Here is a 72,089-nt window from a genome sequence, read left to right on the forward strand (position 1 = left end):
TTGAGATAGAAGAATCTTCCCCGAGTGAATATGAAGATGATGCTGAGGTAGATTTTTCTCAACCTCCAATATATGACTTGAGCGATGATGAGGGAGAAATCAAAGACTTTGATCAAGATATGGTTGAAGTGGAAGAAATTTGCAAAGAAATGGAAGAATTCATAGAAGATTATAAGGGGATAGAACTTATAGAACCACTGGAAACACCTATCCCAAGGCCATTACCGACCAACACAAACTTCAAGTGGGTTAAATCCTTTCCTTTTATCTTCAATCTTCCACTTGAATATGGTTTGCTTGAAACAGATGGCCAGCTTAGAGCTCTCTGTGGCTTTAAGAGTAAAAGGGAAATGGCTCGTACTCAGAGCTGGTGCACAAGGTTCAATAAGGTTCTACACTTCAACTCGAAGTGTAAGGATTGGTGTCAAGCTCAATCGAATGGATCTCGGAAGACGTTTGGTCACCTTGGTGAGAATATAACTTCTGAACCGCTCGAATGGAAGCATATAGATCCAAACAAAGGTGGATTTAAAAGCAAAATTTGGGATCCTGGAAAATATTCTGATATTTGTCACTCTGGGAGCCTGCAAATCTATTTGAAGTTGCTTAGAAGATTTACGTGCCTAGTTTGGGACCCCGGAGGATATTGGTATTCCAAGCACTGGTGGAGATTTTTGGACGAATTCAAGCACAAGCCACCATAACAGGAGCTCATCAAATGTCCAAGTTAAGGACTTTAACTAAAAGTGCTAGGTGGGAGACAACCCACCATGGTATGATCGTTCCTTTTATTTTACTCTATTTTTGAATTTTGTTTGAACCTGAATTTCTGCATCGCATTCATTGCATTTTGCATTCTGCATGCTGCATCAAAAAAAAAAATCGCACGCGACGCGACAGCATCGCCGACGCGTCCGCGTCACAGGTGCGATGGGAAGAAAACAAGGTTGAACAGAGAGTCACGCGAGAGCGTGGCTGGAGGCGTGCCTTTGGCACAAATTGTCCCACGCAACCGCGTCGTTGATGCATCCGCGTCAATTGCGAAAAACTGCCTCCCACGCATCCGCGTCACCCACGCGAACGCGTGGATCTGTAAAATCGACGTAAAGGGTGCATGGCAGAGAGTTATGATGGAGCGGGGCTGGAATGATGCTAGCAGCACAAGCCCCACCACGCGAACGCGTCACCCACGCATCCGCGTCATATTGGAAATAAGGCCATTCACGCGATCGTGTCACCCACGCGACCGCGTCACCCTAAAAATTGGCAAAAAGGGTTTCGAACAGAGAGTTGTGCGACCGCGAGGCTGCCCTCGTGCCAATCGCACAAATCAGGCCACGCGATCGCGTGATCCATGCATCCGCATCACATGACCTTATCGCGCACCACGCGACCGCGTCACAAGCGGCGCACAGCTTATCCAGATCAGCCAAATATCTTATATTTTCTTTTCCAAATCTAAATCTTTTCTTTCCTTTCTTTTTCTTTTTCTTTCTTTTTCTTTTAATCGGTGTTGAAAATTTATTTGGATCATTATTTTGCTCATGGATTGTTTAAGGACTTGTTTAACAATTATTTATTATTTTTCTATAGGGTTACTTGCATGTTCAAATTAATATTTTCCATACCTTATTTAACATGCATGCTATGTGTTTGTGAAAACGCCCATATGGCATTTTGCACTACTTTTTTTTTTAGATTTCTTTTAAATCTACTACTCTAAATGCCTACTTTTCACAAAATCCTTCTTATATTTTATTAATCAAATATAATTGTTATTACAAGCATATTTTTAGTTTGAAAGACTTGGTAATCTAAATGGGACATTGAATGCTTGATCTATGCTACTCATGCCCTTGCCGGCATGCCAATAAACACCTTGCATTTATTTGTCATTACATGCACTTGCTATATTTCCATTGATGACTTTTCACATGTAGTCATGACCATGTGTTAACATCATTCTTCTTTACTATGCTTTGATTACCACCGTTCCCATTCTTCTCCTTGCTCTAACCCTTAGCTTTAAAAGTTACTTTCTTTTTCTCTTTTCAGGATGGCCACCAGGAAGGGTAAAAAGAAAAACTCCACAACGAGCGCCGGCTGAGGAACCACAACCCACGCCCACCTGCACATCGTTGCATGCACCGAGGACGGTGCAATCTTTAAGTGTGGGGAGGTCGATACTGATCTCCATGGGTTAGTTATTTTCTGACTCAATACCAATGTTTAAACTTCTCCATGGTTAGTTCTTGCATTTGCATGTTTGATTGCATTATAGTTTGTTTTTGTGCATATTTTACCACTTGGTTGAAGTAATATTTTCTTTTTCAAGAAACCTTTTATAGTATTTCACTAAGTTGAATAAAACTTTTTGAAAAACTTGTTTGAAGAAATCTTATTTTGGAACATGGTTTAAAGCTCGAACACACAAAACTAGTGAGATTTTGAGCCTATTTGATTGGTTGCATTTTATCAACCAATATTTTATTTTTGGTGTGTGTTGTTCTCTCTGAAATTGTGATCTTTGTCTTGCTTGATTCTATATTTTCATTGTTTAATGTATGCATACACTTATATGATTGAGGCCTTATTTCACTAAGTTTACATACCCATATGGCATTACCCTTTCATTATCCTTTGCAAACCAATTTGAGCCTAATTTACCCATTTGTTCTTTACTTTAGCTCATCACTAACTTTAAGTGGAAAACAATAATGTCCTTAATTTGAATCCTTGATTAGCTTAGACTAGTGAAAGTGCTCATGAATTAAGTGTGGGAAAAGTGGGTTTGGAAACGTTTGGTTTGGGAATTGAGTATGTTAGACTTTCTGTGAAAATGTGAAAAATGTTAAGAACATGTTTATGCATTCAATACCTTAATCATATGCATTGAAAAAAAAGAAAAGAAAAATAAAAAAAAAGTAAAAAAGAAAAGAAAAAGAGCAAATAAAAAAAGAGGACAAAATGTCCCAAAGTAAGTGTTGGCATCAATGCATATGTACTAAACTCAATTTTAGGATGCATGAATATGTGGAAAACACAGTTAATGGGAAGTTAGATTTTGTATTTTAATTAAATGGATTGTCTTAAATTAGGTGGAAAGTTTATGTTAATTAAGGATTCAGATTTTTAGTCCACTTGGCCAAATACAATCCTACCTTGACCCTAACCCCATTACAACCCTTAAAAGACCTCTTGATTTGTGTATTGGTGCATTAAATTTTTGTTGATTGTTAGATGAAGAGCAAGCTATAGAAAGCAAGATTAGTAGAGAATTGAGAGAATTGACCCTAGACACTTGAGAGTTAGAATGATATACACTACCAGTAAGGGTTCAGTGCTTGATTCTATGTTCCCTGCTTTCATTAGCTATCTTCTTACAAGTTTACTTGCTTTTTATTGTATAATTTGAATTAGTGGAATTCGATTCATATTTGTCTTGGAGAACTTATTTACTTTTAACCAAGTAGGTAGAAACATTTTGCATGTAGCTGCATTCACATAGATAGGTTGCATTGCATACTCTCTATCATTCCTCTTCACTCCTTTATAGCTTCTCTTGAGCTTAGCATGAGGACATGCTAATGTTTAAGTGTGGGAAGGTTGATAAACCACTATTTCATGGTTCATCTTATGCTCAATTGAGTGGTTTTTATTAACTCTTTACCCATTTATTCATACTAATCGCATGTTTTATGTTTTCCTTCCGGAATTTGTGCTATGATTGAAAACATGTTTCTTTGGACTTATATTTGCTAATATTAATCCTCTCTTATTACCATTAGATGCCTTGATATGTGTGTTAAGTGATTTCAGAGATTACATGGCAGGAATGTCTTAAAGGATGGAAAGGAAACATGCAAAAATGGAAGGAAAGCTTGAAACGGAGTTCTTGAAGAAACTGGCAGCGACGCGATCGCATGGGCAATGCGGCCGCGTGTCAGTGCGAAGATCTGTGCGACGCGAACGCGTGACTGACGCGATTGCGCGCCTTGAGAGAAACGCATATGACGCGGACACATGACTGACACGGCCGCGTGACATGGAAAACTCCAGATGACGCGACCGCGTGACCCACGCGGACGCGTGGACAGAGGCCACGCACCAGAAATTACAGAAAACGATCCTAGCATTTTTTGAAGCCCTTTTCGGCCCAAATCTAAGTCCAGAAGGCACAGATCAGAGGTTATGAAGTGGGGGAATGCATCTGAAAAAAGGGGGAGCCAATTAGTTACTTTTGATAGTTGAGATATAGTTTTAGTGAGAGAGGTTCTCTCCTCTCTCTTAGGGATTAGAATTTAGAAATTAGGATTTTTAGAAATTAGGATTTATTTCAACTCTTCATATCAGGTTCAATATTCCTTTATTTTGATTTCTCTTCTACTTTGAGATATTTTAATGCTTTTATTTATGTTTGATTTATGTTGCCCAATTGGCTTATGAATACTTTCCATGTTAGGATTATACATTATTGAGATGTTTTCAGATTTATGATTTTAATTCAGCTTTTTACATTCTTGTCTTGGGTTAAGAAATCAGTAACTCTTGAGTTATCAACTCAACTTGATCGATAACCGCTATCTTTGCCAATTAGCTTGAACTTCTATAATCCCAATCTTTTCCTAGGAATTAACTAGGATTTGAAGATCAATCTAATTAGCCACTTGACCTTCCTTTGCACCAGCAGAGGTTAATTAAGTGGAATTAAGATTCAATTTTCATCATCATTGATAAGGATAACTAGGATAGGACTTCTAATTTCTCATACTTTGCCAAGAGTTTATTTTACAGCCATTTATTTATTTTACTTGTCATTTATCATATTTGCTCATCGTTCTTAAAACCCCCAATTTACAAAACTCATAACCAATAATAAGAACATACCTCCCTGCAATTCCTTGAGAAGACGACCCGAGGTTTAAATACTTCGGTTATCAATTTCATTAGGGGTTTGTTACTTGTGACAACCAAAATGTTTGTACGAAGGGATTTTCTGTTGGTTTAGAATCTATACTCACAACGCGACTATATTTTTATAAAATTCTTTACTAGCAAAAATTCCGACGTCAATCCTCAATGCCCAACTACCATTGTAATGTCAAAAATTCACTTCACATCTCTAAAAGCTAGTTCATATATCGAAATTGAGGTAATATTAGAATAAGATTAATAATTTTATTATGAGATCTGACTGCAATATTGATTGATGTAATTAATTTAGGTTTTTTATTTTTTTAGATTGTCACTACTATGTGTCTGATTTTGAATAGACAAAATATTAGAAGATTTGAAGAAAAAATTTACTATCTCCCCCTACTATTGTCGTAAGGTGTATTGAATTCAATTTTGGGTGTATTTGTGTAATATATATTTTTGGTGTATTAAATATTTCTTTTGGTGTTTCACAAATGCTACAGAATATAGCTATTGGGAATCATGAGGGCGGCGATTTCTTACAGCCAAAAACAAAAAAGCCGTTTAAGATTGAAGACTACAAAATGTTCATACGTTTTTTGGACCTGAAAAAATTGACATCCCATCCATATGTAAGTTTTCGTTTCTAAAACTTCTTATCACAATTCTTTGGTTATGTGCCAATTAAATCAAAACACTGTTCAATATAGCCATAATTCAGATATTTGCACCAGTTTGCTACACGGAGCATTGGTGGATATGGGTGACTGATGTTAGAAAGAAAAAATTTTGTATCCTTGACCCGTATCACAAAGCGTGTCCCTCCAAACCCAAAATGAAGCTTAATAAATTTGTTATAAGTTTATTTTGTTGTTTATATTTTAGGATTTGGGTGTAGTTTTGTTCAAAATAAGGTGTAGTATGGGATCTTTTGGGTGTAACCAGGTATTAAATTTATTCTTTTTTATATTTTGCTTTATCTTTTGTTTTTAGGGGTATGTGATTTTTTCAGAAGAATGAGGGTATATGCCGGGGGCACCTCTCAAGAAATATGATCGTGAAATTGAACTGCCATACATCAATATTTTAGGTAAAAAAATAGAGTATAAATTTTTTTCTCTGAAAATTGTATTTTTTTTTACTGTCCTATTTTAATTTGCTAATTTATTTTTGATTTTTAGCTATAATTGTGCTATTTATGTAATGAAATGGCTTGAAATAATCGAGTCTCAAAACATTAAAAAGGGAAAATATAACTGGGACAATTGGATACAGGTAATTATGTTTAAAACTATATAACTCTCTATTACTTTACTAAATTAACGGAGTTCATTAAAAAAATATTTTTTTTAAACTGTAGGCGGAGGTGGATCACTTTAGAGTTGAATATGCTTCGCGGATTTTGTTTCATGAAATGAATCGAGACAGAGATACAGCCATTAGGGAAAGCGAAGCAATAAGATTGTCCAAGCCTTCTGCAGTGTTGTTAAGTCTATATTGTCAAATAAATTCAGATGATATTGACAGTAATTAGTTTGAATGTTGTGTAGTCTTGGAATAGTTTGAACAGTTTTTGTAAAGTTTGTGAATATTTAATCTAATCTTATTATAAATTGTTTTTGCATAAATAAACTATTTGTGCTGTATTCAAAAGTTGTCAATTACAGTTTGAAAAAAAATCAAGGAAAACAACACCAAATGTGCTAATACGCTGAATTACTTTGATAATAATATACCCAAATATAATCGGTATACTCTTAAATTGAGTCTTCACATATTTCCATGGAAAAACCACCCAAGAGTAGTGGAAATTCAGAAATTTGAATTGTTAACCTCTTTAGGATTTGATTGTATATGTATTATAAATTTAAAACAAACAAATATAAACAAGACACTAATTACCAACACAAACAGCAGCATCTGAAAAATATAAAAAAGGAAAATATCAAAAACAAGAGAATGCAAAAATACACCAAAAAAAATTTGATCGTTACACCAAAATACTGCCATTATACACCCAAAAACCTATCCCCTACTGTTGGATCTCTGAACTGATAATTCATAACATGTCCATGATATTGGCTGGAATTTGGTTGCACCACTGATCCGCCATAAAAACTGTTCAACTGGAAAAAATAAACTCACGCACATATTAGCAAAACTATTAACAAAAAAAAAAAACTCAATTACCTCCTATTTAAAGAATATCACTTTTATCTTGCTTAGAGCTTTCATTTTCTTTTTCTTTAAGTCATTTACAATCTGTTTGTCCAACTTTGAACCTAGTCTATTTTTGGGACGTCCTTTTGTTCTCACTGTTGGAGGGTTTTGAAGCTCGTTAACGGATTCCAAGTTAGCATCTTCGTGAGATAACGAACATATCCCTTTCCTTTTGGCTTTCAGCTCTTACATTTCAACCACGACGTTATCATAGGTGCGGTGCAGAATGACGGTGAGCTCCTCGGATTCTGATGCAAATTTGCATATATTTTGCAAACGAAACACCAATTCGTCAAACCTCTTGCTTTTTGGCTCCAACAGTGGCTTGTCGTGGCTGCTCTTCATATGTATGTGTGTGTGTCTCCTCTTTACATTCTTGCTCCATCGTTCTAATATGTATCTCGGTGACACTCTATTTACTTGTTCAAAGCTTAACATGCTGAGGGAGTGACGACACAATATCCCTCTTAACTTGAATAGTAAGCACTGACATTTCACTTGGGATGTTACCGAGTTATATGTAACCGCAAACTTGTTGAATGTTGAGTTGGAAACTTGTTCTACAACTTCGTATATTGAATAGCCTAGAGCAGAGTTTATTGATCTTGTGATGCGATTCACCTTACCTCTGAATTGTGCTTTGACTTTCCTGAACTTCTGGTGAATGTACACCTGTTGAAACTGAGCTTCTATTGAGGATTTTGTTACACACAGTATGATGGTGTGAAAATCTGCAGCATCCAATTCTCTCTCTGTTTGCTCCCTGCTTCCGAGGCAATTATCGTATTGTTTGACGAATTGGATAAGTGAGATATTCCGTGTAATGAACTTGTTAAAAAACACATACATGCTCTCACTCTTTTGTGTGCTTCTCATCCCGGTCCAAAAGTGGTGATCGAGATAAATTGGAATCCATATATGATAGCCTTCGTAAAGCTCTACAAAAAATACCTAAATCAGACTATAATACACCAAAAAATATGTAATTTACACCTTTGCTGCAGATTTTAAAAGACATTACCTGAAAGCCACTTGTTGTCCACAAGACCATACTTCGTTATAAAATCATTCCAATTCCTATCAAATGATTTTTTGGTATGAGAGTTCCAAACAACACGGCTCATTTCTTGTTCAATTTTTAGGTGTCTCTAGTAGCTGTTTAATTTGCTTGGAATTTTCTTCATGATGTTCCAAATACACCAACAGTAAATTATTGTGGGCATACAAGCCTCGATAGCCCTTTGCATTGATGCGCATTGATCAGTGAGAATCCCTTTTGGAGCATTTCGTCCCATGCAACGAAGCCAACATTCAAATAACCATTTGAATGATTGAATATCTTCGTTTTTCATCATAGCGCATCCGAAAAGTGTTGACTGACCATGGTGATTCATCTTGATAAAAGAACCAAAAACTAGATTATACCTGAAATAGATTACGACAAAGCAGAATTAAAATCGTTAAATACACCGAAATAATAACTGTCTATACCCAAAAACATCCAATATACACCTCTGCATCAAATTTACAAAACAACATTAATTCAACATCATAAACCAGAACAACATATTACCTGTTTGTATTGTAGGTGGTGTCAAATAAAATAACATCTTCAAAATACTCACAGGCAGCCCTGCTCCTTGCGTCCGCCCAAAAAGCAAGCTTAATCAACTGATCATCCTCGAGTTCGAGCTCGGAAAAAAATTCTGATTCTTCTCTTTCATTCTTAATAAGTATTTTCTGAATTCTTTTGCACTCTCTAGTTTCGAAACATTCCGCACTTCTCTCGTAGTGTAATTTCTCACGTCTTTTTTTATAAAATTTAACTCGCGGTGACCCCCTGGCTACTGCCACAAATGATTGGTAAGTTTTGCTTGGTCTGATACCGACTTTCTCGTTATTCTCTATTGTACGACTCACGAACATACTTAGTTCCCTGTGCTGTTTAAGCATCTCTGCTTGATTTGCACAACAAAGATGTGAATGATGCAACACAACCTTGGAAATGATCCAAACACCGATGTCCTCCAATATGTGCATATAAATTCTTGCGGGACAATTTAATCCTGCTGAGGGGTTTGTCTTCTCCGTCAGAGATATTTATGATTTCCATTTTCTCTCTCTGCTACATGTAATCAATTAATTCTTAATTTCGTTTCTTTTCTTATTTGTGCTCCGAACTCTTGTAGAAAAACCTGCAGCTTTCGAATAATCCTTTTAGAATTTTGCAACATCTTCAAGGGTGTTAAAAGTCATCCCAACTTTGAGAATAAATTGTTCATCAATATCATAGAGGGGCTATATAATATACCAAAAAAAGTCCAAAATACACCATATTAAAACAGGCATAAACTATAGAATGCAAATACAACTATAAAATCATTATAAAAAATAACAAAAATCATATTAATGAATCATCGTCAAACAGAAACTAAAACAATTCAACTAAAAGAATAAGATAATTCACCCTCAATCAGATGAAAAGTCATAAATTGTAAATACACCTAAACTTTCTTAAGGTACACCCAAATATTCCTGATTTACACCCGAAAGTCTGATATAAAATGCATAAAATTCATGAGAACTAGTACGTTACATTTAATTCAAACAACAAACAATGAATAGTAAATTTTACAAGCAAGGTTCACAACATTATTCGGCTCCACAATCATAAACTACTAACAAAAATATTAACTGGAATTAAACCACATCTCAAAAACTTCATTGGAATCAAATTCAAAATTTATTTCGCTCTGGTTCAGCTGACAATCTGAAGTTGAATCATCCATTATCTTCAAAACGATTTCAGAGCTTGATTTCAGGAACAATGAAAATCAAGAAAAAGGAAGAAAGAGAATACAGAGAAAAATGCACGAAAGAGATCGAAGAGAAAAGGCAAAAAAACGCAGAAGAAATTTGAAAAAGGAAATGAAATCCTTTCGAAAATGGAAGTTATATATTCTTGCGCGTTGATTGAAAAATCTGTTAAGAAGCACGTGGACTAGACGTGCCAGTAGAGGTGCATTTTAGGTATAAATGAGTATATGGATTTGTAAGACGTGTATAACAAAAACATTTGTATGTGGAGATTAATTCTTTATACTATTAGTATTTAGAATTTAAGATTTAGAATTTAGAATTAGTCAAATATTAATAAAAAATAATATATTTTATTAGTAATATAACTTAGTTTATTTCTTATTGTTAAATATAAAAATACTATTTTAAGTTTGATTAATTCTATTAAGGGTGCATATGGGTCGGGTGAAATCGGGTTCACCATGACCTGAATCCGACTCTAAATAATGATCGGGTCTACTTTTAAGACCCTTACCCGATCCTAGACCCGGTAAAATCATACTACTCTCAGGCCACACTAAAACCAGGTATTTACTGGGAGAAATCCAAGTCTTAATAAATGTTATGTCAAAAAATTATGATGCACTCATTTATAAAAAAGAAAAAATAGTTGTTGCAGAAAAGTTGATAATCATACTTGAACTTGAATTTGTTCATAAATTCTAATTTCATGCCTTTTTTGATTTATTTCCTAATTCAACAAATGTGATTAAAAATAAAACAATAACCTTATAATCAATATAACATAATAATAGAATTAATTTAAAACATATATACCTTTTTAGTAGCTCTAAGATGCACATAGAATGGGTGAAACTGGGTTTACCTTAATTCGGACCCAACTCTAAATAAAAATCGAATCCATTTTTAAAATTCTTATCCAATTTTGTACCCAATAAAACCACACCAAATTAATCCTAAAATATTCGAGTCAGGGCCGGATCTTCTGACTATCCTGCATTCCTGCTCATGTGTACCCCTAAATTCCACTATCTCCTCCCGCTCCTTCCTTTTACTGTTTTACATGCTACACAACTTTCAAACGGGAGAAAGTTCTTTAAACCTTAACCTGAAATATTTCATGACTCATATTTGACATGACAAGGCACTGGCAGGGAAGAAAGAAAGATAGTTGCTTGAAAATTAAATTCAATAATTCATAGCAGATGAAGATCTTGATGAGATAGGTTTTCCACACTTTACCAAAATCTCAATGCACATCAACGATCTCAGTCTCAGCAATTCTTGAACACACTGGTATGCAATTTACATTCAAACAGCTTTTTCATACACTTGCATCCCACTACAACTTTTCATTTCAATATATCAATGACCCTTCTCTTCTATTATGATGAAAGTTATTAGCATAGAATTATTGAATGTAATTGTAGAACATTATTTAATCCTTAGTAATTGTTTCTGTTAGGGGAGCTCAGAGATTTTATTAAGGAAATGGACAAAGTTTCTGATCTGCCAAAGATAATCCTGCATGACATTCTTTCAAGATTGCCTTACAAAGATGCTGCAAGGACCAGTGTTTTGTCCAAGGCTTGGCATGAAACATGGTCCTCATTTCCCATCTTGGTCTTCGACGGCTCTCGATGCGTGCGCGTGCACTGGAAGGATAGAAAAGATCCCGTGAAGATACAAGACAACAGGAGGAAAGCCAACAGCTTCCTCAAATCTGTGGACAGGACACTTGTTAGGTTCCACCACCACGGCTTTGCCATCAAAGAATTTAACCTGAGTATGATGTTCTTCCATCCTCGGTTCATGCCACATCTCGTCGACCGGTGGATGAAGATAGTAGGTGAAAGTAGCAGTATTCAGGTGCTAAAGCTTGAACTTCAACTTGCTGACTGTTTCTTTGGATGTGAGTTTGGCTCTCATAATTATTACTACTTGCCACCAGATGTACTGAAAGCCAAGTCATTAACTGAATTAGTGTTGTTAGGGAAGATTAGAGCAGACAAATTGATTGTAAATCACAGAATTAGGTTCCCTATGTTGCGGATATTGTCCTTAGTTTATGTTTATTTGGGACATGAACAAGCGCTTGAAGATCTCATTTCTGGTTGTCCTATGATTGAGGACTTAATATTGGAGCACTGTGTTGGGTTGGAAAATGTAAAAGTACATGATTTGCCTAAGCTAAAGTCTGCTAAGTTTTATGGATTTCGTGAAATTCATGTTGATGTGCCGAGTCTAGAGAATCTTCATCTTGGTAATGACGAATTATTCCCTTGTGATATCAGTATAGACAAGTGCAGAAATTTGAAGGTGTTTCTTTTAGGGCCTGTGAGTTCTGTTTTTGTCTCTAACCAATGGTTGCGTGAACTTTTTGACAAGTTTCCTTTCCTTGAGAGGTTGGAATTAAAAGGTTGTGTTACATCTGAGAGCCTAATGATCTCCAGTTCTCGCCTCAAGGTTTTGTCCTTCCAGGCTTGCGTAGAGTTGAAGGAAGCTAAGATCGATGCGCCGAATTTAGAGTCATGTAGATATTCTGGACAATCCAGCCACATGCCAGCAGCTATATCTTTTGTGAATTGTTCAAATCAGGTGGATTTTGATTTTGGCTTCCCAATAGAATCTCGTATGGATTTGAAAGGGCTTAGGGCATTTTTCCAGAACATAGCACCAAGAAATGTTATGGTATCCTTGTATCTTGGAATCATGAGAGGTTCATCTGTAAGTGTACATTATCAAATTATGTTTTAGTTGCTAAAATAAAAGTTTACATGGAGAACTTTGATGTCATTTGTGTTGGAATTGTATTTTGGATGAGCAGATTGTGTTCAATGAAGATGTACTACAAAATGTTCAAGTCCCTTTGCCAAGGATCAAAGAATTGAGGTTATCGGTAGCTGAAGAAACTGAAGAGTTGTGTGTGCTTCTTATGAATGATTTGTTTTGGAGCTTCCGTCCTGCTATTATTTCTTTGAACCTGAAACTCTGCAGCAGAATATTCCTTAAGGTTTGTCATTGATTCATTGCCCCTTAACTCCTGATTTAATTGTCCAATGCATGATCAATTTTTTCAGTGGTTTGATTCGTGAAAAAACAAAAATCATTTGAAGGATAATAAAAAGGTAGCCTTCTAAAGATTTACTAAGTTGACAAAATTGATAAATTGTAAAATAGTTTTGTTTTTGTTACATATAAAAGACTGACATGATACTATGTAAGTTTATCATCAATTGTATTTGCCAATTTTTTAAATCTAAAGGATTTTTTTGTGAATTTTAGTTGTTAGTTCTGAATCTTTCAGTTTCGGTAGTTTAAAAATGTTTGATAACTCTATTTTCTGAGTGCTATTGTGTTAATTTATTATATATCAATTTATATTAAAAAAAATGAGAAAGTTTATGAACCAATTCTATACGCAGTAAAGTAAGTAGCCAACTTTTTAAAAAAGAGGAGTGCTAGGAGCTAGCAATTCTGATTTTTAAAAACTAGTTTTACGTTTAAAAAACACGTACTCTCCCACCCCCTTCACCTCTCTAATTCTAGTTGTCAATTGGCCAAATCAATAACAGCTACTATTGGAGAAGCTAAGGTGCAACAAAGAGGAAGAGAGATGCTGCAGTTCAAGTCAAATGAAATGTTGGTGGCATGATTTGAAAGATGTCAAAGTCAGAAGCACTCCTGAGAAATATGAGAACCTCAGTGATTGTGAAGCACTCTTGGATTCATTGCCAATAAATTTTTCTTCCCCGGCTCTGCATCTTAACTTTGAGTTAGAGTGGGACTCATTACAGTAAGACAACTTAAAATATAAAATTACAACTGCAATTTGTTATGTCGTTTTTGTTTTCTTGCCTTCTTTGTGTTTAACTGTTGATGAAACAGTTGAAAGTAATTTATATGTTCTGCTTTAACATTCACATCTAAATTTCATAGTGCATGATGTTTTAACATTTAATATCAGAATAATCAAGCTTTCTCAGATTTTTCATCAAAATAATTAAACTTATAATATAAGATTTTATATTAAAATAATCAAATATTTACAGAATAATCAAATACTTTTTACAGCAGTACATCCAAACTATTTTTTGTAAATAACAAATAAATATTCTTATTTGTTAACTAATTAATATCTGATTTCTGATTTCTAATATCTATGTAGTATTTTTTAACAATCATTTTACATATATATAAAAAATTAGTCACTAATTAACTATTAGATATAGAAATATATATTTAACAACTCAATTTTTTTTATGATACAACTATAAACAAATTTTATTATTTATTTATTGCATATTTGCTTACTCTGTTATGAGTTTATGCCATTTGATTATTTTAGTAGTTAATTATATATATATATATATATATATATATATATATATATATATATATATATATATATATGATGGTTATTTTTAATATATGTAGAATATTTTTATTTTTAATTTATTTCATAAGGAAAGTAACACACTCTATAGATAATAATTTGAAGTGAATAAATTCTAATCTGGATTTACTTTGATAAAATATAGAATTAATTTACATATTTTATAGTTATAATTGTTCATACTTATATAACATAAATTAATTTTTTCTCACTGTAGGTTCAAAAGTTGATGTATAACAATTAAATAAAATTATGGATAACAAAGAAAAATTTTATAGCATTTAATGTATATAAAATTAGACAATCAGAAAAGGGATTTCCCCTCCCTTCTATTGAATTCAATGGAACAACCTGCCTTGAATATAAAGATCCACAAGGTAAAGTGGTATTACAATTGTTCATACCCTGGTCCAATGCTAAGGCCCAGGTTCAAACGATAGATCCAACTCATAAGGTTGGGCACCTCAGTACACCGACCTTCTCTTAAGAAATCGGTGCTCCCCACGACTTGATCCAACGAAGTCGGAAGCAGAGATTAGCTGGCAGATAATAACTACCCCTAAAATCTCTCAATCCACTTCCAAGAGCTATATCGTAACCTCCCTAAGTTAAAGGGACGGTTATCCACCCTAAAAGGTGGAACTACTCCAACGGTGGTTATTGGTTCACCACTATAAATACACTGACACCCTTCAGGTATCTCTAAGTCCCAATACTCTTTAGACTTGCTCACACCCTTGCTGACTTAGGCATCGGAGTGTCTTTGCAGGTACCACCCCCCATTCTCTCACACGTACAAGTCGGACGGAGGCCCTAAAGGCGCAAACCCGCGCGAAAGATTCCTTCCCCAGATGATTGGGCCAACCCAACGAGTCTAGCCCATTAATCTCCAGTTACCCAACGTAACATTGGCGTTGTTGCTGGGGACCCGAGAGATCAACCAGTAATGGCGAACAACTCACCAGAAGATAGTCATACAGCGTCTGATTCCGAACAAGAAAATCCAGACACCGGAAACAATGACGCGGACCTGACCCTTCACCAAGGAACCAACAACCAGCATAGAGAAGGCACCTCTGGGCTTAAGAACCCAAAGGTAAATTCCTCGGAGGGACAAGAGTTCAGAAAGGAAGGGCCACCCCATGCAACCGAGCTAATGGGGCTGGTCCACGGCCACCAAGGTCGTTTGGAACAATTGGAACAGGAATTAGAACAACAACGAGAGGCTGAGCGAAATCTCAGGGAAGAGATAGAAAGACGAAAAGAGTTGGAAGAAAAACTCTTGAAGCTCGAATCCTCCCTTAAAGGTCGAAACTCCCGTGGCGACCGAGAAGAGTCGCCCCTGGGAGGAGAGGACCTGTTCAGTGAGGACATAATGAGGGCGAAAGTTCCAAGAAAATTCAAAAGCCCTGATATGAACCTCTATGACGGAACCACAGACCCGAAGCATCATTTAAGCAATTTCAAAAGTCGGATGTATCTGGCTGATGCTTCTGATGCAACTCGCTGCAAAGCTTTCTCAACTACCTTGTCGAAGGCAGCGATGAAGTGATTCGATAGCCTCCCTCTCAGGCCGGTTACCAGCTTTGAGGACCTCTCGAGAAAATTTCTAATGCTGTTCTCCATCCAGAAGGATAAAGTAAAACACGCACCGAGTCTCCTTAGAGTTAAGCAGGAGGTCGGGGAACCTCTACGTGACTACATGGAAAGGTTCAACAAAGCATGTTTGGAAATTTAAGACCTGCCCACAGAGCCAGTTATCATGGAGTTAGTAAATGGACTTAGAGAGGGCCCCTTTTCTCAGTCCATATCAGAAAGGCATCCCACCTCTTTGAGTGATGTACAAGAGAGAGCAGAAAAGTACATCAACATAGAGAAAAATGCCAGACTACGGGAGCCCAGCTGGCGACAAGGGCCTCCTCACTTAGCAAAAGAGAGAGAAAGGGAGCCCAAGAAAAAAGAGGAGGTCGGTCCCGACAGGCCGAGGAGATATCACTCCTATACTCCTCTAAAAGTCTCCCTAGTGGACGTATACAGAAAAATTTGTAATACTGAAAGGTTGCCGCCCAATAGACCCATCAAAAACAAAAAGGGAGGAAGCCGCGGCGACTACTGTGAGTACCATAAGATGTATGGCCACTCAACAAATGATTGCTACGACCTTAAAAATGTGATAGAAAGGTTGGCCAGGGAAGGCCGACTTGATAGATATCTCATGGAAAGGTCGGACAATCATGGAAAAAGAAAGCGAGATGATGAAGACAGAAGAGACCCACCACCACAAACCCCCGAGAGACACATACATATGATCTCTGGAGGATTCGCGGGAGGGGGACTCACTAAATCATCTCGTAAAAGACACCTGAAGCGAGTTTATCAAGTCGGAAACAAATCCCCCGATCTCCCGACCATCTCGTTCACCAAAGAGGACGGACAGGGGATCATGCCCGAACATGACGACCCGGTGGTGATAACCATGATCTTGGCAAATGCCAACCTCCACAGGACCTTGGTGGACCAAGGGAGTTCGGCTGATATACTCTTTAAGCCCGCATTCAACAAGTTAGGGTTGGACGAAAGGGAGTAAAAAGCTTACCCGGACACCCTGTATGGGCTAGGAGACATGCCAATTAAGCCACTGGGATACATCTCCCTCCACACGACCTTCGAAAAGGGGAAAAATTCCAAAACTCTGAGCATCGACTTTATCGTCATCGATGTCGGGTCGGCGTATAACGCCTTAATGGGCAGGACTACGTTAAATCGGCTCGGAGCGGTGGTGTCAACTCCTCACCTTTGCATGAAATTCCCAACACCTAGGGGAATAGCAACGGTACGAGGAGACCAGAAATTGGCAAGAAAATGCTACAATGAAAGCTTAAACCTCCGAGAAAAGAGCAAGGAAGTTCACACCATAGAGCTCGGGGGAATAAAAGCTAGGGAAGAGCTGTGACCGCAACCGGGTGGAAGAACCGAAGAGGTTCAAATCGGAAAAGAGGAAGAAAAAAACACCAACATAGGGGCCAGCCTAGATGGAGGTTTGAAGCAAAGGCTGATAACGCTCCTGCGAGATAATTCTGACCTCTTTGCTTGGAAAGCTTTCGACATGACAGGGATAGACCCTCAGCTCATGTCCCACAAGCTGTTAGTACACCCCGGATCGCGACCCGTACAGCAGCGCAGACGCAAGCTCGGAACAGAACAAGCTCAGGTGGTGGAGGAGCAAGTACAAGCCCTCTTGGAAGCCGACTTCATCTGAGAGGTCAAGTACTCGGCATGGCTAGCAAATGTAGTGCTAGTCAAAAAGCAAAACGGCAAATGGAGGATGTGCGTCGACTACACCAACCTGAACAAAGCATGCCCCAAAGACCCATATCCACTTCCCAGTATTGACACTCTAGTAGACGCAAGCTCAGGGTATCAATACTTGTCGTTTATGGATGCTTACTCGGGATACAACCAAATCCCGATGTACAAACCAGATGAGGAAAAAACTTCATTCATCACACCTAGAGCAAACTACTGCTATGTGGTGATGCCATTTGGATTAAAAAATGCCGGGGCCACATATCAAAGGTTGATGAATAAAGTGTTCGCTTCCCACCTTGGGAACTTAATGGAGGTCTACGTAGATGACCTGCTAGTGAAAACTAAGGAGGAAATCGACCTCTTGACAGACCTCTCACAAGTTTTCAACACCTTAAGGTCGCATGGGATGAGACTAAATCCCACAAAATGTACCTTTGCAGTGGAGGCGGGAAAATTTCTAGGGTTCATGCTAACACAAAGGGGAATCGAAGCAAACCCCGATAAGTGCAAAGCTATCCTGAAAATGAAAAGTCTGACTTGTCTGAAGGAGGTCCAACAATTAAATGGAATGCTTGCTGCTCTTTCCAGATTCCTGGCGGGATCGGCACTAAAATCCCTTCCACTATTCTCTCTACTAAGAAAAGGATGCCAGTTCGAATGGACTCCGGAATGCGAAGGAGCTTTTTGGGAGTTCAAAAAGTTCTTGAGCTTGCCCCCAATCCTGACCCAACCCGTGGTCGGGGAAGAGCTCATCCTATACTTGTTAGTAGCAAACAGAGCTATAGCATCAGCTCTAATACAGGAAGATGAAGTCGGGCAGCATCCTGTGTACTTCACCAACAAAGTTCTATAAGGCCCAGAACTAAAGTATCAAAAACTTAAAAAGTTTGCATACTCCTTAGTAGTAGCCTCACGCCGATTACAGCCGTATTTCCAAGCACACACGATAAAAATCCGAACGAACCAGCCCATGAAGCAGGTCCTTCAGAAGACGGACATTGCGGGCAGAATGGTTCAATAGGTAATAGAACTCTCCGAGTTCGACTTGAAATATGAAGCCCGAACGGCAATAAAAGCTCAATGCCTCACCGACTTCCTAGCAGAATACGTGGGAGATCAAGAGAAGAAATCCACTACATGGGAGTTATATGTAGATGGGTCCTCCAATAAAGTTGGAAGCAGGGCAGGCATAATATTGGTCAGTGAAGGGGAACGCAAATCGAAGTTTCCCTCAAATTCGAGTTCCCAGCTTCCAACAATCAGGCAGAATATGAAGCTTTGATTGTAGGGTTAAAGCTGGCAGAAGAAGTCGGTGCAACTAAAGTAATGATATTCAACGACTTTCAGGTGGTGACCTCCCAAATAAACAGGGAGTACCAGGCCAAAGATCCCAACATGAAAAAATACTTGGACAAAACCTTGGAGTACTTTAGGCGCTTTGAAGAGACCGAGATAAAGCATATAACTCGGGACCTCAACAACAGGGCAGACGCCCTCTCCAAGCTAGCAAGTACCAAACCAGGAGGGAACAACAGAAGCCTGATTCAAGAAACTCTCCCTGAACCCTCCGTGGACAAAACGGAGGTTGTTCAAGATGTCTTTGAAATCACCGGGTTAGACCTCGGGTGGATGAAGCCCTTAGTCGAATACCTGAAATTCGACATCCTCCCCAAAGAAGAAAAAGAGGCCAAGAAAATCCAGAGGGAAGCACAAAATTACACGCTGGTGAAAAATATCCTCTATAAAAGGGGAATATCAACACCACTACTAAAGTGCGTCCCGACCTCAAAGACAACCGAGATGCTAGAGGAGGTGCACAATGGAATCTGCGGGAATCATCTTGGTGCAAGATCGTTAGCTAGAAAAGGTAATCCGAGCTGGATTTTACTGGCCGATCTTAGAAAAAGATTCCACGGAATTTGTGAAAAAATGCCAACCATGCCAAATGCATGCAAACTTCCATGTAGCCCCTCCCGAGGAACTCATTAGTATAACTTCCCTATGGCCTTTAAAGTGGGGATTGGACTTGCTAGGACCATTCCCATAAGCACCGGGGCAAGTAAAATATCTAATAGTGGGAGTGGATTACTTCACAAAGTTGATAGAAGCAGAACCATTGGCCACCATCACCGCTCAGAGAAGTCGGAAGTTTCTCTACAAGAACATCATCACCAAATATGGGTACCCCACTCCATCACCACTGATAATGGCACTCAATTTACCGACTCAACCTTCAAAAACCTGGTAGCCAGTATGAAAATCAAACATCAATTTACATCAGTGGAACATCCACAAGCAAATGGACAAGTCGAGGCAGCAAACAAGGTCATATTGGCAGGGTTGAAGAAAAGGTTACAGGACGCAAAGGGAGCTTGGGCCGAGGAACTCCCACAAGTACTTTAGGCTTATCGGACCACACCTCAGTCTGCCACAGGAGAAACACCCTTCCGACTTGCTTATGGCATAGAAGCCATGATAATGGTTGAAATCAACGAACAAAGCCCAAGGGTGAACTTCTACGACGAGGTTGGAAACATAAAGGGACACAAAGAAGAACTTGAACTACACCCTGAAGTCCGAGAACGAGCCCATATTAGAGAAGCAAAAACGAAACAAGGAAAGAGCGGGAAAAGTATTTATATGCATGTTAGGGGCATAAAGGTAAAACGACGCAACCATTTAAGAAGTTGCACCGTTACCAAGGTAACCGCCCCCGCGTATGAATACTCAAACCTCTAAGAGACGCGATGTTTGATTTGATGCGACTGTTGAAAGCTTTCAAAAACACTTTGGTTATGAAAAATCACGTCGGTTCCCTATCAGGTCGGCTACAGTCCCGAGTTATGATACTCGACCCTCTTAAAAGAAATTGGGCTCGAGTAGGGGCACTGTTCATACCCTGGCCCAACGCTAAGGTCCAGGTCCAAACGACAGATCCAACCCACAAGGTTGGGCACCTCACCGACCTTCTCTTAAGAAGTCGGTGCTCCCCACGACTTGACCAACGAAGTCGGAAGCAGAGATTAGCTGGCAGATAATAACTGCCCTTAAAATCTCTCAATCCACTTCTAGGAGCCATATCGTAACTTCCTTAAGTTAAAGGGACGGTTATCCACCCTAAAAGGTGGAACTACTCCAACGGTGGTTATTGGTTCACCACTATAAATACACTGACACCCCTCAGGTATCTCTAAGTCCCAATACTCTCTAGACCTGCTCACACCTTAGCTGACTTAGGCATCGGAGTGTCTTTGCAGGTACCACCCCCCATTCTCTCACACGTACAAGTCGGACGGAGCTCCTAAAGGCGCAAACCCGCTCGAAGGCTTTCTTCCCTAGACGATTGGGCCAACCCAACAAGTCTAGCCCATTAATCTCCGGTTACCCAACGTAACAACTATTATGTGCTTTTTTTTTGGATTTTTTTAAAAGTACTTTTTAGAAAAGATGAACAATCAATACTTTTTAAAAAATAAATACAAAACTTATAAGGACAAACACAAGTATAATATTTTTTAAAAGTATTCTTAACTTTTAAATTTTGTAATTATAAATACATATTTTTTAATTATGTTATATGTACACTAAAATTAGTCATTAGAATAAAATACATATTAAAAATTAGTTAAACAATACATACATTTATACATAAATATATAATGGCTAATTTTAATAACTGATTTTTGTATTTTTTTCATTTACTAAATATAAAAGAAGGTATTTATATTTAAAAAAATCGCTTACTAATAAACTGATCTTAAAAATAGCTTTTTAATAAACACAAATAACAATAGTTATACACTTATACTTAATAAAATAATTTTTAAAATATAATAACCATAATAATCATAAAATGGGAGAAAATTTTGATTATGAATGGAACTTTACATTTGAATATTTGTTATATATTTTAGACTTTTTAATATTTTGAATAAGTATAAACTAATTTTCACAAAATATTCTTACGTGATTTCAAAAACTTTTAACTTTTTAAAACTACAAACACATATATACAATCGTTTTTAATTTATCATGTAAAAAAATGATGTATTTACCAGTACAAATATCTTTTTAAAAATTTTTATCAAATCATGCCTTATTTTAATTTACCATATGTTATAATTTTAAAAAAAATTATATTTAAAAATTAATTTTAATAAACTAAAAGTAAGAGTTTTCCTGCATCTAACCACCAATCCTTACAATTAATATAATAAATAAGTAAATAAATATATTAATTAACTCAAATACTTGTCAACAGAAACTATAATAATCCTAGTATATGTTAATAAAATCTAATAATATTTTCATCTATTTATATCAACCATACATTAGAAAATTACCACATGGATAGTCAATTCGATCTCTCCTTGAGGTTTGTTATTCCCTAGACCTGTTAAAGCAAGAAACGTATACTTAAACTTAAACGTGATGATAGAATTAAAAGCTATATAATTGTAATTCATGCAATGCTACAACATTACCTGGTGGTTATTTATTTGCTTGGCTTGGATTTATATTTTCACCTAAACTCAACTCTTTTGGCGGCAGTACTTCTCTGTCCGGCGGCCGCATCAACGCCGGTCCCAGCGTCAACTAATTCATGCTGCATTGAGGATTCATGATTTGGTTTCCCAACAATACATTATGAAGATACCTAGGTTCAACTGCAATGGAAGACCTATTATGAATCATTGCTTGTGGTTGTTGCATCCCTAATGTTCTTCTACTATGACTAAAAGCAGAAAAATTAGCATAATAATTTTGCATATTAGACTGAGATAGTGGCTACTAGTATTATCTGATGATGGCACCATGTTTCAGCTCTTGATAATCAAAACAATGTATTCACAAATTGTGCTTATCTAGTATATGATATTGTTGCCTTTTTAGTTCTCCTTAATTTTAATTTGGATTATATATATACTTTCCAATTATAGTAGGGTAGTTTTGATTTAATTAGCTAAGTTATCATGCTATGTTATTATATATCTAGGCTTTCAATATCCAAACAATTTGATTCTCACAAGCATGTGGTCTCTTGAACTTTTCCATACATTTTATCGCCTTGAGAAACTGGAATTAACGAAATTGCGTTCTATATAGAGATATGCATCTTTCCAGTAGTGCAACTTAAAGTTTTAAAGATTGCTTGGTGTTCTAATTTGGAGAATGCATCGATTAATGCTCCGAGTTTGATTACTTTTACTTATCAAGATTCTAAATTTTCTGTGGCATTGGCAAATATGTCCTTCGCTAGTATTAATCTTACTTGTTTCGAATTTAATGTGGTGGTTGACAATTTAAAAATAATACTCTATTTTATAACAGTTATGCTGCACATACAAGCTTTTTTGGTTTACAAGTTCTACAAGTTGGGCCAAACCCAACAAAAACTACTCTCACCCAACTCAAGTGTGTTAAACACGCGCGATACTCAACCGTGCGCTACTCACCATTATGAACGACTTTTCTTCTTCCTCGATTAAAACTTCAACCACCGAAATTCAAGGCACATTCGAAAACTTTGAAGAAACTTTCAAACTCCTCGCCAACAGTCGATGAAATCAACAAGCAAACATCAAAATCTCCATAAAAAACACCAAAAAGAAAGGAAAAAACATTATTCAAGGTACTGTTTCAGTAATCTTCTAAGTTTTTCAAATTTTTCTTTTGATTTCGAAGATGAAGCATTAAATCGTCGTATTTCTCTTTTATTAAGTAGATTCATTATATATTCTTGGTTTAAAGTAGATATTAAGGTTCTGGTGAAACTGTTCAAGTCGGTTATACTGTTTTACGTACTTTTAGTGAATGGTTAACATATTTTTTATCTGTTTTTGTGCATGTTTGCAAGTTTGGAAGTGAGTTTGTTTACATATAAACTTTGTACTGTATTTCAAGTGAACTCATATTTGGGTGTATATGGCAAATTTTTTGGTGTATATCATCGAATTCGAATGTGACTAGTTCTTATAGTGAAAGTTTGAACTTAAATATCATTTTGAACTCATCATATAATGTTATATAATTAAAAAAATACAGGTGTGTCTGTCTGGTATATATATCAAGAGCATTCAAGTGTAACTGGTACTATTGTAGTTGTACTTCAGCTTGTAGTGTTATTATATGCATGTTTCGTTGACTTGAATATCATTTTGAACTCATATAATGTCATGTAATAAAAAAAATAATAAATATGTATAGGATTGGATTTGGGTGTATGGAGCTGGTATTTGGGTGTATGGAACTGATATTTGGGTGTATCTGGTAGTTATTTGGGTGTATGTTGCTGGTATTTAGGTGTGTGTGACTGGTATTTGGCTGTTATTTTTATCTATTGATAATATTTTTCATTCCTTACAATAAAAATGACAAGCAAGAGCCAAAGTGAAAAAAAATACAATGTAAGCACACACACACACACACACACATATATATCTTAGAACAAGTCAATTTTTTCTAGTATAAATATAGGTTTTTTTTTTTTTTGGTTTCCCACGGTATCCCCCAACCCGGCAGGCCAAGGACTAATCCGCCGCGGTACTGAGCTCCATTTAAGGGTTTGCCGCTGGCCAATGGGTTGCTGCATGCACAAGGCGGGATTCGAACCCCCGACACTTGCTTAAGCGGACTAGTGAGCTAACCACTAGACCAACCCAACTTGGTTGTCTGTCTGGTATATATATCAAGAGCATTCAAGTGTAACTGGTACTGTTGTAGTTGTACTTCAGCTTGTAGTGTTATTATATGCATAATAAATGACTCTCGTTTTGCTTTGTTTATAGCAAACCAAGTATTTGAGATGTTCCACACGATTATTGAATGAAAAATTTGAAAAAAATGAGCGAGGCAAAGAAGGTCATCGTTCGCGAATTAGGATTTGGTGGTCTGATGCACATTCTGCCGATGAATGTGCCACACAAACTGTTGAAGGAGTTAGCTAATTTCTTTAATTTGGACAAAAAACAAATTGAACACAAGGTACGGTTCGTTGAAAATTAAACCCAAAAAAATAGGAGCTGCCCTTGGCCTCAATGCATCAGGTAATTGATTATAGAAAACCTTTATACTTGCATTTTATACTATCTTATTCTGATCTCACGTAATCCAAAAATAAATTTAGATATATATGGCTGGTAATTGGGTGTATTTCAAGTGTAATTTGTTTTTTTTAGGAGACCTATTTCTCGATAAAGTGAGTTTTAAGGAACTTTCTGAGGAGAACAAAGATTTTTAGAAGGTTCAAGGGGAAAACATTAAAGAATCTGACCGATTATATAATGGATATCAGTGTTGACAACGATCAAGATCGACTAATGTTCAAGAGGATTTTTGTCCTCTATATTCAAATGGCGTTCTTATTACTAACTACGATAAACAAAGTATCTCCTGTCCACCTGGCTCTAATTTTTCCAATGGACAACATAACGGAGTGCAACTGGGGCAGCTATGTCCTCAATTTTATCATCAAAGGCATAACCATCCAATTACCACTTGAAAAAGAAAAAATCAATTGATGGCTGCCTCCATGCCTTGATGATAGTTTATTTTCATCTAACAAAACACGCAGACAAGAAAGGAGAAACAATCCTTCGACTGCCATGGGTTAGCCATTGGAATAGGGAGCTACTGGTTGTGAGGATCAGAGCAGAAATTGATGGTCATATGATAACTGAACAGAATATCTTCTCTAATTTGGGTGTATTTTAGTTATGTAAAAGGTGTAAACTAACGTTTTGACTATTTCAAGGCATAGTCAAGAGAGTGGAAGTGAAAAAGAAATTGAAGAAAATGAAAGAGAAAGAAAAGAAAGGAAAAAAAAAAGAAAAAGCCAAAAAAGAAGAAGGTAAGTTCATCCGAGAGTAATTCATTGGAGAGTGAATTTGCTTTTTTCTCTGAGTCTGAGTCTGAACAAAACTCAAAGGAAGCAACAAAAAGAAGGAAACAACCCTCCAGGACAACTAAAATGTAAGTAATATTTTTAGGGTGTTTTTTTCTAACGATTGCTTGCTCTCCAAAATGGTATCCAGAAAAAGAAAACAGAATGTGGAGGATTTCACTTTAGAAAGTGAAAGTGAATCCGATGATGAGTAAGATTCTGAAATTTTGATTGCATTTCTTTCTTTTCTATTTATTATCAAAATTTGATGTATTAATAGAGTGTTTCTCAATTAATTTCAGAAGTGAAGAATCATCACCAATCATTAAACAAAAATTAAAGAAAAAAATTTCAAACTTCACCCAAAAAGTATGCACTGCTTTTGGAAGTATTTTTCATCAGTTGTATTGTATTTGTCTGATTCATACTTTTTTATTTTCAGGATGCAATCCAAAAAAAGAAAGCACATTGTTGAGGATTCGTCTTCTGAAGAACAAATTAAATCCTATGATGTGTAAGATACGTTGTAAAGCTATCTAACCCTTTATCATCAAAATATTATTTGTTAACATATTCTTTTGCATGTACTGTCAGAACTGAAGAAATAGAAGAATTCTTCAGAGAATCAAAAAAGAAGAAAACCAATGAAAAGGGTGTTGCACATGGGTATGTTGAATTTGGGTATATGTTGTCTATTTTAAGGTGTTTTTTGTTGCTAATAATTTTTTTTGCTTTCCCAGGATAAAGGAAGCTGGGGTCCCATCGACGGAAGGTCACTGTGACTCATCCGAAATGTAAGATCCTTTATTTGATAGAATTTTGAGATCTTGAATTAATTAAATAGTATTTTTACTGAATGATGTTTATTCTATGCTTAGAATACCGGAGGTGAAATTAGGATGCAAGAATGATCATTTGTTTCAAGCACAAATGGATCAAAGCAGCGTAAACAAACCCACGGATAGCATCTAATTTCTGTTTCTAATACCAGTTGCTTAATTCTTTTGTTACCATCTGCTTCTAATTCTATATATATATATATATATATATATATATATATATATATATATATATATATATATATATATATATATTAGAAAAAAAAGTCTTTTAATGTTTTATTCAAGAAAAAAAAGGCAAGAAAAAAAAGAAAAATCTGCAACTACGTAAGTTCTAAAAAAACAGAGCCTGTGTTTCTTTTTAATACTTCAGGTGTATTTTGACATTATTTTGGTGGATTTCAGACTGGGTCTGGAAGAAGAATCGGTCAGTGACCCAGCTCAACAGAAGATGATCATTGTTCAGATGGAGACACATTCAAAATTTGAACCGCTTGATATATGAGTTTTACAACTAAATTTCAACCTTCTAATCATCTATTTTAAGGGAGTTTTTTTAACTTTTTATTTTTGGTTTGTTTAGAGTTCCGATTCAAGTATACATGCCTCCATCGCAAACAATAGCAGCAAGCCCTGTGCAAATTGAACCATCCCCCCAAAGTCCCCGAACAAGAAAATTAGCGAAGAAACAATTAAGGGGTGAGGAATAATATTCGAGTGTATTTGGTTATTATTTGGGTGTATTTTTTCTTATTTGGGTGTAGCTCATCTGAATTAAGGTGAAATTTGTTTTTTTATAATTTAAATCTTTTTTTCTAACCCTGCAGCATTCCGCAACCCCAGCAACCTGCTGAAAGTACACCCACAGTGCTAGTAGCTCCTTCGAAAATGTAAGTTCTACACAATATAACTCTCTTTCGATATCATTCGTCTATTCTTATTCTTATAGTATCTTATATGTCAACACGCAGTAATCCGCCCTGTGAAGCCACTGCTGCATTGATGATGATCGCCAATACAACATCCCATGTACCAAAACAATTTTTAGCGCCATCATTCAGCCTTGGCTTCACTGATTCGAGTCAGGAAGAAATGCTGACTCAAAAGGGGCGACCAGGATCTGAGAAGGGAAAAAGTCCTGAGACACCAATACTAATTAAAAAATTATAGGAGCTGGTAGAGCAAACTGCAAACGTTGGGGTTAAGGTAGCATTGAATTTTTCATAGGCTAAAAGTCCCCCACTCAAAAAGTAGCCTGCCGACCAAATTTTTGAAAAGTTTGAAACTCTTGCAAGGAGGAAGGAATTGTCGGTTGACATGAAAGAAAAGTGTTACCTTTGGGCCACACATGTAAAGACATACGGGGATGGAGGTACTAATGAGTTTGAGCCAGTGTGCATCCTCAATGCCCAACAACCATTGTAATTGTCAAAAATCCACTTTACGTCTCTAAAAGCTAGTTCATATATCGAAACTGAGGTAATATTAGAATAAGATTAATAATTTTATTATGAGATCTGACTGCAATGTTGATTGATGTAATTAATTTAGGTTTTTTATTTTTTTAGATTGTCACTATTATGTGTCTGATTTTGAACAGACAAAATATTAGAAGTTTGAAGAAGAGATTTACTGTCTTCCCCTACTATTATAGTAAGGTGTATTGAATTCAATTTTGGGTGTATTTGTGTAATATATATTTTGGGTGTATTAAATATTTCTTTTGGTGTTTCACAAATGCTATAGAACATAGCTATTAGGAATCATGAGGGCGGCGATTTCTTACAGCCAAAAACAAAAAATCCGTTTAAGATTGAAGACTACAAAATGTTCATACGTTTTTTGGACCTGAAAAAATTGGCATCCCATCCATATGTAAGTTTTTATTTCTAAAACTTCTTATCACAATTCTTTGGTTATGTGCCAATTAAACTAAAACACTGTTCAATATGGCTATACTTTAGATATTTGCACCTGTTTGCTACGCGGAGCATTGGTAGATATGGGTGACTGATGTTAGAAAGAAAAAATTTTGTATCCTTGACCCGTATCACAAGCGTGTCCCTCCGAACCCAAAATGAAGCTTAATAAATTTGTTATAAGTTGATTCTGTTGTTTATATTTTAGGATTTGGGTGTAGTTCTGTTCAAAATAAGGTGTAGTATGGGATCCTTTGGGTGTAACCAGGTATTAAATTTATTCTTTCTTATATTTTGCTTTATCTTTTGTTTTTAGGGGTTTGTGATTTTTTCAGAATGAGGGTATATGCCGGGGGCACCTCTCAAGAAATATGATCGTGAAATAGAACCGCCATACATCAATATTTTAAGTAAAAAAATAGAGTATAAATCTTTCTCTCTGAAAATTGTGTTTTTTCTTGCTGTCCTATTTTAATTTGCTAATTTATTTTTGGTTTTCAGCTATGATTGTGCTATTTATGTAATGAAATGACTTGAAATAATCGAGTCTCAAAATATTAAAAAGGGGAAATATAACTGGGACAATTGGATATAGGTAATTATGTTTAAAACTATATAACTCTCTATTACTTTACTAAATTAACGGAGTTCATTAAAAAAATACTTTTTTTGAACTGTAGGCGGAGGTGGACCACTTTAGAGTTGAATATGCTTCGCGGATTTTATTTCATGAGATGAATCGAGAGAGATACAGCTATTAGGGAAAGCGAAGCAATAAGATTGTCCAAGCCTTCTGCAGTGTTGTTAAGTCTATATTGTCAAATAAATTCAGATGATATTGACAGTAATTAGTTTGAATGTTGTGTAGTCTTGGAATAGTTTGAACAATTTTTGTAAAGTTTGTGAATATTTAATCTAATCTTATTATAAATTGTTTTTGCATAAATAAACTGTCTGTGCTGTATTCAAAAGCTGTTAATTACAGGTTGAAAAAAATCAAGGAAAACAACACCAAACGTGCTAATACGCCGAATTACTTTAATAATAATACACCCAAATATAATCGGTATACACCCAAATTGAGTCTTCACATATTTTCATGGAAAAACCAACCAAGAGTAATAGAAATTCAGAAATTTGAATTGTTAACCTCTTTAGGATTTGATTGTATATGTATTATAAATTTAAAACAAACAAATATAAACAAGACACTAATTACCAACACAAACAGCAGCATCTGAAAAATATAAAAAAAGGAAAATGTCAAAAACAAGAGAATGCAAAAATACACCCAAAAAATTTGATCGTTACACCAAAATACTGTCATTATACACCCAAAAATCTATCCCCTACTGTTGGATCTCTGAACTGATAATTCATAACATGTCCATGATATTGGCTGGAATTTAGTTGCACCACTGATCCGCCATAAAAAATGTTCAACTGGAAAAAATAAACTCACGCACATATTAGCAAAACTATTAACAAAAAAAAAAACTCAATTACCCCCTATTTAAAGAATATCACTTTTATCTTGCTTAGAGCTTTCGTTTTCTTTTTCTTTAAGCCATTTGCAATCTGTTTGTCCAACTTTGAACTTAGTCTATTTTTGGGACGTCCTCTTGTTCTCACCCTTGGAGAGCTTTGAAGCTCGTTAACGGATTCCAAGTTAGCATCTTCGTGAGATAACGAACATATCTCCTTCCTTTTGGCTTTTAGTTCTTACATCTCAACCACGACGTTATCATAGGTGCGGTGCAGAATGACGGTAAGCTCTTCCGATTCTGATGCAAATTCGCATATATTTTGCAAACGAAACACCAATTCGTCAAACCTCTTGCTTCTTGGCTCCAACAGTGGCTTGTCGTGGCCGCTCTTCATATGTGTGTGTGTGTCTCCTCTTTATATTCTTGCTCCATCGTTTCAATATGTATCTCGGTGACACTCTATTTACTCGTTCAAAGCTTAACACGCTTAGGGAGTGATGGCACAATATCCCTCTTGACTCGAATAATAAGCACTGGCATTTCACTTGGGCTGCTACCGATTTATATGTAACTGCAAACTTGTTGAATGTTGAGTTGGAAACTTGTTCTACAACTTGGTATATCGAATAGCCTAGAGCAGAGTTCGTTGATCTTGTGATTCGATTCACCTTACCTCTGAATTGTGCTTTGACTTCCCTGAACTTATGGTGAATGTAAACCTGTTGAAACTGAGCTTCTATTGAGGATTTTGTTGCACACGGTATGATGGTGTGAAAATCTGCAGCATCCGATTCTCTCTCTCTTTAGTTCCTGCTTCCGAGGCAATTATCGTATTGTTTGACGAATTAGATAAGTGAGATATTCCGCGTAATGAACTTGTTAAAAAACACATGCATGCTCTCACTCTTTTATGTGCTTCTCATCCCGGTCCAAAAGTGGTGATCGAGATAAATTGGAATCTATATATGACAGCCTTCGTAAAGCTCTACAAAAAATACCTAAATCAGACTATAATACACCCAAAAATATGCAATTTACACCTTTGCTGCAGATTTTAAAAGACGTTACTTGAAAGTCACTTGTTGTCCACAAGACCATAGTTCGTTATAAAATCATTCCAATTCCTATCAAATGATTTTTTGGTATGAGAGTTCCAAACAACTTGGGTCATTTCTTGTTCAATTTTTAGGTTTCCCTAGTAGCGGTTTAATTTGCTTGGAATCTTCTTCATGATGTTCTAAATACACCAATGATAAATTATTGTGGGCATACAAATCTCGATAGCCCTTTGCATTGATGCGCATTGATCGGTGAGAATCCCTTTTGGAGCATTTCGTCCCATGCAATGAAGCCAACATTCAAATAACCATTAGAATGATTGAATATCTTCGTTTTTCATCAAAGCGCATCCCAAAAGTGTTGACTGGCCATGGTGATTCATCTCGACAAAAGAACCAAAAACTACATTATACCTGAAACAGATTACGACAAAGCAGAATTAAAATCGTTAAATACACCCAAATAATAACTGTCTATATCCAAAAACATCCAATATACACCTCTGCAGCAGATTTATAAAACAACATTAATTCAACATCATCAACCAGAACAACATATTACATGTTTGCATTGTAGGTGGTGTCGAATGAAATAACATCTTCAAAATACTCACAGGCAGCCCTGCTCCTTGCGTCCGTCCAAAAAGCAAGCTTAATCGACTGATCGTCCTCGAGTTCGAGCTCGAAAAAGAAATTCTAAGCTTTTCTTTCATTCTTAATAAGTATTTTCCGAATTCTTTTGCACTTTCTAGTTTCGAAACATTCCGCACTTCTCTTGTAGTGTAATTTCTCACGTCTTTTTTTATAAAATTTAACTCTCGGTGACCTCCGGCTACTGCCACAAATGATTGGTAAGTTTTGCTTGGTCTGATACTGACTTTCTCATTATTCTCTATTGTACGACGCACGGACATACTTAGTTCCATGTGCTGTTTAAGCATCTCTGTTTGATTTGCACAACAAAGATGTGAATGACGTAACACAACCTTGGAAATGATCCAAAAACCGATGTCCTTCAATATGTGTATATAAATTCTTGCGGGACAATTTAATCCTGCTGAGGGGTTTGTCTTCTCCGTCGAAGATATTTGCGATTTCCATTTTCCCTCTCTGCTACATGTAATCAATTAATTCTTAATTTTGTTTCTTTTCTTATTTGTGCTCCGAACTCTTGTAGAAAAACCTGTAGCTTTCGAATAATCTTTATAGAATTTTACAACATCTTTAAGGGTGTTAAAAGTCATCCCAACTTTGAGAACAAACTGTTCATTAATATCACAGAGGGGCTGCAAAATATACCAAAACAAAGTCCAAAATACACCATGTTAAAACAGGCTTAAACTATAGAATGCAAATACAACTATAAAACCATTATCAAAAATAACAAAAATCATATTAATGAATCATCATCAAACAGAAACTAAAACAATTCAACTAAAAGAATAAGATAATTCGCCCTCAATTAGATGAAAAGTCATAGATTGTAAATATACCCAAACTTTCTTAAGGTACACCCAAATATTCCCGATTTACACCTGAAAGTCTGATATAAAATGCAGAAAATTCATCAGAACTAGTACGTTACGTTCAATTCAAACTACAAACAATGAATAGCAAATTTTACAGGCAATGTTCACAACATTATTCGGCTCCACAATCATAAACTACTAACAAAAATATTAACTGGAATTAAACCACACCTCAGACACTTCATTGGATTCAAATTCAAAATCCACTTCGTTCTGGTTCATCTGACAATCTAAAGTTGAATCATCCATTATCTTCAAAACGATTTCAGAGCTTAATTTCAGAAACAATGGAAATCGAGAAAAAGGAAGAAAGAGAATACAGAGAGAAACGCATGAAAGAGATCGAAGAGAAAAGGCAAGAAAACGCAGAAGAAATTTGAAAAAGGAAATAAAATCCTTTCAAAAATAGAAGTTGTATATTCTTGCGCGTTGATTGAAAAATCTGTTAAGAAGCATGTGGACTAGACGTGCCAGAAGAGGCACATTTTAGGTATAAATAAGTATATGAATTTGTAAGACATGTATAACAAAAACATTTGTATGTGGAGATTAATTCTTTGTACTATTAGTATTTAGAAATTAAGATTTAGAATTTAGAATTAGTCAAATATTAATAAAAAATAGATTTTATTAGTAATATAACATAGTTTATTTCTTATTGTTAAATATAAAAATACTATTTTAAGTTTTGATTAATCTATTAAGGGTGCACATGGGTCGGGAGAAATCGGGTTCACCATGACCCGAATCCGACCCTAAATAATGATCGGGTCTACTTTTAAGACCCTTACCCGATTCTAGACCAGGTAAAATCATACTACTTTCGGGCCACACTAAAATGAGGTATCTATTGGGTGAAATCTGAGTCTTGATAAATGTTATGTCAAAAATTTATGATGCACTCATTTATAAAGAAGAAAAAATACTTGTTGCAGAAAAGTTAATAACCATACTTGAACTTGAATTTGTTCATAAATTCAAATTTCATGCTTTTTTTATTTATTTCATAATTTAACAAATGTGATTAAAAACAAAACAATAATATTATAATTAATATAACATAATAATAGAATTAATTTAAAACATATATACCTTTTTAGTAGTCCTAAGATGCACATAGAATGGGTGAAACGGAGTTTGTCTTAATCCGGACCCAACTCTAAATAATGATCGAATCTATTTTTAAAATTCTTACCCAATTCTATACTCAATAAAATCACACCAAATTAATTCTAAAATATTCGAGTGAGGGCCGGATATTTGGACTAGCCGGCTCATGTGTACCCCTAAATTCCACTATCTCCTCCCGCTCCTTCCTTTTACTGTTTTACATGCTACACAACTTTCAAACGGGAGAAAGTTCTTTAAACCTTAACCTGAAATATTTGATGAGTCATATTTGACATGACAAGGCACTGGCAGGGAAGAAAGAAAGATAGTTGCTTGAAAAATATATTCAATAATTCATAGCTGATGAAGATCTTGATGAGATAGGTTTTCCACACTTTACCAAAATCTCAATGCACATCAACGATCTCAGTCTCAGCAATTCTTGAACACACTGGTATGCATTTTACACTCAAACAGCTTTTTCATACACTTGCATCCCACTACAACTTTTCATTTCAATATATCAATGACCCTTCTCTTCTATTATGATGAAAGTTATTAGCATAGAATTATTGAATGTAATTGTAGAACATTATTTAATCCTTAGTAATTGTTTCTGTTAGGGGAGCTCAGAGATTTTATTAAGGAAATGGACAAAATTTCTGATCTGCCAAAGATAATCCTCCATGACATTCTTTCAAGGTTGCCTTACGAAGATGCTGCAAGGACCAGTGTTTTGTCCAAGGCGTGGCATGAAACATGGTCCTCATTTCCCATCTTGGTCTTCGACGGCTCTCGATGTGTGCACGTGCACTTGAAGGATAGAAAAAATCCCCTGAAGATACAAGACAACAGGAGGAAAGTGAACAGGTTCTTCAACTCTGTGGACAGGACACTTGTTAGGTTCCACCACCACGGCTTTGCCATCAAAGAATTTAACCTGAGTATGATGTTCTTCCATCCTCGGTTCATGCCACATCTCGTCGACCGGTGGATGAAGATAGTAGGTGAAAGTAGCAGTATTCAGGTGCTAAAGCTTGAACTTCAACTTGCTGACTGTTTCTTTGGATGTGAGTTTGACTCTCACGCGGTTGATAATTATTACTACTTGCCACCAGATGTACTGAAAGCCAAGTCATTAACTGAATTAGTGTTGTCAGGGAAGATTAGAGCAGACAAATTGATTGTAAATCACAGAATTAGGTTCCCTATGTTGCGGATATTGTCCTTAGTTTATGTTTATTTGGGACCTGAACAAGCGCTTGAAGATCTCATTTCTGGTTGTCCTATGATTGAGGACTTAGTATTGGAGCACTGTGTTGGATTGGAAATTGTAAAAGTACATGATTTGCCTAAGCTAAAGTCTGCTAAGTTTTCTGGATTTCGTGAAATTCATGTTGATGTACCGAGTCTAGAGTATCTTGAACTTGGTAATGACAAATTAGAGTTCCCTTGTGATATCAGTATAGACAAGTGCAGAAATTTGAAGGTGTTTATTTTAGAGGCTGTGAGTTCTGTTTTCGTCTCTAACCAATGGTTGCGTGAACTTTTTGACAAGTTTCCTTTGCTTGAGACGTTGGAATTAAGTGGTTCTGTTACATCTGAGAGCCTAATGATCTCCAGTTCTCGGCTCAAGGTTTTGTCCTTCGAGGATTGCTTAGAGTTGAAGGAAGCTAAGATCGATGCGCCGAATTTAGAGTCATGTAGATATTCTGGAAAATCCAGCCACATGCCAGCAGCTATATCTTTTGTGAATTGTTCAAATCAGGTGGATTTTGATTTGGGCTTCCGACTAGTATCTCGAATGGATTTGAAAAGGCTTAGAGCATTTTTTCAGAACATGGCACCAAGAAATGTTATGGTATCCTTGTATCTTGGAATCATGAGAGGTTCATCTGTAAGTGTACATTACCAAATTATGTTTTAGTCGCTAAAATAAAAGTTTACATGGAGAACTTTGATGTCATTTGTGTTGGAATTGTATTTTGGATGAGCAGATTGTGTTCAATGAAGATGTACTACAAAATGTTCAAGTCCCTTTGCCAAGGATCAAACAATTGAGGTTATCGGTAGCTGAAGAAACTGAAGAGTTGTGTGTGCTTCTTATCAATGATTTGTTTTGGAGCTTCCGTCCTGCTATTATTTCTTTGAACGTGAGACTTTGCAGCAGAATATTCCTTAAGGTTTGTCATTGATTCATTGCCCCTTAACTCCTGATTTGATTGTCTTTCAGTGGTTTGAGAAAGTTTATGAACCAATTCTATATAGCCAACTTTTTAAAAAATTCTGATTTTTAAATTTTAAAAACTAGTTTTACACTTAAAAAACACTACTCTCCCACCCCCTTCACCTCTCTAATTCTAGTTGTGAATTGGCCAAATCAACAACAGCTACTATTGGAGAAGCTAAGGTGCCACAACGAGGAAGAGAGATGCTGCAGTTCAAGTCAAATGAAATGTTGGTGGCATGATTTGAAAGATGTCAAAGTCAGAAGCTATCCTGAGAAATATGAGAACCTCAGTGATTGTGAAGCACTCTTGGATTCATTGCCAATAAATTTTTCTTTCCGGGCTTTGCGGCTTAACTTTGAGTTAGAGTGGGACTCATTACAGTAAGACAACTTCAGTTTTAAATATATAAAATTACAACTGCAATTTATTATGTCGTTTTTGTTTTCTTGTCTTCTTTGTGTTGAACTGTTGATGAACCAGTTGAAAGTAATTGATATGTTCTGCTTTAACATTCATATCTAAATTTCATAAAATGAGAAAAAATTTTGATTCTGAATGGAACTTTACATTTGAACATTTTTTATTAGACTTTTTAATATTTTGAATAAGTATAAATTAATTTTCCTTCACAAAATATTCTTACGTGCTTTCAAAACTTTTAACTTTTTAAAACTGCAAACACATACACAATCGGTTTTAATTTATCATGTAAAAAAATGATGTATTTACAAGTATAAATATCTTCTTAAAAAGCTTTATCAAATCATGCCTTATTTTAATTTATCATATGCTATAATTTTAAAAAAATTATATTTAAAAATTAATGTTAATAAAGTAAAAGTAAGAGTTTTACTTCACCTAACCACCAATCCTTACAATTAATATAATAAATAAGTAAATAAATATATTAATTAACTCAAATACTTGTCAACAGAAACTATAATAATCCTAGTATATGATAATAAAATCTAACAATATTTTCATCCATTTATATCAATCATACATTAGAAAATTACCACATGGATAGTCAATTCGATCTCTCTTTGAGGTTTGTTATTCCCTAGACCTGTTAAAGCAAGAAACGTATACTTAAACTTAAACGTGATGATAGAATTAAAAGCTATATATTTGTAATTCATGCAATGCTACAACATTGCCTGGTGGTTATTTATTTGCTTGGCTTGGATTTATATTTTCACCTAAACTCATCTCTTTTGGCGGCAGTACTTCTCTGTCCGGTGGCGGCATCAACGCCGGTCCCAGCGTCAACTAATTCATGCTGCATTGAGGATTCATGATTTGGTTTCCCAACAATACATTATGAAGATACCAGGTCCAACTGCAATGGAAGACCTATTATGAATCATTGCTTGTGGTTGTTGCATCCCTAATATTCTACTACTATGACTAAAAGCAGAAAAATTAGCATAATAATTTTGCATATTAGACTGAGATGGTGGAAAGTAGTGACAAATTTTTACTACTATGATGGCGAGAATGTTTCAGCTCTTGAAAACTATGTAGTGACAAACTGTGCTTATCTAGTATATGATATTGTTGTCTTTTTAGTTCTCCTTAATTCTAATTTGGATTATATATATACTTTCCAATTATTGAAGGGTTTTGATTTAATTAGCTAAATTATTATATATCAAACCTTTTTTTCAATTTAATTACTATATTAAATTAATAAGACGAGAGACTTACTAAGTTGATGCCTTCAAGTTAAATTAGATTATATGTCTTCTCATTTTATATTTTTTTACTTGGTGAATTACTCTTAACAATAGAACCGCTAATAGGAACACATGTACGTGTTCAAATGTAAAATATCTAGGCTTTCAATACCCAAACAATTTGATTCTCACAAGCATGTGGTTTCTTGAACTTTTCCATACATTTTATGGCCTTGAGAAACTGAAATTAACGAAATTCGTTCTATCTAGAGATATGCATCTTTCCAGTGGTGCAACTTAAAGTTTTAAAGGTTGCTTGGTGTTCTAATTTGGAGAATGCATGGATTAATGCTCCGAGTTTAATTACTTTTACTTATCAAGATTCTAAATCTTGTGGCATTAGCCAAGGTTGCGAGAACCGGACCGGTCAATGAACCGGTGAGGTTACTGATTCAATGGTTCAATGGTTCGACCGAGGTTCAACCGGGGTTCAACCGGTTTAATTAAATATTAAATAAAATTATTAAAAAAGCTAAATAAAATTTTAAATATATTAATTTAATAAAAAACCGTTAAAAAACCGTTAAAAAATCGGCCAGTTCGACCGATTTTTTGCTAGTCGGTTTTTGAGTTTACTCGGACCGGTTAACTGACCGGTTCCCGGTTTTTCCGGTTGAACCGGCCGGTCCGGTCCGGTTTTCAAAACCATGGCATTAGCAAATATGTCCTTCGTTAGTATTAATCTTACTTGTTTCGAATTTAATGTTGTGGTTGACAATTCAAAAATAATACTCTATTTTATAATTAGCTTTTAGAAAAATATTAAGGAAGTAATCTTTTATTAATATAAATTAATATTTTATTTTTGTACTATTAATATTTAATATTTAGCATTTAAGCTTTAGAAATTAAAATTAGTCAAATATTAATAAAAAAATAATACATTTTATCGGTAATATAACTTTGTTTATTTTTTATTGTTAAATATAAAAATGCTATTTTAAGTTTTGGTTAATATCACTGGGGTCTATTTACAATAATCTTTGACTCCCATGACACATTGCGGGGAGTACGTACTCCTCGTCTAGCGCCCGTTCACGCTCTGTTAGGATTTTATTGCGCCGCTTTCATGGTTATACCTTTCTTTGTCTTTTCTTCATCAAAGTTTTTTCCATCTTCTACTTTTTTCTCTTAATTTCTTTTCCATTTAGCTCCCTAATTTTCGTTTTCTCTCCAATTCATTCTTCTTTTAATTCATTTCGTTTTCTAATTCACTTATTCCATATATTTTATTTCTCTCTGAATCATTAAATACCAATTCTGATTTTCTCTACACATGAGCAACAAAACAGAGACTCAGATCCCTCATATAATTGATAGTGATCAGGAGGATGATTTGATCGTTTTAACTTATGAAGATGTTTTTAAGGAATTCAAGCATGCATACGGAGTCTGTCCGAAAGAATTTTTTCAGATCGGATCTTTTTCGTAGGTACTACGAAAGGAGCTCTCTATGCAATATGGAATAACTCAGAATTTAGAGTAGTCGAAAAATCCAGGAACCAGTTTCAATTTTTCTTTCAGAATGACTCTGATTTGACTAGAATTGAAAGGGGTTCGACTTGGTTATTCAAGAGTTTTGTTATTCATGTTCGCAGATGGAAGCAGTCAATAAACATGGAGGATAATCACATATCTTCTTTTCTTGTATGGGCACAATTTTGGGGATTGCCTGAACAATATAAAACGCTTGAGATTGGTCGAAAATTGGGTGGGAGACTTAGTCAAATTGAAGATGTTGCTCTATTAGAAGTTAGAGGCAAAGATACACACATAATGAAGACTAAAGTGGAATGGTGATAAAAGAGTGAGGATACACTGAAATTGCTTGATCCTAATCAGAAAATACTGGAAATTGGAGTACGCTATGAATGTATAAAGTGTGTTCTGTATTTATTGTGCAAAATTGGGGCATGAATCTAAGAACTGCCAATTTTTTATTGATGATTCTGCTCAAAACAATATCAAGAAAGATAGAATTGATGAATGGATTAAGACAGATCAAGTCGGTAGGCGTTTAACTAAAAAGAGAGCTTCCTTCAATCCTAACCAACCTCAGGATGGTTCTATTCCAGCTCAACCGAAGAAAAATCTCCACCTACTTGGCTTTTTGATAGTTTCTCAAAATGAGTGTGCAAGATGATCAGAAAAAATAGAATAATGAAAAAATTGCTGCCAATTCGGGTTCTAGAGCAGAAAATGAGAGTGAATCAGAAAACATAGGTACAATACTAATTCTTCTTCTAATGCTTTATTAGAGATATCCTATTCCATGAATAATGTCCAACACAATAACAACGTCATATCCTATCCCATGAATAATGTCCAACACAATAACAACGTCATATTTTTTTTAAGATATTTTTAGATAATTAAAATTCAATACATATAATTCATTAAAGTATGTTGTTTTTATTAAAATTATATCAAATAAATTGATTTGACTAAAAAATCGATAAATTACGTATTGAATCGGTCTAAATTAATATTTTTTATAAAAAATAATTACAATATTCCTATTATAAAAAATAATTAAAATATTCTTATTATATATATATATATATATATATATATATATATATATATATATATATATATATATATATAGTGAGAATTCTAAATTTTGATCTATCTTCTTCTTTTCTCTGTGTTGTTATAGGGTTAAAATTTAAGGTTTTTAAAATTAAAAAATATATATAATAAAAATATTTTAGTCATTTTTATAATAAAATTATTGTAGTCATTTTGTATAAAAAAATATTAATTTAGATTAATTTTTCGGTCAAATTAATTTATCCTATTTAATTTTGACAAAAATAATATAATTTAATCGATTATATGTATTAAATTTTAATTAATAAAAAACATTCAAAAAAATGATTTTAAATATCTTTATAGAAGTGCTTTTTTTTTTATGTTTAATGAGCTTGAATATAGCCCATTATTCACATGACTTGCACGGCTGTTATCTACTTAGAGGAATTAGAAATAAAATAATATAATGTTGATCTCTATAGTCTATACATGTATCTATATCCATCTTCTTTAATTCATACCCAACTAACTCATTTCCCATATGCGGTACTGTAAATAAATGTCTTCACAATTCGCCATTCAAACTTCAAACACGCACGCATGGGTTGGCTTAGTTCCTCGAATTGTTGGCGCAAATGATACTGAAATTCTTTTACAAATTACTCATCGAGTTATTAATTATTATTGTCATCGATTTTCTTATAATTAAAAAATAAAAAATAAAAATGGAGATCGAAGAGCATTTCATCATTTCCCTGCAATGTCCATCGAAATGCAGTAGCATTTCTCATGCAATGTCCATCAACATGAAAAACCAGTAATCTCTTTCAACAAAAAAATAAAAAATAAAAGTAATTACCTTACACGCCTCTCTTAGCTACCATGAGTTTCCCTAATTAATTAGTTTTCTCAAGAACGCATCTGAACTATACAGTTAATAAGAATACAACAATCTCACAATATAATATTATTACAAGTTAAATTTCATGTAAAGATTACAAATGTTGAGACGCTGATATCATATGTAAATGTACCCTAATTTACGTAGAATATGCATGCATGAATCACATAACATCTATAAATTAAGATGCCATAACAATAGATTTCCAAGCTAACCCAACACCTAGCAAGAACAAAAACCAATAACAACAACAAAAACAAACAATGAACACTGCTGATCACATGGCCTACGAGATTCCAAGAGGGAACTCAGGTCGGCGGCAGCAGCAGCAGCCACCACCACCACAAACTGGAAACTTGGGCTACACGATTGGAAAAACGAACTCAAATCCGCCGCCACAGCCGCAGCAGCAGCCACCACCAGCAAAACCTGGAGACATGGCCTACAACCTAAGATGAACATGAAGTCCATGATCACTAGGAAACAGGTACTTAAAGTGTATATATATCTTCTTGCATTACTTCCATTAAATGATATCAGCTAATTAAAAAAAAAATAATACCTATACATCTAATTATGTTGACTATTCATTAACTGTTTTTATTTTATTATTCACCGCTACTTTCTTGTACTGCAAACTTTTCTCCTACAAAACTTTGCTTTAACTTTCTACATATATATATATATATATATATATATATATATATATATATATATATATATATATATATATATATGGAGAAAAGTATATGGAACCAACTAATAATCAGTCAAGAATGGAATAACATAATTAATTATAATTAGTTTTATTAATTTATAATTTAATTTATTTTTTAAATTATTGTTGACCACGTTCAAAACATGAGGGAAGATATGCTAGTGATAGGAGAGAATCACGGAACAGATGCTTTGATCATTCATTAGTTAGTTCTATATAATTAATTATGTTTTATTAATGCGTAACACATGAAACATAGAAATCATATCCAAAACCATCCAATTTACAAGAAAAAGAAACATCTGTGTGCCTATCAGTAGCAACATCCGGTTAAAGTCACCGATGCCTCTGATTTACCATTTGACTGATTCTTGGCTTATATAAAGTTGTTTCCTAGCATTGTTATATATATATATATATATATATATAGCTGTTTTTTAAATTTTATTAATTAGCTCATCATTATTAAGCATGATGAGAAGATACTAAAATTATTATTCATCTTTTCAATATTTTTGTTGAAGGTCGTACATGCATACGTGGAAGTGGGAGCTATGTAGCTACTAGCTATTGAAATTAAAGGAATAAGCTTACACAGCAGCAGAGATTATAGTATTACTGTTAATCAAAGAATAAAGATCATCTATTACTTGGTTAATTAATTGTAATTCGTTACTTCTTGTTCGTTTTGTTATTATTAGTGGTCGCTGTATGTTATTGCAGCTTTGAACATTATACGTAGAAGGCAACTTTTATGTGTAATTATTATTAATGTCTCTGAAAAGTTTATATTATAGGCAGTGCTATTTTAAGTAGATTATTGTGAATATAATATTCACAATATAATATACCTATAGGTCATTATTTCGATTATTGTACGTTTGTTCTCCATTGAAAGGTTTCAATATAAATCAGGGTAAAATTAATAAGTAATCTCCTAGCATTATAAAAAATTCTGGTTAAAATACTTTTTTTTTTAAGATTTTACGTAATTTTAATTGTCATTATTATCTTTAACAGCGGTAAAAAAATTGCCATAATTTTAAGCGTCATTTGATTATTACGCTGATTTTTTAAAATTATACCACAGTTTTTATTAAAATGGCAATTTTTTAGTTGGTTTAAAATGGCTCTTAAATAGCTATTTTAAATTAGTTAAAATAACAGTTATCATTATTCTTCATATATAATAGTAATTTTAAACTGCCACAATTTTCAAAAATGCCAATAATAGTAAAAAAAATAAAAAAATTGTCATAATTTAAAAAAATACAGTATTTTTTATTAAAACCACCATAATAACCATCACAATTTTAGAATCTTATTATTTTAAAATTGCCATTATATTTATTATAATATGTTGTCAAATTTTTTCATCAACCTATTTTTATTATAAAATTTCATAATTTTTACATAAAAATATGATCGAATTTACAAAAATTGCATAATAATAGGGTCAAAAACCTAAAATCTAAAATCAATCATATCATGTACGTAGAGTTCTATTAATTTTTTGAAGTGAGATAAGAACACTTTATTTATTAATATTTGATAAGCGACTTTAACATTTTTTAATACAAAGGACATTATCACATAGCAGTAATTTGTTAATGAAAGAGGTATTCTTTTGATCCAGCTTATACATCGGGATTTAATTGTATCCCAAATATGCGTACATAAAAAATAAGTATTTGTAGCCTGAGGCCAAATTTACCAGAGCATCGATACTGAAAAGTGGATAAGGGTCATTGGAGCAAGCTTTGTTAAGGTCGGTGTAGTCAACGCACATCTTCCACTTCCCGTTTTATTTCTTCACGAGTACTATGTTCGCAAGCCATAATGGATATTTTACCTTTCTTATAAAGTCAACTTCTAGCAGTGCCTGGATTTGTTCTTCTATAACTTCTGCTATTTCAGGACTGAACTTTCGTCGTTTCTGCTGGACTAGTCATGAGCCCGGCACTATAAGAAAAATGTTAAGTACCGTCGGATTTAGCGTCTCGAGTTACCGACGGGTTTATGGAGGAATTTGTTGTGAAATTTGTTACGTCAAATTGTTACCGATGGATTCACTTATCCGACGGTAAATTCGTGGGTAATATTTGGAGGGAAAAGGTATGGAATAGGTGTGAAATTTTTTGTCGGATTTACCGTTGAATTATTCCGACGGTAACACATTTTAGTTAAACGTTGCATTTTGATAAAACACATCTGACGGTAAATTCAACAGTAATCAGGTCTCAAATTGAGAGCGCAAACCCTCTCCCCCTACATCTTTCAAACCCCCTCTCTCTCTCAAACCCTTTTCTATCTCCATTTCTCTCTACCCAGCACAACCCCTTTTGCCGCCACTCCAACCCTGCCGTCGCTAGCCCTGCTCTCTCACTGCTTCTCCATTTTTCTCTCTACCCAACCCCTTTGGCGTTGCTCCAGCACCGCCGCCGCTCCAGATTCAAGTACATCCTGACTCTCCATCTCTATGACATATATTTTAAAATTAGAAACAAAATTTCTTTAATTGTTAGTGTATTACCTGTTAGTTTATTATTCTATTAGTGTTAGAAATTTGATTAGTGAGGGTTATCGCTGCTGAATGATTCTGAGTTAGTTAGAGTGTTAATACATTATTTTAGGAATAAGGATGTTTGAGAATATTGGTTCAGAAATCATGCTTGATTTGTATATTTGTGTGTGTTAATTGTTATATTATTTGTGTTTTGTTTTTACTTGTTTTTGTTAGATTGAAAAATCATGAGCTATGAGAAAAAAATTTTATTTAATTTTTGACGTAAATTTCATTGGTTTGAATAATTAGTTTGTTTGAATAAGTTAGGGTTTAGGATTCTATTCAACCTTTGTATGTTGGTTTTGATGGATATTTAGTTTGGATGGAATCCTTGAAGGGTGGAAAAATTCGAATTTTAGGAAAAACTCTATCAAAATTTTTACAAGATTTCGAGTGAAATTGAAAAATTAAAACTATGTTTTCAAAAGTCTTAAAATTATGTTTAGGATTTATAGATATTTGTATTAATTATAGCATGAATTGGTTCCTCCTTAAAATTTTTATTTTAAGTATTTTAGGTTATTTGTTATTCATATCTTGTCTCATATTGTTACAATTATTTGTTATTTCTTGAGTTTTTTCTTATGTTATTATTCATTGGTGTTTGGTATGTTATTAATATATTTACTGTATTGAGTGTATTAATATGTTTAGAGTTAGTGAATTTAACTGTGTTTTGATTAGTGTAAGTAATATATACGCTGTGCAGACATGAAGACAGGTAGCAGACGTCAGTCGAGTGAGTCATGTGGTCGTGGTAGATGGCGGGCTTCCAACAAATTTCCAAGGACTACCCAATCATCGCCTTCTATCCCGACTACCCCGTCGACTCTTGTAACGTCATAGGTGGGTCCAGCAGACCAGCAATTTATTATGGTCCCAAACTCTACGTGCCTCCTTTTGCTATGCCCCCTGCCGATCTAGCGGTGCATCATTCCTCCTGTGCCTCTAGCAGGATGCCCCTCCACCACAGTCGGTCATCCGACTAAGGATTTAGGCCGATGGCATGTAGGTGTGAGTACATACAATTTTTTAATTTTACGTTTGTTAATCTTAACTTGATGCGTTTCTATGTGTTTGTTAATGTTAGGTTTTTTCTCTGTTAGGTTTGTACTAAATCTCAATGCTCAAACGGGAGATTTCTGACATCATTAAGTTGATGTACGACCATTCGTGACGACCTACACACAGATTTTGGCCGAGACCAGAGATCGATAGTTTCAGAAGTGGGTAGTAAGGACCCAATAATGTTGAATTAATTATCTGTATTTGAACTGTATTCATATAAACTTAGAGGGACTTTTCAACTTCTTGTTTTACTCCTAAGAGGCTTGGCACATGCCTGACCTTATCCTTTTGGATGAAAAATCGGGTAAGGAAGCTTCTTACCAAATCATCAAAGCACATAACCGATATAGGTGATAAACTATTAAATCATTTTACGGCCGCTTCGGTTAATGTAGTAGGAAAAGCTTTACAATGAGTTGCATCTGATGCATCTAATATGCCAATTACATGCAGCTTTTGAAATTTCTCAGATGATACCTTGGATTGGTGGTTCCATCAGAAAAATCTATGTCCTAGATCTTAAAATTTCTAGGTACTTTAGCCCGCATGATTTCTTTTATGAATGGATCTTCACCAATCAGAAGTATTTTTTCTCGGTCAGCTCGGGCTATCTGACCTTTAAAGTCGAACTCCAATTTCAGGAGCTTTTCTTCTAGCTCCTTTCGTCGTCAAACATCCCCTTTTAGGGCTCTTTCATATTCTCGTTGTCGTTCTAGCTCCTGCTCGAGTAGTTCCAGTAGAATTTGATGTCCATGGACAAGTCTGATGATCTCTGTGAGATCTCTTAACCCGGATGTTTTAGGTCAGTGTACTTATGAGCTTATCATGTGTCCTTTCGGGTTTAAAGTGTGCGTATCTCTAGGTGCACCTATCCCTTTATTAACTTGGGAAAGTATGACTAGCGCTCGCTCGTCGTTATGTTGCTCTTCTTCTTGAGTTCCGAATCGAAAGCTATGTGTTCGTCCTCAGCATTGTCTTCTGCCATCGTACAGTCTTGATTTCTAGGTCCCCGGCAACGACGCTAATATTTTGAGGATTACTTGAAATTGGGTTGCTTTGGGTGATTTATCTAACATCTTCTCCAATGAGGATGAACCTGTCCGAATTGTTTGTGAGTAGAGATGGGTGGTATTTGTAAGGAACTCCAATACTTAAGTTAGCATGAGTTTTAGGCAAATTTTTAGTACATTGGAATTCGAATAATATATGAGGGTATCAAGATATTTATAAATGTAGCATCGATAACCACCTTTTGAAGTAGTTCCACATTTGATGGAGAGTTTGTTACTCCTTTTGCTAGGGAGTTTGCTAAGATCTCTTTTTTAGATGAGTAGTAGCTATTGAGGGGATTAGTTACTTATTTGGATAAGTAGAGTTAAGCTCTGTCGCCATATCTAACCTCTTATAAAGTCAGACAAATAAGAATAAAAATTTGAGTACTAATATTTATAGAGTGTTAAATGAGTTCTATGCATTTTAGGTTTGACTGAATTGTGGGACAAGATATGAACAACTGTATTTTTTAAAGTTATAACATGATTGTATCATTTTCCTAAAATATTTTTCATATATATAATTTTTTTATAAAATATATTTTATATATAAATTTATATAATATTTTGTTATTTTTAAACAAAATAGTGAATTAATTAATAGACATAAATATATACAAGTCACTGGTCTTATTTCAAAAAGTATGATAAAATATTATATTTGCACCAGCAATTTCTTTTTAGGAAAATACAAAATAGAGATGAATTATCTTCTAAAAACCTATACCAAGTCAAATTGTTGAAGAATTACATTACAAATTTACAATACCGTCGCAAAATCTGCAATACACTTTCTATTGTTATTGTTATGATCCGACTGCATACCGCTTTAATTAACTATTAATATGGTCGGGCTGGGCCCAGAAGTAAGTAACATAATTATAGAAGAATCAAAGAAAATATGACAATTAATAGTAATAATTTAATAAATAAAAAATACGAAGAATCAATAGAATATTTGTACAATGTGTACAATGAAAGTTTATGGAGTATTAGAAATATAACTATTACATTTTCCTATTAGTTGAAACTTTTGGAATAAGTGGTATTATAACATGATATTAGAACTTTGATTCGAAACTCTCTTGCGGGATCCTTTAATAAAAAATGTTGACTATTCATCTATCTTTTTTAATTAATTCATACCCAACTACTCATTCTACAAACACGTTACTGTAAATACCTTCACAATTCACCCTTCCAACTTCAAACACGCAGGCGCACGCCATGGCTTAGTTCCACTTTCGTGCAAATGACACTGAAATTCTTTTACAAATTACTCACCGCCATTTCTTTCTACAGTTATTATATATTGTCATTGAGTTTCTTATAAAAAAGAAAAAAGAAAAAAAAGAAGAGTATTCCATGCATTTCTCTGCAGTAGTCCAATGGAAATGCAGTAGCATTTCTCATGCAATATCCATCAACATGAAGAAACATCATTAATCTCTTTCAACAAAAATAAAATAAAAATAAAAGTGATGACTGTACACGCCTCTCTTAGCTACCATGAGTTTCCCTAATTAATTTAGTTTTCTCAAGAAATGAAAATTCCCAACAACGTACCTCTGAACTATATATACAGCATGTTTTTACAAGTTAAATTTCATGCAAAGTTTACAAATGTTGACACGCTCATATCATACATGTAAATGTACACATGCATGCATCAAACACATCTATAAATACGAAATGGCAGATCAATACATACAAAAACAAATAAAGTGTTAGTCCATTGATCACAACATTTTACTAATTACATTACATCTCTCACAATGAGTCGACAAACTAAACCCCAAAATGTGGATCAGCTCATATCCCTTCGTGATCCACCCCGGCAGTCCCGCAGCAGCAACCAGCAGTCTCGCAGTGGCGGCAGCAGTGACAGCGGTGGCAGCGACAGCAACAGCAACAGCGACAGGGACAGCGGCAGAGCAGCGAAAACTGAAGACATGGCCTATACGCCTAACATGACCACAAAACCCAATGGTCACTAGGAAACAAAACAGTTACTTAAGGTATATATATTATTAGAAAAATTTCACTGTCCAAGTGGTTTTATCCGTAGATTTTAATTATATATATTTTCTATAATTTAGATCACCACTTAAAATAATTAAAATATTGATATTTTTGATATATTTAAAATTCTTTATATATTATTAGCTCATCGTCATTAAGCATGATGTGAATAAAATTTTAAGTGTAGAATTTTTTTCTTTTAAAAAAAATTAATTATTATGTTAATTTTTATAATTTTATTAAATTTTTAATTAAATTTTTATATTATTTTTAATTTTATAATTAAATCATTTTTTATTTATGTCAAAAATATTAAAATTAGGTTTTTAATTGTTAATATTTTTAATTTATAAAAAAATATTTAGTTAATTTTAATATTTTTTAAATTAAAAAAGACCTATTTATAAAATTAAAAATAATGTAATGATCAAATTAAAAAAAAAACCAATATTATTTTTTACTTGTTTGCTAGTTAGCTCACCTTAAACACGCTAATCTTGCGTGAAAAGTGATTACAGATATTTGTTTTTGATATGCTCTCTGATCTCATTTTCTTTTTATGCATGACATTGATACGCTTTTCATTTTGTTACAGCAGGTATATAATATGTGGAAGTGGGGACTATATCTGTAGATTGCTTTGGAACAATAATATTTCTGGCAGCAGGAGTAGTAGAGATTATTATATTGTTGGTCAAATATATATATATATATATATATATATATATATATATATATATATATTATTTAATTAATTCATATTATTGTTGTTCGTTTCATTGGTTAATACTAGAAGTGCAAAATTTAGAGCTAGGAGGCTGTGAACTCTCACTTTCCATGTATTATTTAACTTTATAATGAACAATAATCTCTGAAAGTTTGTGCAATTTGCATTGATGGTGATATATATGGTGCATTGATAAGCATATTAATGATATATCATCTCTTAAAAAAATTGGTATAAACTATCACGTCTTTTACTTTTTTTTACTTTTTATCACATAGTTTATTTATTTTAGATATCATACAGCATAAACTTAATAATTTTGCAATTCATTATATTCTTCTATTTATTCATATGCTTAAACTAAAAGGATAATCTTGATATAAAATTAATATCAGTTTTATCTTTTACTATTGTGTAATTAGGCCCATTATATTGAGCCCATCAAAGAGACAAGACTAAAAGGCTGCATTTGGTTATAAATTCGGATAAAATTTAGGAATAAGATATAAAAATTTATATTTTTATATTTTATTTAATAATAAATTATAATAAATTGTAAAAATTTAATTTATTTTTATTTTTTTATATAAAAAATTGAAAAGAAAAAGATAACGATAAAAAGTATAATTATAAAAAAATAAAAATAAAAATAAATTATGTCTTTTATTAATATTTTTTAAAAAATATAAAATATATTAATTTAATATTTTTAAATATAATATCTTTATTTATATTTTATCTATTAAATATAATTTTTTGTCATAATATTTTTATTTCAATATCCTATATTTACAGACAAACACAACTAGAATATTGTCACATAAAAAATAACGATATCATTTTAATGTGTCACAAGCAAAATGATTATGTTATGTATTATTATCTAACTTATGAAATGATCCATCTTATTTATAGTGGTATCTTTTGTGAATCAATTGAAATATTGAATATTTTGAAGACTAATTATTTGTTTTTAAATTTTTTTTTGGTAAATAAAACGGGACATAATACCCAAAAAAGAAATTACAAAACAGAAATTAATTGAGGTAGGTAGCCCTTCTACAATCATCAGAGCTGATGCTCTTAAGTTTGGTATTAGGTTGATCAATGAAATAATATCCTGGTTCAGTAAAAAACTTTCATTTGCCATGCAGTCCGCTCCTCTATTTCCTTCTCTGTAATTATGTACCAGTTTAGTTTGCCATTTTCTCTGGAGGAGCTCCACTATTTTCCTCACTATTGCTTCTGGGTGTTTATTGGAATCTGTTGCTCCTTTTATCCGTCCACCACCGCTTTGGAATCCACTTCTAGAATGATTTTTCTCAATCCCAATTCCCATGCTGTTTTGAGTCCATAATAGACCCCCCATAACTCTGCATAATAAGCTGTGCGATAACCAACCATTTCAGGATTTTCCTTTGCAGCCCCATCTGTATTGACTTTCATCCAATCCTCAGGTGGGCATTCCCAGCGTATATTTGTTTCAAATTTGTTTTGCCTCTGACCCTCTTTCTTGAAAGCTTCCTGGATTAGTTTCCCCTGTTTTAGAATAAAAGGCAGAGGTTGCATTGGTCTTTGGAATGGTGGGTTGAATATTTTTTAATTCCTCCACTTCCATAATCACCAACAAGTTACTAGAAATTGTGTATTCCAGTTTCCTTGTTTTGTGGTTCCAAGATCCATGGCAAGATTCCATCGGATCCAAGCATTAAAGGGAGCTCTAAAGAAATCATGTATATGCTCATGATGGATTAGTTTTACCCAAACTCTAGATGCCACTGGACAGTCTCGCAGCATATGTATGGTGTTTTTCTCTACACCAGTACATCTATGGCAGCTTGAGTTCATCCCAAAAATCCGTGCTCTTCTGTGTAAAGTCATGATTCTTTCACGGATGACTAGCCATATAAAGCATTTGATCCTTTCGGGTCCTCTCCACTTCCAAATAATCCTCCAAATTTGATCGGTTTCCTCTCCATAATTTTTAAGTATTCGATATGTACTTGAGATGGAAAAGTTACCGTCATTTGCAGGGTTCCATCTCAATCCATCACTACCAAGTTCTGGTTCAACTGGTGGTATAGCTCTGATCTTGCATAAAGTTTCCTCATGCAGAAATTATTGTAGGAATTCAAAATTTCATTGTCCATGTATGACCGCCTCACTAACTGTCATATTGAGACTTGTGTTATCAATAAATTTTTTGCTATTCAGCAAAAGCGGAGGTTCATTAAATTATTTTGACTATAAAATATTAACCTTGAAAAATAAGGACCTAATTCTTAGACTATTCTTCCCTCCGTAGGCCCACCCAACCAAATAATTTTCGTTAAGCATTTATTAATTTTCTTTTACGGCTCCTTAACCTACATACGGGATCAGACACACTACTTAATTGAAAATGTTATTTGTAAATTGCAAGTATCTTGTATTTATATGTGGACATACATGGAAAATATTCGTTAATTCATCACTTCCTTTTTAAATTTGTCCTTGCATAAGGTTTTTCAATAAAGTTTAAAATAACAGTATAAAGTGAAAAATAAAGCATCTCTCTAAACTTGAAATTAAAAAATTGCTCAGTATCTTCTGTTTTTTTTTTTTATTTCATCAACGTAATTAACTTTAGATATATGAAAGCATACTCCTCTTGAGAGGACTATGATTTAAATTGTTGTAAAGGTGTGTTGATTTAAAAGAAGAGTGTATACACAAGATACCTCTGTTTTTGAAATTAGTATATCTTAATTTGTTAGTTTATTATTATCAGTAGAGTTCTCATACCATTAATCGGTTATTATGTTTTTTTTTGTGGATTGATACATGTATTGTTTATTTACTTATTTTCTATCTATTTGGTGATAATAGACAATCATTTGAAACTTGAAAGTATTTACTTACGTGGGTCTCGTCGTTTTAGTAAAGGATTTTCATTCTTATTTCTATAGATTATGCTGGGTATGATTGAGAAGGATTGATAGATATTTAATCGCGATAAAATCTTTAAAAAAAATCTAAATTTTAGAGGAGATTTTGTCAAAATATTTATAAAATTTTGAGTGAACTTTGAATTAATTGTTTAATTGTGTGTTGACTGATGCTGTGGATTGAGATCGGTTGAATTTGTGTTAATAATAATATACACTGATTACTGTTAGTTATATATTTGCTATACAGACATGACAGCAAGTAGAAGAGTAGGTCGAGTGGGTCACGTAGACGTAGTAAAGGGCAAACTTCCACCGAATTTCCAATGACTGTCCAGTCATCGCCGTCTACCCCATCTACCCCGTTGAGCCCTGTGACGTTATCGGTGGGTCCAGCAAACCAGCAATTCATCGTCACTTCGGGTTAGGTTGTTCTTCGCCAGTGGTCTTTGCTCCTCCACGTCGGAAGCTTCCTCTTCCACTACCATCAGCCTTACTGATCCCCAGGAAATTGCCGATTTGAGGGAGGAAGTGCAAAAGCTGATGCAGGAGCTTCACCAGTAAGCGGAGCAGTCTAAGCAAAAGTACAACGACCTTCTTACAAGCGTAGGAGGAGCTGTTGCTATCGGCTTAGACCTGACGGAGAAGCTGGAGCAGCTCAATCGGTTGCGAAAGCAGATAGAGCAGTACAACCAGCAGATGCATGTTGGAGGTAACAGCGCTAGAGGCAGCGGCACTGCTGGTTCTAGCAATGACGCTGCTGGTGCGGCTCCGACGTCATCACCTACACCACCACCTCAGTTGGGGACCACAACGACAACGACGACGGTTATCAGGATTTGTAGAATTTAGGGTTTTATTTCATTATTCGTCTACTTCGTTGTTGTATTCTACTTCTTTGACATTTTATTGTAGTCAGACCATTTATTTATAAAAAAACTAATTTGATGATTTTTGTTAATTTTAGATTTCTACTAACAATTTTATTAACAAAAGTTTTAATTTGACTACTATTTGTGATTTAACTATGACAAAAAAGATGAAAAAATATAAAAAGACTACCGTCCAATTAATCCGACGGTAACTTGGCGCCTAAACACGTAAAATGGTGCCAAAATTACCATCGGATTAATCCGACAGTAATCATCAACTCAGTCTCAACAAATTCATTGAAAATACCGATGAAAAATTCACCGGTAATTAGCGTCGGACGAAAAAAATCCGCTTGTAAACAGTATTCAGTGCTAATAATACCATCAACTCCAAAATGACGATAAACTCATTACCGATGGATTTATTTGATTAATTTAACAGTAAATCCGATGGTACTCTGTGTTTTTCTTGTAGTGATGAGATCGTGTCTTCTCCTCCAACCTATCGCGTCGGGAAGCTGTCCCCTCCTCGCCCGTCTTATCTTTCCTCGCAGTGGTGCCACCAATGGAGGTCCGCCTGCCGTGACGTCACGCCATTGCCATTGGAGTCATCTCATTGCACCTCCCTCTCCATTTCCTCGTGCAAGAATAGTAGTACAACCCTGTCTATATCCTCGCGCAAGTTCTTTTTATTTTTGGTTTTGGATAATTCTTTTTACTAGTTTTTGAATGTTTTCTTTTTCTATGTTTTCAAATGTCCGTTTTATATATATTTTGGATGTTTTTTCTTTTTGGATCTTGGATGATTTTTTAAATAATTTTTAGATTTTTATTTTCTTATTTTTTTGTTTTTTTTTTCAATAATTTTTGATGTTTCGTTTTGTTAGGTTTTTTCAATAATTTTTTTTAATAATTTTGGATATCTCATTTTTATTAGGTTTTGAATATTTCTTTTTGTTACATTTTAGATATTTTTTTTCTTAGTTTCTGATATTCTTTTTCAATATTTTTGAATCTCTATTTTTGTTAGGTTTTGGATTTTTTAAAATAATTTTAGATATCTCTTTTTTGTTAGGTTTTGGATTTTTTTTGTTAGGTTTTAAATATTTCTTTTTGTTATATTTTGGATATTTCTTTTTATTACATTTTAGAAATTTTTTTACAATAATTTTGGATGTTTATTTTTATTTGGTTTTATATTTTTTTCTAAGTTTTAGATGTTTCTTTTTGTTTTGTTTTATATGTTTCTTGTGATAATTTGAATTTACGTTTTCTCCAAAAAAAATTAAAAAAAAGTTACTAGTTGGTTACAGTTGACTACACCTCTTGTTAATTACATAGCAAAATTGATTACAAAATACTCCTTACAAATGGATTGACACTTTTGTTATAAAAGCAAACACTAACTTAAAGTCAAACAAACAAATTAACAAATGAAATAAACAAGTAATTTCCATGGCACTACTTGCTTTCCTTCACCTAATTTCATCCCGATGTTATTTTGGATCAGGACGATCTCCAGTTAAAATTTTTTTTCGTATGACCTTATTTTTATGGGTATTTTTTGCTTAGAATCTTGTTCTTGAAGTCATACCTTGGGAAAGATGTCGGATTTTTCTTTGTAAGTTCTAAGCTTATCCGGCCTCGTTGCAAGAGGTCGGACTTTTTTTCCTGAACTCTAAAAGAGGTTGAATTTTTTTTTTTTTGTAGACTTGGATCCTTAAAGGTTGTCGGATATTTTTTCTTTCTTTATTTGCCACAATTAGGGTTATTATTTCAATGTCGTAGGTAGGTAGGCAAGCTGGACCCTTATTTGTGGGCTGGGGAGTTGCCTGATGTGCTTGTTGCCTCAACCCGAGCTCTAACATATTAACTTCTTTGCTTGTGGGGTTGCTTAAGCTAAAATTTTTATTGTAGTATTTATGCTTCTACTACGAGATTTTTACTTGTTCGGGTGCTCGAAGGAACAATCCGAGCAAATCTAAACCCTATTTTGCAAAGGGTCATAGTGAGATAACACTAATGAGCTCTTCTAGAGGTGCCACGTGGGAATTTCAAATAATTAACAGAGCGGGCACCTCTTCTCGAAGTTGGTCGCATCATTTTATAAAGTCGGCTTGTAGCATCTTCTTTATTAGTGAACTTGTCCCCAGATGATTTTTACCGATACCACTGTGGATTTCATCTAAGACCCTTTCAAGTTTGAGGTCAGGACATATTTCAATATTTTTCATTTTACTTCCTTACCAATACCACATTGGTTAACCATAAGGGATCTAAACCTAGCTTCCAGGAGTACTTGGTCCTATTTTTTTATGACTTGTGCTCTTTTAGGGTTGAGCTTTTGTCACCTCTATTGTACAAGTTGGGCACCTGGGTATATAGCTAGCTTGTGGTTCATGAGGTCGGGATGAATGCTTGGCATATCAGAAGTCTTTCAAGCAAGGAGGTCAAATTTCCTTTGTAAACTTGGAGGTTTTCGATCTCATGTAGAGTCCGACCTTTAAAAAAGGTCGAACTTTTCTTTGTGAACTCTAAAAGAGATCAAAATTTTTTTGTGGGATTGCTTCTAAAGTTAAAACTTTTTGTAGCATTTATGCCTCAACTGTTGATCTCTATAAATGGTGGCTATCCCCTCCTTTGTTGGAAACTATTCAGTTTAGAGGTGTCCAACCTATTGCTACATTATAGGTAGATGGGTGTCTACCACAATGTAGTCAGCACTGATAGTACAAGCTTTAGGATTTTTGTCGAAGGTGGTATAAAGGCTTATGTAAACAAGAGGTCGGATTGGTATTTTTCTTAATTCAGATAGAGTTTTGAGGTACACCTTTAAGTCTATTTCGTCTAATCCAAACTCGCCGAAGGCAACTTTGAAAAGGGTATCTACAAAACTTCCTTTGGTATCTTTACGTGCAAAAGTTATAGTGTAGAGGTCGATCAGGTTCTTTAAAGTCTTTCTGATCTGGTAGACTTCTTTGAAGTTGTTAAGATGGTTATATGAATCAATAGATCCATCATAGGAATTCATGTTGGGATGTTGAATATTTTTTGGGACCTTCGCATGCGTAACCTATTCAGAGAAAAGATCATCGGCTCTAGTGAAGATTGAGTCTTTATCATCCCGACTTTCTTTTTTTTTTGGCACGGATGCCAATTTTCTTAGTTTATCTTCAATATATCTTCTATTGTGCAGTCCTTTTCGAAATTGTCTCTTCGATTCTCTTTGTCGTTTTTAACTTGTTTTCCAGCTATTCGATTCGACTTTGATGATAATGGAAAAGCTCCATGATCTTTTCAATATTTTGATTCCCTGATTCCTCAGGGATGTGAGCCTGAGAACTCATTCTATGTCTACCACATTTCTATTTGTCTTTCGAGGTATTATTATGAACAGAGAGTGCTCGATCATTATTGTGAGGGTCTCCATTTTTTATCCAAAGATTGACGCAATTTGTCTTTTTTGATGTTGATCATTCATCGTTATCAAGGGTTGAGCTCCAAGTCTTTGGCAATGGTGTCAATGTTCCGAAGGTTACCTGAAACGGATGGATTGGGTCTGAACGTGAGGTTCGTCAAACGCCTTCGAGTGAAAGGTCTGACGTTTTCTCCTGCAGGGATGAAGTCGTCCGAGTTTTTCGTGAGGAGATGTGGGTGATACCTACAAGGGACTCTGATACTTAAGTCAACATGAGTTTTAGACAGGTTTTTAGTAAATTAGAGTTTGAAAAATACCTGAGAATGTTAGGGTATTTATAAGTGTAAATGTAGAGTCAATAACCACCTTTTGAGTAGTTCCACTTTTGATGATAAGTTTGTTATTCTCTTTTACTAGGAAGATTGTTAACATCTCTTTTTTTAGAAGAATAAAAAAGATAATAAGAGTTGGTTGGTATTCATCTTATTTAAATAAATCAGACTAAATAGGCATTTTGTGGACTGACCTATACAAAGTCAGACAGATTTTAGAGTGAAAGGTAAACTCTGGTTCTATAGACTGAAATTCTAATAATTTTAAGCATGGCCTAACTAAATTTTAGACCAGAATATGAATAAATAGTATAAAACATAAACATAATAATAACATGGTGCTTTCATAAACATTCATGAGATATTAATTATAGTTGGCTGTAGTTTATTAATTTGACAATTTTTTTCATAGTCACTGGCTTCGAATCCTCTCATTTTTTTTTATTATTTAATAATATGGTGATCTCTCGTATTATATTTTTAAATAGAATAAAAATATAAAAAATATTAAATAATAAAAATATTTTATTAAATAATTAAAAAAATTAAGAAAATTTATTCCCTAATCTTTATGAGTTATGCTCCATGATCAATAATTTTATTTAATAGACAATATATAGTCAATAGAAAAAAAAAAAGACAACAAACTAAATATTTTTAATTTTTAATAAAAAATAGCATAAAATAAATTTGTTAATTATATGTTAAATCAAAGCATTTGATTACTTCTGTCGTCAAATAAAAGGCATGGTATATAAAGAATTTAATTTTGATACATTATAATTGTAAAATTATTTTACGTGTGAATTTAATTATATAATGTTATATTAATAAAAAGAACTATTTTTAATATTAACTGCATAATAAATAATCATTTAAAAAATAATTGTAATTGTTCGACTGTATAAAATATTTTACATTGTCTTTACATAAAAATTAAACTCTATATATAAATTAAAGAAGTTAACAAAAATATAAAAAACGTCTCTGTTATTAGGGAATTGAAAAATATAAATTTTTTTATTATTTATAAATTAAAAAGTAGAAAATAGAAAAAAAAGTGAGACTCATTATAAAATTTAGGCACATAACAAGGAATCTTATTTTATTTTTTTTCAATTATTTGTCTAAATTAAAATTTTTTCAGAAATTGTACCTAAAATTTATGCGTATATTAGGAATCTTATTTTGTTCTTTTTCAATTTTTTGGTCTAAATAAAGTGTGAAATTTAGAAATTATGTCTGAAATTTAGCGTATAGAAAGACCCACTTTATTTAATAGGTTTAGTGGATTAAGAAAATGATATGGTTTTTCATTATTGATACCACTGTCAGTATCACTTCAAAAATGATTTTTAATGCAAGTTTTAATTTTAAATGAATTTAGTTACTATACAGATCAAAAGTGAAACCTAAAAAATATTTCATTAAAATGATGGAACTCAAAAATTATGTATGAAATTTAGACACATTCAAAAAATCTTATTTTAATTTTTATCATTTATAAATTAAAAAGTAGAAATAGAAAAAAAAGTGAGGCTCATTATAAAATTTAGGCACATAACAAGGAATTTTATTTTATTTTTTTTCAATTTTTTTGTCTAAATTAAATGTTTTCAAAAAATTGTGCCTGAAGTCTATGCACATATTAGGAACCTTATTTTGTTCTTTTTAAAATTTTTTTGTCAAGATTAAATGTGAAATTTAAAAATTATGTCTGAAATCTAGCGCATAAAAAAACCCTCTTTATTTAATAGGTTTAATAGATTTTGAAAATGATATAGTTTCTTGTTACTAATACCACATATTAGTAACACTTTAAAAATGATTTCCAAATACAAGTTTTAATTTTAAACGAGTTTAGTTAATTTACAAATCAAAAGTGTTACCTAAAAAATATTTCCTTAACATTATAGAACTCAAGAAATTATATATGAAATTTTAGCACATTTAATGAATCTTATTTTTATTTTTATCATTTATTACTTAAAAGATAGAAATAGAAAAAAGTAAAACTCAGTATAAAATTTAGGTACATAACAAGAAACGTTATTTTATTCTTTTTCAATTGTTTGTCTAAATTAAATGTTTTCCAGAAATTATGCATGAAATCTATGCGCATATTGGAAATTTTATTTTATTCTTTTTCAATTTTTTGTCTAAATTAAATGTGAAATTTAGAAATTATGTCTGAAATCTAACGCATAGAAAGAATCCCTTTGTTTAATAGGTTTAAGGGATAGATTAAGGAAATGATATGGTTTCTCATCCCTGATACCATATGTCGATATCACCTCAAAAATGATTTTCAATACAAGTTTTAATTTTAAATGTATTTAGTTATTGTATAAGTCAAAAGTGATGCCTAAAAAACTTTTCATTAAAACTATGAAGCTAAAAAATTATGTATAAAATTTAGGCACATTTAAAGAATTTTATTTTGATTTTTATCATTTATTACTTAAAAAATAAAAATAGAAAAAAAGTGAAATTCAATATAAAATTTAGGCACATAACAAGTCATCTTATTTTATTCTTTTTAATTTTTTGTCTAAATTAAATATTTTTTAGAAATTATGCGTGAAATGTATACGCATATTAGGAACCTTATTTTGTTCTTTTTCGATGTTTTTTTGTCTAAATTAAATGTGAAATTTAGAAATTATGTCTGAAATCTAGCGCATAGAATTACCTTCTTTATTTAATAGGTTTAATGGATTAAAAAAATGATATAGTTTCTCGTTACTAATACCACAAATCAGTATTAGTTCAAAAATGATTTCCAATGTAAATTTTAATTTTAAATGAGTTTAGTTACAGTACTGGTTAAAAGTAATACTTAAAAAATATTTCATTAATATTATGGAAATCAAGAATTATGTATAAAATTTAGTTACATTTCAAGAATCTTATTTTAATTTTTATTATTTATTATTTAAAGGTAGAAATAAAAAAAAAGTGGGACTCAAAATAAAATTAGGCACATAACAAAGAATTTTCTTTTATTTTTTTAATTTTTTGCCTAAATTAAATATTTTCAAAAATTGTGTCTGAAATCTATGGGCATACTAATTAAGAACCTTATTTTATTTTTTTTCAAATTTTTTTTATCTAAATTAAATGTAAAATTTAGAAATTATGTCAGAAATCTAGCGCAAAAAAAGACCCACTTTATTTAATAGGTTTAATGGATTAAGAAAAGATTTAATTATTCTATTGGTCCTTATAGTTTCGCAAAATTTTCAATTAGGTCTTTATACATTTTTTCCTTTTAATTGGTTCCTGCACCAATTTTTTTTCAATTAGGTCACTCTTAGCTGTAATTGGCATAATTGTACAGGGACCTAACTAAAAAAAATTGGTGTAGGGACCAAATAAAAGGAAAAAAAAGTGTAGGAACCCAAGAAAAAAAAAGTTAGTGCAAGGACTCAATTAAAAGGAAAAAAATATAGTGACCTAATTAAAAATTTTACGAAATTATAGGGACCAACAAAGTAATTAAACCTTAAGAAAATGATATAATTTCTTGCTCCTGATACCACATATCCTTATTACTTCAAAAATGATTTCTAATGCAAGTTTTAATTTTAAATTAGTTTAGTTACTATACAGGTAAAAAATGATACCTAAAAAATATTTCATTAAAATTATAGAACTAAAAAATTATGTATAAAATTTAGACACATTCAAATAATTTTATTTTGATTTTTATCATTTATTACTTAAAAAATAAAAATAAAAAAAATGTGAGGCTCAATATAAAATTTAGGCACATATATAAGAGGAACCTTATTTTATTTTTTATTTTTATTTAAATTAAATATTTTTCATAAATTATACCTTAAATCAATGCGCATAAAGGGAACTTTATTTTATTTTTTTATATGTTGTCGTTTTATTAGAGATATTCACTTATTATCTAAAATTTAGACACATTCAGCGAATCTTATTTTATTTTTTTACTTTCTGTCCAAATTACTTAAATAGTAGAAATAGAAAAAAGTGAGACTCAGATATGAAATTTAGACATATAACAAAAAATTTTATTTTATTTTTTTTAATTTTGTTTAAATTAAATGTAAAATCCAAAAATTATACCTGAAATCTATGCGTATAGAAGGAACCTTATTTTGTTCTTTTCATATGTTGTCTTTTTATTAGAGATGTCCGCTGATTCTTTGTGAACAAGAAAAATATTCATGGCTATGACTTTCTCTAACTTCAAATAAAAAAATAAATAAATAAATATTATCTAACTTTATTTAATAAGTTTAATGAATTATGAAAATGATACAGTCTCTCGTTATTGATACTATATCAGTATCACTTAAAAAATAATATTTAATACAAATTTTAATTTCAGATAAGTTTAGTTATTGAATAAGTCAAAAGTGATACCTAAAAGATATTTTATTAGAGTTATATAATTCAAGAATTATGTCTGAATTTTAGGCACATTCAACGAATCTTGTTTTGATTTTTATCATTTTTTATTCAAATTACTTAAAAAGTAGAAATAGAAAAAAGTGGAACTCAATATGAAATTTAGGTACATAATATAACTTTATTTTGTTCTTTTTTTAATTTTTTGTTTAAATTAAATGTGGAATTCAAAAATTATGCCTGAAATTTAGCGAGTACAAAGACCTTATTTTTATTCTTTTTTATATGTTGTCTACTTATTAGAGATATTTTCTTATTTTTTCCCAACAAAAAAATTATTTTTGGCTATGACTTTTTCTAGCTTCCAAAAAAAAAACAAGTATCATCTAACTTTGGTAAACTTTAAAAGTAATTTTTTTGAGCTTTTAACTTATGAAAAGTAGTAGTATTAATGTTTGGTGCAAATTTCAAAACCAAATTGCAGCTTTCTAAGAAGCTATTTAGGAGCTTATATAGAAATTAAAAAAATGATTTCTCTCATAATACTACTATTTTTTATCACATTTCTATAAAATAAACACTTTTAAAACTAAAAATTCAAACACAAAATAACTTATTTATAAGCTACTTTTAATATAACTACTATTTATTATTTAAGTTATTTTTTAAAAGGAGTTTAATTAAGCTATTTACCTAAACTGAACTTTAATAGGTTTAACTGATTATGAAAATGATACAATTTTTCGTTACTGCTACCACGTATCAGTATCACTTTAAAAATAATTTCTCATGCAAATTTTAATTTTAAATGAGTTTAGTTATTATATAGATCAAAACTGATATCTAAAAAATATTTTATTAGAGTTATGAAACTTAAGAATTATGTATGAAATTTAGGCACATTCAAAGAATCTTATTTTGATTCTTATCATTTTTTGTCCAAATTACTTAAAATGTAAAAATAGAAAAAAATGAAACTCAACACATAATAGGAAACTTAATTTTGTTCTTTTCAATCTTTTATTTAAATTAAATTAAATGCAAAATCTTGAAATTATGACTAAAATCTATGCCCATAGAAAGAACTTTATTTTGTTCTTTTTTATATATTATTTTCTTATTTAAGATAGGGAGCCACTCACATAAAGACGCTTAAAACGTTTTTTTTTAAAGACGCTTTTTAATAATTAAAATTTAACCTATATAATCGATTAAATTGTATTATTTTTGACAAAAGTAGACCAAACAAACTTATTTGACTGAAAAACCGATAAATCAAATCTTGAATCGATCTAAATTAATATTCTTTTTTTTATAGAAAATAGCTATAATACTCTTATTATAAAAAATGACTAAAATATTTTTATTATATATATTAATTTTGAAAATCCTAAATTCTAATTCAATGATGGCATAGAGAGAAGAGAAAAATTAGGATTTAGAGTTTTTAAAATATATAATAGAAATATTTTAAGTCATTTTCCATAATAGGAGTATTATAGTCATTTTCATAAAAAATATTAATTTAAATTGGTTCAAGATTTGGTTTATCAATTTTTCGGTCAAACCGATTTATTTTATCTAATTTTGACAAAAATAACACAATTTGATCAATTATATAGGTTGAATTTTAATTATTAAAAAAATATCTTTAAAAAAAGGCCTTTTAAGCGTCTTTATGTGAGTAGTTCCCTTTAAGATATCCACTGTTTTTTTGTGAACAAGAAGAACATTCATGGCTATGACTTTTTCTAGTTTCGAAAAAAACAATCATCATCTAGGTTTATTTAATAGGTTTAATGAATTATGAAAATGATACGATCTCTTTTACAAATACCAAACTAGTATCACTTAAAAAGTTAATATTTAATGCAAGTTTTAATTTTAATTGAGCTTAATTACTGTAGAGGTAAAAAATGATACATAAAAAATATTTTATTAGAGTTATAGAATTCAAGAATTATATCTAAAATTTAGGCACATTCAACAAATTTTATTTTAATTTTTATCATTTTTTATTCAAATTACTTAAAAATTAAAAATAAAAAAAATGGGACTCAGTAAGAAATTTAAGCACATTACAACAGAAACCTTATTATATTCTTTTTCAATTTTTTGTCTAAATTAAACGTGCGATTCAAAAATTATGCCTGAAATCTAGGTTGTGAACAAGAAAATCATTATTGGCTATAACTTTTTTTAGCTTCCAAAAAAATAAGCATTATCTAGCTTTATTAATAGGTTTAATGAATTACGAAAATGATACCTTTTTTGTTACTATACTACATACCAGTATTACTTTAAAAATGATTTCTCATGCAAGTTTAATTTTAAATTAGTTTAGTAACGGTATAGATCAAAAGTGATATTTAAAAATATTTTATTATAGTTATAAAACTTAGAATTATGTATGAAATTTAGACACATTCAAAAAATCTTATTTTGATTTTTATCCTTTTTTGTTTAAATTACTTAAAATATAAAAATAAAAAAATGAAATTCCGTATGAAATTCAAGCACATAATAGAAAATTTAATTTTGTTCTTTTTAATTTTTTATTTAAATTAAATTTAAAATCCAAAAATTAAACCTGAAATTTAAGAAAAGAACTTTATTTTGTTTTTTTTTTATATGTTGTCTTCTTATTTAAGATATCCATTGATTCTTTGTGAATAAGAAGAATATCCATAACTATGGATTCCTCTAACTTTCAAAGAAACAAGAATTCTCTTTTTACTGCTATCCGTTTCTTTAAGATTGTTCTCGGAAAAAGCCTTGATGATGGATATCTTGTGAGAATTTTCTTCCCTTCCTGTCCTCTTTTTATCTTTCACTGTTTTTATTTTACACATACAAAATTTTTTCATGTATACTTCTCGTGTTTCACTATTTTTGTCAAATTTTCTATGTGAGGTAACAATCACACACATGCATGGTTTCTTTTCTTACCAGCATAATATGCTCCTCAATATTTATGTTTTTTAGTTTTGAATTTTTTATTGTTATTTAGTTAGTTAGTTAGAGTAGTAACTGAATCAACAAAGCTGCTGTTAGGGAAGGATAATTCTTATAAGGTTGTTAAGAGGTTGAGTAATACAAATAGAGTGAGTCGAATCAAGTTTTGTTTATCTGGCCAATTTTGTGTTATGATTGTGAGTTTTGCTAAGTATGGTTACCAACAACAGTTTCATTGGCATTGCAGAAAATACCAAACAAGTTCTGTAGGAAATATGGTGGTGATATGCCAAATCCAGTGCAACTCCAGCCTCCAGATGGCACTGAATGGAGAATAGATTGGACTAATCGTGATGGTGAGATTTTGTTTGAAAAGGGTTGGAAAGAGTTTGCTACATTTTACACTTTGGAGAATGGTCATGTGTTGTGGTTTGAGTACAATGGAACTTCTAACATCAAAGTAAACATATTCGACATGAGTGCCCTCGAAATTGATTATCCTTCCAATGGCCAAATCGGAGATGACAACTCGGTTGAGATTTTGGATGAACCGCCGCCACGAAGGGGCCGAGGTCGAGGCCGGCCGAAGAAAAAAGTGATAGCAGAACCAAAGCAATCACGTGCTTCTACAAGCAAAATAATGAAAAGTGCCATCAAAACTAAAGATATAGATAAAAATCCCAATACACAAAACTTGAAGCTGCATGTCGAGAATGAAAAAGATGCTCAATCTGAAGAGACAGCAGATCTTAAGCTGCCAATAGTTCAACGTGCCATACCAGATATGGATGGTCTGTTTCATAATCTCATCATTCTTTCATTTTTTGGATTCTACTTTTTTTTATTTTCTTTGTTGCTAAAATGCATAAATACCTTGTTTATGGTTATGGTACACATCTGAAGTTATTAGAGAAGCAAAGAAGTTCAAGTCGAAAAATCCTTCTTTTGTCATAAAGATTAAGCAAATGCACCAAACAGGATCACCAGCAGTAAGTTGATTCATTTATCTCTGTGCAAACTTTGTATGTCATGCAAAATTGAGACTGTTGTGAACCATGATGATGAACTATTCTGATATGATTGCAGAATCTTCCAGTTTGTTTCTTCAGAATGTACTTCGAGAACACGAAGAAGTATGCAATTCTACGAGTTGGAAAGAAGCAGTGGCATGCAACATTGATCTATTATCCATATAGGAAGACTGCTCTTATCTCTAGTTGGCGCTTGTTCCTTGAAGAAAATAACTTAAAAGCCGGAGATGTTTGTATCTTTGAGCTCATTAACAGACAACGTCCAGATCTTCAGGTTCATATTCGTCGAAGCCATGATTAGTGAATGGCTTTGCTTACTTGTGTTGCAGATCAATGGAGTATGTTCAGGGATCAAGAGTTTGTAACAGAGTCATAGTTTTCATCATACTAAATGGTTGCATTGCAGTGTTATCTCCTTACTACCATAACTATAAATATATCAGTGATCCATGCATGTAGAATTATATATTGTTGGTAGTATAAGATGTTATTTGGACAAAGTACCTAATCAAAAGTTGCCCAACTACTTATTTTCAAAGCAATTTATGGTTTGGATCCTATTTCACTCATTCTCCCTCATTTATTATACTTGTCACTTTTTTTAGGAAGTTACTAATTATTTGCAGAGTTGCAGTAATTCCATACAGAATTCCAATGTAAATAACTTTCATTGTATTGGAATAATTGGTAAATTGGTACAAGTTTATTATGCCATATTTAAACAAACGTAAAATAAAAGTTAATTTTGCTTACTTTATGTAAGATATAGGTATGAATATGTCCATAAGTTCTGTCAAATTTGTTGAGAATATGTCCATTACAATACACAATCTTACTGGTGAAGATCCAGAGAGTTGAGTTTGCCTAATCTTGGTTAAGAAAGAGGGATTATTTGACTTGGACTTCCTTGCTTCTTGAACAACTTTACATGTGCACCATAAAAATTTGCATAGAAGTTACTTGTAGCTAAGTTCAAGCTTCAAACAACACAATAATTTTTATTCATTTGAACGAAATTTAAACACAGCCTAAGAACAATAAGATAGTTATTGCATAGTTACATGAAATGCAATACGCCATATGTAAAATATTTTATGTGGAATATATGCGTACGCTACCTATTTGGTGAATTTGTAACTATGACTTATGCATTTTAGCCACAAAGGAATACATTAGAAACTACAAAAATAAAAGGATGAATTGATCATGAAATTACATACTATCAGGATCAACTCTGGCACTTTGAATTGTTGGCATCTTAAGACCTGTCTTTTCAGATTGACTAGCTTCTTCATTCTTGCAACACTGCATCCAGTTTTGTTTATCAGGGCCTCTACATCTCCAGTTTTGACAGAACTCCTCAATATTTTACTTGTAGAAGGAGATGATACTTCTGCTGCTGCTTTCAATTTTTTCCTCGGCCGGCCTCGGCCTCTTCGTGGCGGTTCATTCTCAACCTTAACCATGTTGTCATCATCAATGTGGTTCTTGGAAGGATAGTCTATTTCAGGGCACCATTTCACTATAGTTTGGGCAGAACTTGTGAACATTTTACTTGTACAAGCAGATGGTGTCTTTGGTGCTGCTTTCTCTGTTTTCCTCGGCCGGCCCTCGTGGCGGCAGTTCATTCAAGATCTCAATCGAATCGTCATCGCCGATGTGATCCAAGGAAGGATAGTCTATTTCAAGGCAAGTCATGTCAAAAATGTGTACTACAATGTTTTAGAAGTTTTATTGTACTCAAACCACATCATATGGCCATGATCCAAAGAGTAATATGAAGCAAATTCTTTCCAACCATTTTCAAATTGAATCGCACCATCATACTCAGACCAATCTATCTTCCATGCAGTGCCATCTGGAGGCTTCAGATACACTGGATTTGGAACACCGTCACCGTATTTCATACTGAACTCTTTTGGAAACTTCTGCAATTCAAATGAAAGTATGAAACTAGTCTTAGTAATAAGCATAAATGAAGAAACCTTTACAAGGGAAAATTCACAAAGAGAAATGCATGCATTAAATAATATTATAAGTAAAGAGGATATGTAGTGAAGAAAATGCTTACAAGGTTTCCATCTTCAAGGCTTTGTCTGAGAACAATCTTGAAGAAACAGATCACAGAGGAAGGAGAATGCTTGTTTCTTTGGAAACTAGAGGAAGCCATGGATATTCTTCTTGTTCACAGAAGTGATAAACCAAAAAGCGAAAGAAGATGACAGCCAAAGAAGTGATAAACCAAAAACTATGTTTGAACTCTTAATTACAGGGGATTAAAATGCTAGTGGTAGTTAAAAATGGTTTTATCTTTAATGTATCAATAAGGTTCTTAAATTTGGAAAAGACTCAAATTATTTTAAAAGAATTCTTAACCTCTTCAATTTTTATAAATTTTATTTGATAAATAAAAAAAAGTTTCTCTCCAAATAGAAAGCACAAATTTAGTATATATTAGTATTCTAAAAAAAATCTTACAAATATTGAAATTATAATTATTTTATATTTTATTAATCTTCAATCTTTTTTATGATATACTATTTTACTGCGTTCATGGATTAGATTCATAGGTAAATTACAATTTTGAATCAAATCCATGAAAAAGTCTGCCTCATTTTTTTTATCCTTATACCAAACACAACGAACCTTGTCTTTCACTTTGAGAAGATAACAATGCAACCATGAAGAGACAAAACAAGAAATAAAATCAAAACACTCGGTTCATACATATATATAACTGGTCCAAACCAAAAAGGATTGGATACGGTAGAAGTTTGATTCAACAAAAAAGAAAAAAAAAGGTGATACATTCTTCACGAAATTAACCTTATTTAAGAATTATGAGCTCTTAGTTCTGGAGTTATAATACATTAGTCTAGCATTGGGTTCTACAAATATGAACATCAAACAGATCTTTTTCATTGACGAGCTCAAAAACACAAACATCTCCAACTTCTAATTTACTGGCTCTAGCAAAAGAGTTCCAACCAGCCGAAATAAAGGTGTTTTTCGATGACGGTTGTAGATTATCGTAGCAGGCCACGACTTCTTTTCGAATTGTAACTTTACATCCTGCTGATTCTTTTTAAAATACTTTCTGTAAAAGATAGCTGATAAATACTGCATCACATCCCATTTTTGAATCAGTATGGTAAAAAATAATTATAAACTTACAATTTGTAAAACTAAGTATAAACTAGCACTCAGAAGTTTGCATGGCATATTATGTTTTGTCATCGATAAAATATATCGAAATAAACTTACAGGCCTTGATCTCTTTGGATCACTGTCTCTTATCTTGACTATAAAAGAGGGATTCTGTGAGTTGAGCTCCTTAACTTCTTTGAAGAGCTGAATCCCATGAGTCACTGGTTTAAAAAGTGACTCTGATACCATAACAGAATTGTAAAAAATTAGCATGAATTTTACTTGTGGAGAGTTTTGGATACAAGTTATATCTATAGAGTTGGAGACAACACAAATTTTAGCATAAGATTAGTTTGTACAACAAATTGTGGTTACATTAAGGACCAAATACATAGTCACTGCATTCATAAGCTAACTACATTTTTAGCCAAAACTAACAATAATTTTCTTGAGATTGGAATTCTGCTACTATAAATGTTTTAAGGAAGGGAAGAATTAAAGATTTTAAAATGGATTCCAAGTCAAACACGGGGTCAATTAATTTTTAATATAATTTTTTTTAACGAGGATAATGCTAAATTTTATTCCATTTTTAAAGTTAATTATGTTTTCAATGTTGTACTCATATCTTAATTTTTTACAGAATAACACGGCTTAAGAATTCCTAAACAATTGCCTTACCGCAGCGTTGTCGACTACAAATATGAACATCAAGCACCGGATCTTTTCTATTAATGAGCTTAAACAAACAAACATCTCCGGCTTGTAATTTACTAGCTCAAGCAAAAAGGTTCCAACCAGCAGAGATAAAGGCATCACATGATGATGGCCTACAAATCAACTTAGCAGGGAACAACTTCTTTCCAAATCTTATATTTGCATTTTGGGGGTTATTTTCAAAATACTTTCTGAAGAATTTAGTTGGAAAGTACTGCAGCACATCATATATATTTATGTCATCTTGGTTAGAAATAAGACACAAAGTTTAAAAGAATGATAGCACATGGAAGTTCACATGATACATAATTTTCAACATGGATATATGTATTAACCTATACTTACACATGGTGCTCTCGATTGTGACCGTTGCGTTATCTTGATGATGAAAGAGGGTTTTTCCCACTTAAACTTCTTAGCTTCTTTCAGAGATTCAGGTCTTGTAGGATAGGGCCTAACAGAAGATAAAGAATCTTTTTCTCTATTCCTTTTGCCTTGTACATATGAAACAAAGAATCAGAAACTACCACTATAATGTACAAAAAACAGTTACAAATTGTAACTCAAAAACAACAGTTGAATCCACAAAAGAAAAGGATGATCTAATTGTGAGATACATACCATTAGAATCTTGATTGACAGAGACTGGCATCTCATGGTTTTTTTCTTTGGATTTAATATCGTGCAAACTGAGGCTTCTTTCCAAATCCCTGATTTGTGTGTCATTTCTCAACTGTCTACCTTTAGAAGCAGATGACACTAGTGCTCTCAGTTTTTTCCTCAGTTGGCCCTAGACATCTCTTGGCAATGGTTCATACAATCTTTTCTTCTGCCATCCCTGGTTAAGTCTCATGTTTTGGGTGTTAGGACTGCTATCCACATCTCTAGTTTTGGTTCTTCTGGCCTTTTTACGGGCTGTTGCTGACCCCTGCGTGGCAGCTGCTCTTTGATTTGATCATTGGCAGATACTCTATTTGGAGGCAACTCATGTCAAATATGTGTACTTTAATGTGAGAAGTTCTAGTATTATACTCAAACCATAACAAATGGCCATGATCAAGAGAGTAATATGCAACAAATTCTTTCCAACCCTTTTTAAACAAAATTTCACCATCATGATTAGTCCAATCTACTCTCCATTCAGTATCATCCGGAGGGTTAAGATACAATGGGTTTGATAGGGCAGAACCATATTTTTCAGTGAACGTTATTGGTAATTTCTGCAATGTTATGAACTTGGCGTTAGCAACCATAATAACAATAAGGTGACACACATTAGTATGTCTTCACCAAGATGTTGACATATATTATATTAAATAGTTTAGTCAAATATATCAAACTATTTAACGATTTTCGGTTATCATCTTCTTATAATAATAACATTAAACTCCCAATTCATCCTTTCCTAATAATTATAAATAGTGCAGTAAAATAGTCCAAATATATTAGTCCTAAATTTTGTATGTAGGTAAAGATTAATCTTTTACCTATTTTAAAGGAGAGACTAATTTCAAATTTCGAGAAGCTATTTTGCAGCATTATTTGCATAGTTAGAGACTAGGAGTAAAATAAAAAAAAATGTAAAAGGACGGGATTGTCCAACATAAAAATTAGTAGAGATCAAATTAGTAATAACAAATCAGAACTCATGCATAACGAAAAATGATGATGAATATGATAATTTTTCAAATCACCCCAATATGTCCTATGATATTTCCTAATCTTGATTAGTAAAAGTGTTATTTAGATCATTTTTCATTAATAATAATGTAATTTAATCGTAATTAATTTTGTAGTACAAATATATATGGAGTACATAAAATATAACGACTAACAAATATGTTTTTAGGTTTTCATTTATCTTATGTATTTTTTATTTTTTATGTACTTCTGCTACAAAATGATCTAGATAACAAGAAGAAGGAGCTTACTATTACTATATGTGCAGCTAAGAAGCCATGCATGTGTGTTGTTTTATGAAAAAAATGTTTATAAACGAAAAAAATTATATATATAGAGGAATAAAGAGAGAAATTTTTTGTTAACTAAACAATATCTCAAAAGATAAACAGATTAAGAAAAAAATAAAAGAGGAGATGGAGAAGACGAGAAAATGCTTACAAAGACTTCATCTTGAAGATCTTGTTTGAGAATAATCTTAAAAAAATAAATCACAGTAGAAGTAGAAATAGAAGGAAAGTGCTTGTTTTGTTGACAGCTAGAAGAAGCCATAGCAAACGGAATAACAATTAAATTAAAAAAATAACAAGTGAGTACTAAAATAAGTTATATATATTTTACTTTATTTTTAATATAAAATTTACATTTTCATATGTATTATATATATAAATAATTTTAATATATATTTAATATAATTTAATAAATTAAAAAAAAAGTTAGGACAGATTTTTTCATAATTGATTGCAGAGTTATATAACGTTAATTGATGATGGTGTTATTAGAAAAATAATAAAAAATAGTCAAAATTTATCTTATAACTATTTTTGTTTAATTTTTCTCTTTGTTATCAAATATTTTTGAAATGATAATATGAAATGTCATTAGACAAACTAAACAAAAGAAGAAGGTGCACATGGAAAGAAACAAAACAGAGGCATAATGGAATAGCACGATAAATGTTAGTACATAGAATAAAAGGTGAATAGTAATGATCAATTGAGTTAAGTTAGGCTTGATTTGATAAAATTTTTATTTTTTAAAAGTAATTTATAAAAATTAGTTTTAAATATAACTTTTTAAAAATGGTAGTATTTATATTTAATAAATTAAAAATAATTTTTAATAAATATAAGTAATAACAAGTGGGTTTGGTAAAATAATTTTTAAAATTTAAAAATATTATAATAAATATTAATGTATGAATTAAATTTAAATATTAATTAATATATAAAATTATACTAATTTTTTTAATTTTGATAAATATAAACAAATTTTAAATTTTTTTAAATGCTTTCAAAAGTACTTTAAACTTTTAAAAATTACAAATACACTCACATAATTTTTTTATTTACTAAATATAAAATAAAGTGCTTATACTTTTATACCTTTTTAAAAAATTTTACTAAACCAAATCTTAGTGTGTTTGATAATAGATTATTACTTATGAAAATATCGAAAAATAAAAACAGACAAAGATGTTAGATAATTAAATCAATAATATTTAAGAAAAATACAAATACAACATTCTAGAACATTGAAAAAATTCAAAATCAAATTGAATTGGAATTGGAAACCAAGTTGTATC

The 72,089-nt window shown here is 32.7% G+C and overlaps 3 protein-coding genes and 1 long non-coding RNA gene across 6 annotated transcripts; all 4 read left to right on the forward strand.

Moving 5' to 3' along the window:
- Positions 1-10,928: 10,928 nt before the first annotated feature.
- On the forward strand, positions 10,929-22,556 carry LOC112708741 (FBD-associated F-box protein At5g60610-like). 2 transcript variants are annotated; one of them, XM_029288856.2, is made up of 5 exons: positions 10,929-11,253; positions 11,423-12,684; positions 12,785-12,970; positions 13,533-13,753; positions 22,214-22,556. In XM_029288856.2, the coding sequence occupies exons 2-5, from the start codon at positions 11,449-11,451 to the stop codon at positions 22,260-22,262; spliced, it is 1,692 nt and encodes a 563-aa protein (XP_029144689.1). In that variant the 5' UTR covers positions 10,929-11,253; positions 11,423-11,448; the 3' UTR covers positions 22,263-22,556. The 2 variants fall into 2 exon arrangements, with proteins under 2 accessions (XP_029144689.1, XP_025616465.2); XM_025760680.3 differs by having other exon boundaries at positions 10,954-11,253; positions 11,433-12,684.
- Positions 22,557-33,697: 11,141 nt separating this feature from the next.
- LOC112710045 (FBD-associated F-box protein At5g60610) lies at positions 33,698-37,296 on the forward strand. 2 transcript variants are annotated; one of them, XM_025762123.3, is made up of 5 exons: positions 33,698-33,940; positions 34,110-35,383; positions 35,484-35,669; positions 35,877-36,097; positions 36,942-37,296. In XM_025762123.3, exons 2-5 carry the CDS (start codon positions 34,136-34,138, stop codon positions 36,988-36,990), a joined length of 1,704 nt encoding a protein of 567 aa, XP_025617908.1. In that variant the 5' UTR covers positions 33,698-33,940; positions 34,110-34,135; the 3' UTR covers positions 36,991-37,296. The 2 variants fall into 2 exon arrangements, with proteins under 2 accessions (XP_025617908.1, XP_025617910.1); XM_025762125.3 differs by having other exon boundaries at positions 33,772-33,940; positions 34,120-35,383.
- A 3,800-nt stretch (positions 37,297-41,096) lies between these two features.
- Positions 41,097-42,540, forward strand: LOC140174935 (uncharacterized). The gene is made up of 2 exons (XR_011865081.1): positions 41,097-41,376; positions 42,132-42,540. It is a non-coding gene; the product is annotated as an uncharacterized lncRNA (long non-coding RNA).
- A 21,061-nt stretch (positions 42,541-63,601) lies between these two features.
- On the forward strand, positions 63,602-65,502 carry LOC114924399 (B3 domain-containing transcription factor VRN1-like). The gene is made up of 4 exons (XM_029288857.2): positions 63,602-63,766; positions 64,177-64,720; positions 64,833-64,918; positions 65,016-65,502. Exons 1-4 carry the CDS (start codon positions 63,668-63,670, stop codon positions 65,259-65,261), a joined length of 975 nt encoding a protein of 324 aa, XP_029144690.2. The 5' UTR covers positions 63,602-63,667; the 3' UTR covers positions 65,262-65,502.
- Positions 65,503-72,089: the final 6,587 nt, after the last annotated feature.

Source organism: Arachis hypogaea, chromosome 9 (assembly GCF_003086295.3).
Source record: "Arachis hypogaea cultivar Tifrunner chromosome 9, arahy.Tifrunner.gnm2.J5K5, whole genome shotgun sequence".
NCBI lineage: Eukaryota > Viridiplantae > Streptophyta > Magnoliopsida > Fabales > Fabaceae > Arachis > Arachis hypogaea.

What these genes read in the sequence shown, in the direction of transcription:
- LOC112708741 (XM_029288856.2), top strand. Translation starts at nt 11,449, where the DNA reads ATGGACAAAGTTTCTGATCTGCCAAAGATAATCCTGCATGACATTCTT. An exon ending in GAATCATGAGAGGTTCATCT is followed by an intron (nt 12,685 to 12,784) that starts GTAAGTGTACAT and finishes TTGGATGAGCAG; the next exon opens with ATTGTGTTCAATGAAGATGT. An exon ending in GCAGCAGAATATTCCTTAAG is followed by an intron (nt 12,971 to 13,532) that starts GTTTGTCATTGA and finishes AATCAATAACAG; the next exon opens with CTACTATTGGAGAAGCTAAG.
- LOC114924399 (XM_029288857.2), top strand. Translation starts at nt 63,668, where the DNA reads ATGGATTCCTCTAACTTTCAAAGAAACAAGAATTCTCTTTTTACTGCT. An exon ending in GCCTTGATGATGGATATCTT is followed by an intron (nt 63,767 to 64,176) that starts GTGAGAATTTTC and finishes TTGGCATTGCAG; the next exon opens with AAAATACCAAACAAGTTCTG. An exon ending in TGCCATACCAGATATGGATG is followed by an intron (nt 64,721 to 64,832) that starts GTCTGTTTCATA and finishes ACACATCTGAAG; the next exon opens with TTATTAGAGAAGCAAAGAAG.
- LOC112710045 (XM_025762123.3), top strand. Translation starts at nt 34,136, where the DNA reads ATGGACAAAATTTCTGATCTGCCAAAGATAATCCTCCATGACATTCTT. An exon ending in GAATCATGAGAGGTTCATCT is followed by an intron (nt 35,384 to 35,483) that starts GTAAGTGTACAT and finishes TTGGATGAGCAG; the next exon opens with ATTGTGTTCAATGAAGATGT. An exon ending in GCAGCAGAATATTCCTTAAG is followed by an intron (nt 35,670 to 35,876) that starts GTTTGTCATTGA and finishes AATCAACAACAG; the next exon opens with CTACTATTGGAGAAGCTAAG.